Raw genomic sequence first — 72,089 nt, 5'->3', positions numbered from 1 at the left:
GAGGTATAGCTGGATCCTCAGGCAGTTCAATGTCCAATTTTCTGAGGAACCTCCAGACTGATTTCCAGAATGGTTGTACCAGTCTGCAATCCCACCAACAATGGAGGAGTGTTCCTCTTTCTCCGCATCCTCGCCAGCATCTGCTGTCACCTGAGTTTTTGATCTTAGCCATTCTCACTGGTGTGAGGTGAAATTTCAGGGTTGTTTTGATTTGCATTTCCCTATGACTAAAGATGTTGAACATTTCTTTAGGGATTTCTCAGCCATTTGGCATTCCTCAGCTGTCAATTCTTTGTCTAGCTCTGAACCCCATTTTTTATAGATCATACTTTTATTCGATAAATTAATAAACAAAACTGAAAACCATGTCATTGCCTCCAAAATGTCAACCAAAAATTTGTAAGCTCCTGCATATCATTTATAGAAGGAACTTCATATTTTCACCTCTAGACCATAGCATAGTCACTTTAGCTATAATAATACAAAAGCCTATCATTGCTAAAGAGAGGTAAGAGCCTGAACAATTGAACCCCATTTTTAATAGGGTTATTTGTCTCCCTGCGGTCTAACTTCTTGAGTTCTTTGTATATTTTGGATATAAGGCCTCTATCTGTTGTAGGATTGGTAAAGATCTTTTCCCAATCTGTTGGTTGCTGTTTTGTCCTAACCACAGTGTCCTTTGCCTTACAGAAGCTTTGCAGTTTCATGAGATCCCATTTGTCGATTCTTGATCTTAGAGCATAAGCCATTGGTGTTTTGTTCAGGAAATTTTTTCCGGTGCCCATGTGTTCCAGATGCTTCCCTAGTTTTTCTTCTATTAGTTTGAGTGTGTCTGGTTTGATGTGGAGGTCCTTGATCCACTTGGACTTAAGCTTTGTACAGGGTGATAAGCATGGATCGATCTGCATTCTTCTACATGTTGCCCTCCAGTTGAACCAGCACCATTTGCTGAAAATGCTATCTTTTTTCCATTGGATGGTTTTGGCTCCTTTGTCAAAAATCAAGTGCCCATAGGTGTGTGGGTTCATTTTTGGGTCTTCAATTCTGTTCCATTGGTCTATCTGTCTGTCTCTGTACCAATACCATGCAGTTTTTATCACTATTGCTCTGTAATACTGCTTGAGTTCAGGGATACTGATTCCCCCTGAAGTCCTTTTATTGTTGAGGATAGTTTTAGCTATCCTGGGTTTTTTGTTATTCCAGATGAATTTGAAAATTGTTCTGTCTAACTCTTTGAAGAATTGGATTGGTATTTTGATGGGGATTGCATTGAATCTGTAGATCGCTTTTGGTAAAATGGCCATTTTTACTATATTAATCCTGCCAATCCATGAGCATGGGAAATCTTTCCATCTTCTGAGGTCTTCTTCAATTTCTCTCTTCAGAGTTTTGAAGTTCTTATTGTACAAATCTTTTACTTGCTTGGTTAAAGTCACACCGAGGTACTTTATATTATTTGGGTCTATTATGAAGGGTGTCATTTCCCTAATTTCTTTCTCGGCTTGTTTCTCTTTTGTGTAGAGGAAGGCTACTGATTTATTTGAGTTAATTTTATACCCAGCTACTTTGCTGAAGTTGTTTATCAGCTTTAGTAGTTCTCTGGTGGAACTTTTGGGATCACTTAAATATACTATCATGTCATCCGCAAATAGTGATATTTTGACTTCTTCTTTTCCGATCTGTATCCCCGTGACCTTGGTTTGTTGTCTGATTGCTCTGACTAGAACTTCAAGAACTATATTGAATAAGTAGGAAGGGAGTGAGCAGCCTTGTCTAGTCCCTGATTTTAGTGGGATTGCTTCAAGTTTCTCTCCATTTAGTTTAATGTTAGCAACTGGTTTGCTGTATATGGCTTTTACTATGTTCAGGTATGGGCCTTGAATTCCTATTCTTTCCAGGACTTTTATCATGAAGGGGTGTTGAATTTTGTCAAATGCTTTCTCAGCATCTAATGAAATGATCATGTGGTTTTGTTCTTTCAGTTTGTTTATATAATTGATCACATTGATGGTTTTCTGTATATTAAACAATCCCTGCATGCCTGGGATGAAGCCTACTTGATCATGGTGGATGATTGTTTTGATGTGCTCTTGGATTCGGTTTGCCAGAATTTTATTGAGTATTTTTGCGTCGATATTCATAAGGGAAATTGGTGTGAAGTTTTATTTCTTTGTCGGGTCTTTGTGTGGTTTAGGTATAAGAGTAATTGTGGCTTCATAGAAGGAATTCGGTAGTGCTCCATCTGTTTCAATTTTGTGGAATAGTTTGGAAAATATTGGTACGAGGTCTTCTATGAAGGTCTGATAGAATTCTGCACTAAACCCATCTGGACCTGGGCTCTTTTTGGGTGGGAGACCTTTAATGACTGCTTCTATTTCCTTAGGAGTTATGGGGTTGTTTAACTGGTTTATCTGTTCCTGATTTAACTTCGATACCTGGTATCTGTCTAGGAAATTGTCCATTTCCTGCAGATTGTCAAGTTTTGTTGAATATAGGCTTTTATAGTAAGATCTGGTGATTTTTTTGAATTTCCTCCGAATCTGTAGTTATGTCTCCCTTTTCATTTCTGATTTTGTTAATTTGGACGCACTCTCTGTGTCCTCTCGTTAGTCTGGCTAAGGGTTTATCTATCTTGTTGATTTTCTCAAAGAACCAACTTTTGGTTCTGTTGATTCTTTCTATGGTCCTTTTTGTTTCTACTTGGTTGATTTCAGCTCTGAGTTTGATTATTTCCTGCCTTCTACTCCTCCTGGGTGTATTTGCTTCTTTTTGTTCTAGAGCTTTTAGGTGTGCTGTCAAGCTGCTGACATATGCTCTTTCCTGTTTCTTTCTGCAGGCACTCAGCGCTATGAGTTTTCCTTTTAGCATAGCTTTCATTGTGTCCCATAAGTTTGGGTATGTTGTACCTTCATTTTCATTAAATTCTAAAAAGTCTTTAATTTCCTTCTTTATTTCTTCCTTGACCAGGTTATCATTGAGTAGAGCATTGTTCAATTTCCACATATATGTGGGCATTCTTCCCTTATGGTTATTGAAGACCAGTTTTAGGCCGTGGTGGTCTGATAGCATGCATGGGATTATTTCTATCTTTCTGTACCTGTTGAGGCCCGTTTTTTGACCAATTATATGGTCAATTATGGAGAAAGTACCATGAGGAGCTGAGAAGAAGGTATATCCTTTTGCTTTAGGGTAGAATGTTCTATAAATATCTGTTAAGTCCATTTGGCTCATGACTTCTCTTAGTCTGTCTACGTCTCTGTTTAATTTCTGTTTCCATGATCTGTCCATTGATGAGAGTGGGGTGTTGAAGTCTCCTACTATTATTGTGTGAGGTGCAATGTGTGTTTTGAGCTTTAGTAAGTTTTCTTTTACGTATGTAGGTGCCCTTGTATTTGGGGCATAGATATTTAGGATTGAGAGTTCATCTTGGTGGATTTTTCCTTTCCTTATCTTTTTTGATGACTTTTAGTTGAAAATTGATTTTATTTGATATTAGAATGGCTACTCCAGCTTGCTTCTTCTGACCATTTGCTTGGAAAGCTGTTTTCCAGCCTTTCACTCTGAGGTAGTGTCTGTCTTTGTCTCTGAGGTGTGTTTCCTGTAGGCAGCAGAATGCAGGATCCTTGTTGCGTATCCAGTTTGTTAATCTATGTCTTTTTATTGGGGAGTGGAGGCCATTGATGTTGAGAAATATTAAGGAATAGTGATTATTGCTTCCTGTTATATTCATATTTGGATGTGAGGTTATGTTTGTGTGCTATTCTTCTCTTTCTTTTGTTGACAAGACGATTAGTTTCTTGGTTCTTCTAGGGTATAGCTTGCCTCCTTATGTTGGGCTTTACCATTTATTATCCTTTGTAGTGCTGGATTTGTAGAAAGATATTGTGTAAATTTGGTTTTGTCATGGAATACCTTGGTTTCTCCATCTATGTTAATTGAGAGTTTTGCAGGATACAGTAACCTGGGCTGGCATTTGTGTTCTCTTAGGGTCTGTATGACATCTGTCCAGGATCTTCTGGCTTTCATAGTTTCTGGCGAAAAGTCTGGTGTAATTCTGATAGGTCTGCCTTTATATGTTACTTGACCTTTTTCCCTTACTGCTTTTAATATTCTTTCTTTATTTTGTGCGTTTGGTGTTTTGACTATTATGTGACGGGAGGTGTTTCTTTTCTGGTCCAATCTATTTGGAGTTCTGTATGCTTTTTGTATTCCTATGGGTATTCTTTTTTTACGTTAGGGAAGTTTTCTTCTATGATTTTGTTGAAGACATTTACTGATCCTTTGAGCTGAGAGTCTTCACTCTCTTCTATACCTATTATCCTTAGGTTTGATCTTCTCATTGAGTCCTGGATTTCCTGAATGTTTTGGACCAGTAGCTTTTTCCGCTTTACATTATCTTTGATAGTTGAGTCAATGATTTCTATGGAATCTTCTGCTCCTGAGATTCTCTCTTCCATCTCTTGTATTCTGTTGGTGAAGCTCGTATCTACAGCTCCTTGTCTCTTCTTTTGGTTTTCTATATCCAGGGTTGTTTCCATGTGTTCTTTCTTGATTCCTTCTATTTCTTTTTAATTCCTTCAACTGTTTGATTGTGTTTTCCTGGAATTCTTTCAGGGATTTTTGCAATTCCTCTCTGTAGGCTTCTACTTGTTCTCTAAGGGAGTCCTTCACGTCTTTCTTGAAGTCCTCCAGCAACATGATCAAATATGATTTTGAAACTAGATCTTGCTTTTCTGGTGTGTTTGGATATTCCATGTTTGTTTTGGTGGGAGAATTGGGCTCCGATGATGCCATGTAGTCTTGGTTTCTGTTGCTTGGGTTCCTGAGCTTGCCTCTCACCATCAGATTATCTCTAGTGTTACTTTGTTCTGCTATTTCTGACAGTGGCTAGACTGCCCTATAAGCCTGTGTGTCAGGAGTGCTGTAGACCTGTTTTCCTGTTTTCTTTCAGCCAGTTATGGGGACAGAGTGTTCTGCTTTCGGGCGTGTAGTTTTTCCTATCTACAGGTCTTCTGCTGTTCCTGTGGGCCTGTGTCTGGAATTCACCAGGCAGCTCACTTGCAGCAGAAAAGTTGGTCTTACCTGTGGTCCCGAGGCTCAAGTTTGCTCGTGGGGTGTTTTCCTCTGGCGTCAGAGATATGTGCAGAGTGCCGTCTCTTCTGGTTTCCCAGGCGTGTCTGCCTCTCTGTAGGTTTAGCTCTCCCTCCCACAGGATTTGGGTGCAGAGAACTGTTTATCTGGTCTGTCCTTTCAGGTTCCGGCGGTGTCTCAGGCAGGGGTCCTGCCGCTCCTGGGCCCTCCCCCACGGGAACCCAGAGGCCTTATACAGTTTCCTCTTGGGCCAGGGATGTTGGCAGGGGTGGGCAGTGTTAGTGGTCTCTTCCGCTCTGCAGCCTCAGGAGTGCCCACCTGACCAGGCGGTGAGGTCTCTCTCCCACGGGGTCTGGGAGCAGAGAGCTGCTGTGGGCCGGGATCCGCGGGTGTGGGACTCCCGGTAAACACAGGAAGAGCCCGGTCCTAGAGGAATTTTGCCTCTGAGTGTCCCGAGTTCACCCGGCAGGTCTCTTGCAGCAGAAAAGTTGGTTTTACCTGTGGTCCCGAGGCTCAAGTTTGCTCGTAGGGTGCTGCCTACTAACTCTCTGAGGTGGCAGCAACCAGGAACCATCTCTTTCTTTAGGTTGGGGAAGTTTTCTTCTATCATTTTGTTGAAGACTTTTGCAGGTCCTTTGAGCTGGGAATCTTCGTTTTCCTCTATTCCAATTATTCTTAGAGTTGGCTTTTTCATTGTGTCCTGAATTTCCTGGATGTTTTGGGTTTGGGTTTGGTTTTTTTTTTTTTTTTTTTTTGTGTGTGTGTGTGTGTGTGTGTTTTGAATTTTGTTGACCATTGTGTCAATCTCTTCTACAGTATCTTCTATATTTGAGATTCTCTCTTCTATCTCTTGAATTTGTTGGTGATTCTTACATCTGTAATTCCTGACCTTTTCCCTAGGTTTTCCATTTTCAGTTTTGCCTCCATTATTGTTTCTACTTTCACTTTTAGGTCCTGGACAGCTTTATGCATTTCCTTCACCCGTTTAATTGTGTTTTCCTGTATTTCTTTAAGGGCTTTGTTTCCTTTTTAAGGGCTTTTTCCTGTTTATCTGTGTTTTCCTGTATTTCTATCTTTTCCTGTATTTCTTTCAGTGAGTTATTACTAGCCTCCTTAAAGGACTCCATTATCTTCATGAGATATAATTTTAGGTCAGCTTCCAGATTTTCCAGTGTGTTGGTGTATTTAGGGCTTGGTGTGGTGGGAGAACTGGGTTCTGATGATGCCTATATATATTACTTCTGTTGCTTATGGTCTTGCACTTGCCTCTAGCCATCTGGTTATCCCTAGTGGTTGCTGGTCTTTGTGACTCTATCTGGAGTCTGGATTCTGCTTCTTTTGTCCCTGGGTTGCAACAGGTCTTCTGGTAGGCCTGTAACCCTAGCTGTAGCAGACCTCTTGTGGGGCCTTCCAACTTGAGGGTCTTCAGAAGGGCAGAGAAACTGCTGTTTGGTGCCCTGCCTGCAATAGATCTCCTGGGAGGCCTTCCTGTGTGAAGCTGTTCTCTGGGGAAAGGGGAGGGGTCAATAGACTGTTGTTTCTGATTCTGTGTGTGCAGCAGAACTCCAGGGAGGCTTTCAGTCTTTTGGGTCAGTTGCCCTGCATGCCACAGAGGCCCTGGAAGGTCTTAAGACTATGGTGACAATTGCCCATTTGCCCTGTGTAAAGAGGAACTCCTGAGATGTCTTCAAGCTGTGGTGCCCTGGGTGCAGTGGATCTCCTGTGATGCCTCAGGATGTGGTCTTAAATATTCTGAGTGCAGTGGTTCATCTGATATGCTTCAGGATATGATGTCAACTGTTCTGAGTACAGTGGATCCTCTAGTATGCCTCTTCTGGGTAGAAGACTAGCTACCAGTCTATCCGAGGAGAAAGGACCAGGTGGAAGGGCCCTTTTATTTTATTTTATTTTATTTTATTTTATTTTCTAATTTCTCCTTTGTCTAATCACTGATGTAGTACTGCGATTTTTTTTTATTTGTACTCTTAGATATGTTTTTCCCTTTTCTTTTCTGTTCTATACATTCCTCTGGTAACTGGCTTAGTTGTCATAAATTCTGTATGCCTGCTTTTATCATGGAGGGTTTTTTGTTTGTTTTTCCTTCTTCACTTATGATAGATAGCTCTAATATATATAGTAGTTTACCTTTTGTGGTCTTTCAGACCCTTTGTAGCATCAGTCAAGCCCATATGATCTTGGGCTTTAAAAATCTCCACTAAAAATCAGCAGATATTCTGATAAGCCTGGTTCCACATGTGAACTTGCTATTTCTTTATTGAAGCTCTTCAATATCCTTTCACAAAATTTAATGTTTTGCTTGTTACATTTTGTGGAGAATTTATTTCATGATCTTTTCAATTTGTTCTTCTGTATGCCCCTTAGGCCTGGATAGGCATCTCTTTCCTTAGATTTGGCAAATTTTCTTCTATGAAATTTTGAGCATTTTTTTTTATTTTGGTCAGCATTTCCCCTCCGTCTATATATGTAATTCTTTTTTGTTTTTGTTTTTTATAATGTTCTTGCATGTTCTGTTTATGAGTGCTTTAGATTTATGATTTTCTGTGACCGTATGTTCTAATTTCTTTCCTTTTTCTTCAAGTCATGATATTCTCTTCTCATCTGATCCCTTTCATTGGTAATGGAATCACTTTGGGCTGAGCTTTGTATCAGGTTTCCTGAATGTTTAATTTCAAGTTTTATTTTGGTTTGGCTTCTCTGTAGATTTTCTATCTCTTTTTTGAATTTTGTTTTCATATACTGAGTTGTTTTCCTTTTCACTGAAATGAATTTTCTCTGTCTTCATTTCAGCATTATTTATATCCTGTTTGATTCTTTGAACATATTTTTAATTGTGATTTTGAGTTCATTATCTTGTATGTCATTTTGCTTTTCTGAAGTACATTACTTTGTGGAACATTACCAATTTTTAGAAGAGACATATTATCTTGGATTTTCTTTTTTCTTTTCTTTTCTTTTCTTTTCTTCTCTTTTCCTTCTCTCTTTATTTATTTTTTGCGATGGGCTGTAGACATTTGAATGGGTTGTTGGTTGTGCCTTTTGGTGTGAGTATTTGCCTCACTGTCTTAGGGTTTCTATTGCTGTAAAGATACATTGTGACCACAGCAACTCTTAAAAAGGAAAACATTTGATTGGGGGCAGGCTTAGAGTTCAGAGGTTTACTCTGTTATTGTCATGGGAAGAAGTATGGCAGGATGCAGGTAGACATTGTGCCAGAGGAGCTAAGAGTCCACAACTTGATCCACAGGCAGCAGAACGAAGCTTCCCCCATTAGGCTTAGGTTGATCAAATGAGACCTGAAAGGCCATATTCACAGTGACACACTTCCTACCACAAGGCCATATGTACTCCAGTAGGTCACACCTCCTAATAGTTCTACTTCCTATAGGCCAAGCATTCAAATATGAGTCTATAGTGGCCATTCCTATTCAAACCACCACACCCGCCATTGTTGAATAGGTATTAGTGGCTGATATTCCAACTTAGCATATTTTGGATCTACTGGGCCGCTGGGTGGTGCATGAGGTTTAGTCTTGGAGGCACTCAGTGATGATTGTGAAAGAAATTTCAAAAATGCTACTGGGTCACTGACGGCAAGGTGTATCTTCTATCATAAAAGCAAATCCTTTGTGGAACTATAAGTTTCTTGTGGTGTCTAAGAAGTTGAAGTTGTTGTATGAGTGATATGTAACTGAGGCTTATAAGGGAGGCACAAAGACGTTTGGCACAGGTTGTCAATTGATAGTATTATACTTCCTAGTGGTAGAGAAAGGGGGAAAGGTCCTTGGAGTATACCACAGTCTCTGGTTATCTGGTTCATATCCTCAGATGGGACATGCAGAAGATTATGTGAACAGGTCTTCAGATGAGGCTTTGGATCATGGAGAGTAAGAGTGTACGGCAATACTCTCTCTCTTTTTATGGCCAATTTGTTTGTGTATTATCAGATTCTCAATAATTTTCTAGTAGCTTCTCTTCTACCTTGGATGCTCTAAATGAATATTGCTGCAAAACTGTGTTTATGGGTATGTGTTTTTGTTGATATTTTTACCTTTCCACTTCACCAATGATTTAATAAAATGGCATGTATGTAGCTGTGCTAATGGTTACAATTTTTATGTCTTATGGATGGAATAATAGAAATGTGTTCCTGTTCTTATGCAACAAAATACTTTTCCTGTTTGGTTCTGATTCATTTATGGTTAGATTAAAATGGATGCCTCTGCTCTTTAATCTATTTTCTCTGACAGAATTATGAAGTATGTATGTACTGTGCTGGTTTGGCACTTAGCCAACAGCACCAGTCCTCTTTATTACTATATCATCTTTTCCCGGTAGACTTGAAATATTGCTCTTGAGCCTCCAACTGAGTTGCCTTGCCAGCCACAATCTGAAGGGTTTCATCACGTCTTATTATATCTTGTTTTGTCCTGTTTAGCTATAGTCTCTTGCAGTCCTCAAGATTCTTTTCTTGACTCAGAGGAAATGGAGGGGTAGAGGGTCTGGGGGAAATGGAAGGTATGAGAGAGCTAGGAGGAGGAGGAGAGGAAGGGGGAAACTGTGGTTCAGATGTATTATGAGAGAAAAATATATTTTCAATACAAAATGTAAAAACAGAACACATTAGACAACTTCTTGAAGTATTTGTTTCACTATTTGATACTCCCCTATGTATGGTTCATTGGTCCATCAGTCTGTCCAGTGTCAAAGTTTTTAAAACATTAAAAACTGTGAAGTTTCTTATACTGACTATCTTTCAGCAGACATACTTTGCTTCACTATCATTTTGAGAGCATTCTTGTGTATTCTTGTTTATCCTGATTTATGAATATTATAATTAAATTCTTATATAAAATACACAATCAAATCCATGTAACAACAAAAAGTCAGACTAGCCCTGGATTTAGCCTCTGAGGCCTCGAAGCCCACCCCCCAGTGACACACTTCCTATAATAAGGCCATACCTCCTAATAATGCCACTCCCAATAGGGCCATTTTTATTTCAACGACCAGAAATATCAAGTTGCATTATAAATAAGTGAGGGTTGACAAGTGTCTAACATTGGTTCTTTATAAAATTATGAAAGATTAACAGATGTTTTAGTCTTTTTAAAATTAGTTATCATGAGACTACTATTGTTTTAAGCTTTTCCTTATATAAGAAGCTTGTTTCACTATGTGTAAACTTGCTAAATTCTTCTTAATAATTTTATCTTTTCTTTGAATGTTGTTATAGGTATACCTCGCCCATTCTCTTTTCTTTTTCTCTTTTCTTTTATTGGATATTTTCTTTATTTACATTTCAAATGTTATCTCCTTTTCCAGTTTCCCCTTCAGAAATCCGCTACTCCATCTGTTCTGTCCTGTAGGACAGTCAATGAGGGTGCAGAAGGTATCTGGAAGAGAATGGGGGACAAGAGATGCAAAGGAGGACATCAAGACAAGAGTCTGATCAAGGCAACAATTTTATTTTTTCCCGAGGCTGAATTTATACCATAACAGGGGTAACAGAGGGAGGGGGAAAGTGGGAAACATTTATGCAGGCCAAGGACACAGTACTCATGTGGTCAACTGATGTCAACAGGATGTTGGTTTCTCAGAAAGGTCACAGGTTTGTCATATCACTGAGCATCCTGCCCACCAGATTTGTATTAGTCTTCTGCAACTGGCTGGGGATTTTCCATGAACCCAGTCATACTTAACTTTAACTATAATATTAACATCAATAATGGAGGGTTTTAAGGGCATTGCTCCCAACACCCATCCCCTCTCCCCCTGCTTCTATGAGGGTATTACCTCCCAGACTCCCTCCTGCCTCCACACCCTGGCATTGCCCTACACTGGGGTATCAAGCCTTCCCAGGCCCAAGAGCCTCTCCTCCCATTGACGCCCAACAAGGCCATCCTCTGCTCCATATACAGCTGGAGCCATGGGTCACTCTATGTGTACTCTTTGGTTGGTGTATTAGTCCGTGGGAGATCTGGAGAATCTGTTTGGCTCATATTGTTGTTCTTCCTAAGGGGTTGCCTTTGTATTTGTCAGGCTCTAGCAGAGCCTTTCAGGAGACAGCTATATCAGGCTCCTGTCAGCATGCACTTCTTGCCATCAGCAATATTTTCTGCGTTTGATGACTGTACGTGTATAGGCTGGATTCCCAGGAGGGGCAGTCCTTGGGTGGCCTGTCTTTCAGTCTCTGCTTCAAACTTTGTCTCCATATTTTAACTTGTCTAAATGTTTAGCTGATTATACCAAATCATATGTTCTTATCAATGTTAACATTATAGTTTGAATAACTGTATTAGTCTAAATAAACATCCTAATATTTCATAATAAACTTAATTTAATAATAATTAGCTTTCTAATAGTTAGGATATACCAATTATATATACTACTGTGTTTTATTATGCCATTTTTACATGTCTTGCACAAATGTAATAATGGGTACCTTATTAATTTTATTAACATTATTTATTTTCTTTCAGCCCTTTAAAACTATGCTATTGAGATGAACACATTTTGGCTTATAGGCATTTCTATATGGAAGGGCAACCACAAAAGATGCATAAGATCGAAAGTGAGAAGTCCTTTGTAAGAGATAGGAACACTGGGTGATAAAACCCGAGAGGTTGGAGACATTTGAGCTTCCAGGTACATCACAGGGGCCCTCATCAACTTCATCAAATAGTTTTGAAAAATACTTGTTGCTTTGAATAGATGACACAGAATAGCAAATATTTTACTATGTGTCTACAGGGAAAGGATACCAAGCAGTAGGACAGGCATGAGCAGAATTTTGAAAGCAACATGTGAGGCAGAAACTAGAGAGAAAATCAGTTTCCTTAGGGTAGTTGTGGGCATTGTAGAGAAGAATATTTTATAGCTAAAGAAACAACAGGGAGATGCCTTCCCAAGCAATGTTAACCACAGAGATTATTTCAAGTGGTTCTGTGTTCTCAGCTATAAATAGTCTCAGATAGGTAGGACAAGGCAATATCCTGATAAAGAGCAACACTAGGAAACCACGAAACTGATGAAGACTTGCTCTGAGCTTTCTTCCCCCCCCGGAAAGTAGACACCTGATGATGTCATTGTGACACAGCTGCAGAGAAGGGAGAAAATGTGCTGATGGCCACCACACGTGCATATTGGTGCCTCTCCCTTTCATCATTGGTCACACTGCTTCCTTTTGATGGAATTAAAGGATGACTGACCCAAATCCTAAACAGAAAACTCCACATCTGTTCCTGAGAGATAAGATTTCCACATGAGTGAACAAATAGGAAATAGAAAACCAATCCAAGCAAATAACCCAAACAAAATAGATGGCTCCCAACTTTATGACTGGGTTAGAACTAGGAAGGAAGGAAGGAAGGAAGGAAGGAAGGAAGGAAGGAAGGAAGGAAGGAATTAGAGGAAATAATGTTTTTCAATATATGAGAATTTTGAAAATATATACAATGCTAAAACAAATATTTGACTGACTTTTATGATTTCCAATACTGCTCCACATTTATTTTCTCCAATGCATTTATTTTCCTGCCTTCTGAAATTATTTGGGCATGACAATTTTGCCCAGTGTTATAGGAAAGGACACTGATATAGAAGCTTTAAGTACCATCAAAGACTTTTGAAGTTATGTGCCGAGGTCCCTGCTGCAAACACGGAAGCAGAGCCTTAGGGATATTCTTGACTGGCAGAGTAGTTCAGAGCTGATTGATGAAGCTTGGACCGAGATGACTCACTTTAACTCGTAGGATAGAGCCTTGCCCTCCACATCTCACTGCTTCTGAAGATTAAGAGCTGCTCTTCTGATCATTGCCTTCAAGTGATTCAGCTACTACTCAAAAAACCTATATTTTACACGTATGTAGTCAATCCAACAAACTTTCCATAACTAGCCTATCTCAGCACAAGTTTCTTTGTCTCCTGAATTCTTAAATGAAAAAAAAAACCCTTCACCTTCAGAGGAGCGATATTTAAAATAAACCCAAGCAATTGTGTGTGTCTATGTGTTTTAAATGTCGCAGATGGTCAGGACTCTTTCAGTACTTGGAGACATAGCAGCAGTTTTATTTTTTTTTTTCTTGAATGACTCCACAGTTGAAGGGTCGATATAATCTCCCAGCCTCTTATGTGACTCGCAGTTCAGAAAGTCACTTAATCCCTCACTATCTTAAAATCAGTATCATGCAGGAGCCAAGCCATCTGAAATTCAATGTTTACAGTTATATATAAAAATCATTGCAGGATAAAAATCAGCAGTGAACCCAAATGCTTCCTGGCTGTTGGGGAAATTATTTTTCAGAATGAAAGAACAGTTTGATACTGTATAAGCTTTAGACGGTCTAGATACTTTGGAAATTTCTTCCAACAGAAAAGATTCAACTACAGGCTTAGAGAAGGTTTATGACTAAATGTTACAGGACAGAATGTCCTTTCTCCTTAGAGGTATGGCATATGGATTGCAATTTAGATTTATATTCCTACCTTGCAAAGAGGATTGGAAGAGTCTAACAGATGATCAGACTCATTGCTTTGTAAGCCTACTCTCACTTTGTTTGACGTGAGGGAGAAAAATATTAGAACCCCATCATCTCTATGGTGATTCAATATGGCATTTTAAGGTTATATTTATAGCTTCTGTTTTCAATCATTTTTTTCTCATTCCTTCTAGGTATTGAGATGCAACATCTGTGCAGTCACTGTTTAGTTAAACTTCTTATTTTGGAATAGTGTATGTTTTCTGTTTAATACTCTTTATTAACGTGAATACCATTGCTGGCTTATGCACCCTAACTACTTAGGCGAGAAGGCAGAACATAATCAATTACCATACATAGCATATTTGAGACCCAGTCATGAGACTATTAGAATGCAGCAAGCTTTTTAGATGGTATTTCCATCAGACTGGTATTGTGGGTCTGTTTATTGGTTTTTTTTTTTTTTAATGAGCATGGGAGTTGGCCTTGTATTTTCAGAAGCACGTTCATGATCAACTGAGAAATTTCCATATTTAGAAGCCATAAGAGGTCTTCTTTGGACCTGGCTTTTGGCTCTTCCAGACAGTATGGCTCAAGGAAGCAGACAGTGGTGATAGCAGGGATCTCAGGAAGTGATGAAGATATAATTCCTGGTTGTTAGTTGCTTCACAGAGGAAAGAAACTGGTCTGGCCTATCAAAGAACCGGAGTGGGGAAAATACACGAAGACCACTACTCCACGTTGTCATAGGCTCATGTTTCTTAGTCTGGGACTTATGGATATCACTTAGGATAGATAAATTCCATATCTGTATTAAATATGGCAGACAGATCATAATATCAAAAGTAAAGTTTCCCATCCCAACTCTACTCTCTTTATCTTAATGTATTTATATCTATTTTAGGAGGGGGATTCTTGAAATCCCCTTATGTGTAAGACAGGCATATAATTTCATTTCCTGATTCATCAAATATATCCTGTCTTCCAAGGATTCAGGTTTAGAAGTTTGGCCACCATGTCATTATTCTCATTTCTGGTGGGATCTTCTAAATGCTGTGCCTGCTTCTGATTAGACCATTGTGGGCACTACTCTTGGAAACATTCAGATTGTCCTTTTGGGGATCCTTGGTTGGCTTCTGTGAGAAGGACTGCTAGAACTGTATAAGACTGACCATTCCAACCTGTCCTGTTTCCATGTCTCATTGATCTGCTGTGTGACATATATAGTCATGATAGCTCCCAGAAGAGTCAATCTGATATTTGTGCCAAGCCAATGAGTTCCAAGTCAGAGGGCCAGATAAATCCCCTCTTTTTATTTATCTCATTATCATCAGTGTATGTGAGCATATGTATTGCCTTTGATGTGTGTGTGTGTGCCCTAGATGTGGACTCATGCAATGTCATGCATATGGAGGTTAGAGGGCTCATGAAGTGTGTATGTCTTTCTGTTGTGGGTTCCAGAAATAAAACTCAGGTCGTCAGGCTTGTACAGCAAGAGCTTTATCCACTGAGCCATCACTCCCTATCCCCCACAAGTGCCCTTTCCTCAAAAAGGATATCCTTTCAGATATTGTGTTAAAGAAATGTAAAACAGAGTTGTGGCAGTTCTAAGTAATTTCAAAAATACAAGTTATACCATATGACCATCAACTAATTTCCATTTTCTCTATTTTCTTCCATCTTTCTCTTTGAATGGATTTTATAAAATTTCCAGCATTTCCACAGTTCATAGTCTTAAAATTTCATGTGCTGTTTACAAAGCTGAACAGATAAAACCCCATGGTATTAACATTATTGGGATCGTATAAATATTCATTGCAGGGCCAAGTAATGTAATTGAGTCTGTGGAGAAATTGAAATTAATCCTAAAGCATTCAATTTGAATTAAAGACAATCTTCTGCCAGTTGGGACTAAACAAATTCTCTTTTTCAAACATTAATTGTTCAATGTCATGCCATATTTTAGGTCATTTCACATCAGCAACATGTGCAAGGGAGTCTTTCAGAAATCCTGTAAGATTAAAGGGTCTAAAGAAAACTCAAGGGGTTGGGGGAGATACAGAAACAGAGCTGGTAAGGGAGAGGAGAGGGAGAGGAGAAGGAGAGAAAGGGAGATGGAGGGAGAGGGAGACAAAAAAAGACACACAGAGACACAAAGAGACAGAGACAGAGTTGGGGCTGTTAGACTAAGAGCAAAGTTTTAATTGTTAAAGCAAAGAGGTCTTGCTTAAATGTATGCCTGGGTCTTAGAAAAAAATAAATGAGCAAAGTCCAAGATAAAAATTGTATTAACAATTCTATAGAACAGTTAAAGTACAAGGGATAGTTGCTTTGATAATTTTCTATTCTGTTCAGTAAGGTACAAAAAGGTCTAAAGGAATAATTATAGAAGAGTGTTCAGCAGTGAAATGTCCATGGCCGTAAGAAAAGCACTGAACAAGACGGGCAGAGATTGTGAGTTCATAGAAACAACTGAGAGAGGGTAAAATGGCAGAATCTTATCAAAGAACTGGTGCATCTAATGAATATGAAATTATCAAAGAGAAGGTAATGGAAGGATGGTGTGCAGCCCTGTGATAGGGATTTGCCTAGCATAAGCAAGACTCTGGGTTTGAAGCAAGTTAGCCCCCACATGAAATACGTATATGAACTTAATGTGGAAATGCCCAGAAAGAGCTATAGGTAGTCATGAGAGCAATTTTTATCTGTTAATTATAGCGAAAGTTATTGAGAACTGCTTATTTCTAACATGCATGCATTTGTAAAGGAGAACACATCCTAGAGGTAAGAAAAATGTGGTATAGATTATATGGATGTGCTCATGAAAATTCTCTTAGTAAATAATTAGAAAACAGTAGGTGGGCAAAAGAACTAGCCAAAAGTCACATGCGGTGTACATCTAGGATATATGTAACTTTCTAAAAAAATTAAAATTAATTATACTCTTCCTTTGTCTTTCATGTAGACTCTTGGTAAATATTGTAAATGCTATACATTTGCTGTTATTTGAGACATTTTTGTATAGCAATATTGTCTAGCAATTTCCTTCTTTCTATAATGATGCTCATTAAGATTCAAAGGAAATTAGGGGTAAAAAGCACGGAGAGTAGACCATTTCCAAGTCTCAGAAAGTTCCTGAAACTTACAAAATCCAAAGTCAACAATTTCAATGTCATATGAGCAGTAATGACAACTGCATAGAGGAGACTCTCAGACCAGGCAAGTTATTCAGAGATCTTCAAGGACGCATCTTTCCTGAGTTCTCATCCATGGTGAGTTGCTTTTCAGTGATGCAGCCGCCTTTGAGTCATTCTGGCTCCTGTGCTTAATCCCTTAACTATATTCCTGAGAGGCCCTAATGAACTTATGGACTTTATAAGCTAGTGTTGGGGTGTATCCTTTTTTGGTCTGACATTAGTGCCCTACTTAGTATAAGTACATGTTTCTATAAGTCTGCAGGAAAAGCCACACAACAAGCAAATTATTAGAAAAGTAGAGTGATTTGGTCAAAGGAAGTTTGCACAAATCTCTCTAAATGACTCCTTTTATTTCCTATTTGCATTTTGAGTATGCTGCTTCAAAATATGTTGGAGTATGAAAGTTGCCTACAAACTATAGAGCTACACTTCTTCTAGTGTTCATTAGCAGGGTAGTTGAATTTGAGAATGGTTCTTCTCTGGATGTTTCCTTCATACACTTCCCTCTGGAAAAGCTTATTCCTTCTTCATTGAACACTGGCCAGTAGTTAAGTGGCTGAGTCTCCTAAGGGTAAATGTGTCTTAGTGTGCATAGTGAGCTCTAGACTATCCAGGACTCCAAAAAGAGACTCTGTTTCAAACCCCATAGAGGTCTGAAAAATATGTTGATCTCCAACTGAACTTTATGAAAGGTTATGAGCTACCATGTGTGTGCTAGAACTAAACCCTTGTTCACTGCAATGATGATGATGATGATGATGATGATGATGATGGTGATGGTGATGGTGGTGGTGGTGGTGATGATGACGGTGGTGATGATGATATGATAACAATAATGATGATCACTTAAAAAGTGTTCTTAATTAATGAAGTATTACTCTAGCCCCAACCATCTGCCTTTCTTCACTATCACTTCATTATGGGCATCAGCAAAGCATTCTTTCAATCATTGTTGTTTAGGTCTATGTGAACCTGTAAGGCAGGTAGAATAATTATGCCCTTAAAATACACCTTATTCTTCGGAATCTCTTAATATGCATGTTACTTAGCAAAAGCAACCTTATACTATGACTGTAGGCTTTGAGATGAGCAACTACCTTTCCTTCGTGTTATCTATGAAAGACTTTTAAATTTAATCACCTTCTCAGAAGAGTCTTAGTGAGGAGAAGATTGAGATTGAAGGAACAGAGAAGAAGATGGCTCTCCTCTCATAACTTTGAGTAAGGAGCATGTCTCCAATGACACCTTAACTTTATCCCAGTGAGATCCAGTTCTATCCCAGTGAGATCCAGTTACTCTTGTAATCTATGGATCTGGAAATACCTTTGAGCTCTTTCAAGAGGTTGAATTTCGCAGTAATTTGGTAACATATTAAAAATAAATATAACATTCACATCACTTACTATTTTGACACTTATTTTTCTATCACATTGACAAAAAGGTGAATGATGAGATTTTCAAATCTCATTGCTTTGGGGGCGAGAACCTGAGTGTATAGGTGTATACCTGTAGGTGTATACCTGCGAAGCATGAGTAGAAGTCAGAAGACATCGATATGGGAATTTGTTCCTTGTTTGCCTTGGTGACCTGGGGGTGAAATTTAAGTTTCTAAGGTCTGAGCACTAGAACTCTTACTGGCTGAATCTTCTCATTGACTCTAGTATTCAAGACTTTCCTTCATTAATCTTGCAGTGAAGCAGAGGTATTTCATACTGTGTACATTGAAAGAACAGGGGAAAAGCTAAAGTATAAAGAGATTGTAAATGGAAGATCAATGGAATGTTAAAGAAGGGGGACATGGATGTGAAAAAGAGCAGAGACGCAAGATAACAGCAGTAAGGGCCCTGGAGACCTAAACATAGAAAAGTACGAGTATGTAATATTTGAGCCCACAGATAGGGGTTTACATTCATAGACACTGAAACTACAAGTACAAAGTTCCTGAAGCCTCCAATTACAGTGAGTGTAAAAGGGGGAGCAAACAAGTACCATTTGGCTTGAGTTTGAACACAATCAACTGATGGACAGGCAGCCATTTTACAGGATAATGACCTTGAGGCACATTGAGAGATGCTTCCTATTATGCCGTATATAAAACTACTTCTGAACTGCAACTTCAAATCTTTAAACAATGTCTGCTACAAGTCAGGGATGTTTAACTAGAAGAATTATAATTTATATTAATTTTTGTTCATTATTTCAGGTAAAATATGTGGAACTGTGTTGAGATAGTTTGTGAATGGGTACATTCTTAAGAACAAGACTTTAAAAATATTTGTGCTTAGCTTAAGTATCTAAAGAAGTGTAGCAAAACAAAGACAGTCAATTTCTGTCTTCCTTTCTATAACATGTGAAAGGAAGAAAAAAATAAATTGTAGAAGGTATCCCTGCTCATGGCAGAAGATGTGTATAAAGTTATTCATGTGAAAGAAAGGGTGAATTTCCAGAGGGCAGGGTAATGACTAAGTGTGACTGTTGCTATAAAAATAAAATGTGGTCCTATTATTTAAAATAAAATATGAAGTGCAAAAAAAGTTCACAGAAGCCAACTTGTACACCTTGGACTCACTTATTAGACAGTTTTGAGTTAGACAATAAAATATATCTCTATATCCAAAAAGAAGTTTATAGCCCACCTGTCTTTCTAACCAGCATTCTCTAAAGGTAGCTAGAAGTAGAATTTGTTGCAATTTCACTTATATATTCATTTTCCTGTCTCAATAGGATAGAAAAAAATAAATAAAGGAAGAAATTAAAGAATGAAAGAAGGAAGAGAAGAGGGGAGGGAGGGAAGATGAAAAGGAGAGAGGGAATTAAGGAGTGAGGGAGGGAATGAGGAGAGAATGTGTGTGGTCAGTTGGCAAAGCTTGCCAAGTTGCACATTTTTTGCTGCATTATTAAATTAGCTTTTGCTAATCATATAAAATGTTTGTATTACAGTCTTCTTCCATCACTCTGCCTTCAGAAGATCTATACTCAAACATCAAATACAATGTCTTATGTGACCAAATCATAGGATCCTGTATTACTGATTAGCAAGGATCATTTTCAGACCACTTCACTTCTTGACAAGCTGAGGACCAGAGAGAACAATGTGCCTGTGAAATTTCACAGCAAAAGTCAGAAGCAACGATCAGGAAACATGCCTTTCTCTTTGCCACATAGTACTCTGTGTACACAGCATCATAGTTTTCCTTTATGGAAATGCATAATTGGATTAGTGGAAAGAGTTATTAGTATGTGTTTGAATGTTGAAGTAAGAACTTAAGTTTGCCATTGAGAAGAATCAAAAAGTCAGTTTCAACTCCTTTTAGTTGCATCCTGGGTAATATGAAGCTGGAAAGTAAATTAAGGCTGAAATCATTCTGAGAACAACTGGCTTTGCCATTTTTATGTGTGCATGGCTCAATGCAAGTCACATACCCAGCATAGTGTATTGAAGTGACACAGGAACCAATCACCAATTAATTCTGAAAATATCTATTAACATTTGAACTATACTGAGTCAATGAATGGCTCTGGAGGACTCCTGTGGGACAATCAAAATATAGTTGGAAATAGAGTGGTAAAAATAGCCACAAATGATGCTGGTGTTCTTCATTTGACTATGTCATATATAATTTATACAAAATTATTATATGAAGTACTTTTCCTTCATGTAAACCTTACTTATTGATTTGAAAATTCAGTCTAGTCTATCATTGAGTACATTGACTTGACAATTGATGATTTCTGTAATGAAGGTAGTCCACATAAGGAATATCACATGGTCAATGGCAAGCTAGTGATCAAGGAGATCTGTGAATCTTTGTCTCCTCGGGAGTCTATTTCTTTCACTTTAATGTTTCCTTGGCTCCTCATCATGTCCCATGTCCCTTTCTCAACTCCTTATTCTAGCTCCGATACACTTTGCCTAAGTTACCTGATTATCAAAGGATTAACCCATCCATTGTAAAGCAGTTATGGTTACTTCTCATTTGGTGAGGGTATACATACAAGAAAAACACATGTAATTGAAATGCTCTATTTTCTCTGCTGTAGACTTGAATTCCCTGTAGTCATGATTATACAAATTCTATGTTTGCTTTATAAATGTGGAATGTTACTAGTAAGTGAGTTTATTTTGAGTGAATGTAACCAAAAGTGTCCAGAAATTCTAAGTATAAATTTTAAAAATATCAAAATTTCTAGTGCTCAATATTAATTAAGCACACTTAATTTGATATGAAACTACCAATTGCTGTGCGTAGTTGTGACTTGAGGACCTGAGCCAGGGATTCACAACATCCCTGAACGCTTATCAACGGCTCCATCACAAGTCGCTGTAAGTCTTTTCTAGGACAGCACAACCATGCTTTTTCTATGGACAATGCACTTTCAAATAGGAATCTGAACTTGAGGTGTGGCACAGTGCTACTCAGTATTAGAATATTTCACAGCATTTCTCAGACACTGGATTACTTGTTAGTACTACTAAAGGGAAAGAAGGAACATCTTAGCAGGAGACATTGTCCTGGCTGTGGCATAAATTGACTAGCCATTTTGTGTCTCACTTTTGAGACTCCCACGAGCAAAATATGAATTATCAGTGGTCCCCAAGATCCATTAAGGCTGCTGACATCAAAGACTCGAGCATTCCACCTTATTAATCATAGTGAATAGCACTATCACAGCATAGGAAACTATACATAATAGATACTCTTTGTATATTTCTGTTGATTTTTGCCTATTACTGATTACATTCAGGACCTCACACTTTTATTTAAGACATGTCTACTTGAAACATTTTGTTAATGTTTATTATTGAAACATTTATGTATGCATTCTAAAATGAGCCATGATTCTCCAGGACATGAAGTATTGCTTTACCATTAACTTGTCTAGAAATGTTCATGTGTATGGAATTTTGCAATGTAACCAGTTTGATGATAAAACATCAGAGATTTTATGATGTGTTGATCAGCATAGGAAGTAGATATTCCCTTTTTATTCTAACTTATCAAAACTGACACATTCATCTCTTCTTTTCTGCTCTAAGTACTTATTTGGATTCTCTCACACGGAGCAACTGCCTTAAGATTCTGAGTCCATGAAGGAAAATGAAACCAAAGGAATAAGCCAAACTCATATTCTTCCTTTTCAGTCAAATGCAAATTTCCATTTAAAAGTCAAATTTCTCATTATCAATAGATAGTTGAACTGGCTCTGAATTTCATTTGGATACACTATTTTTCAATACTTAGTAATGTATCATATAAGAATGTACAGCATCTATTTTTGCCTGATTATGAAATTGATATGGAGATTTAAAAGAGAATGAATTTTACTAGGATTTTATCTTGCTGACTTGCAGTTTATCTCGTAGAACCATAATCTACACATTATAAAAGGATAGGGATGAATGACTGTAGGCATTTTACTAAGGACTAGAAGCTAGGAGACAACTTGACCAAATATACGAGGTCACACTGATTTCCTGTTCTGTACTGGAATTTCCTACCATTGATGACATCAGCCTTTTCTGTCATAAAGTGAGTGATTTATAAAGCATTATTTCAGCATCTTTTGATATTAAACCAGGGGTCATGACCTTGCCCCTAGTTAAGTTTGAATATCCATTGTTAATAAGTCAATAAAAAAGCCAAATTAATAGTGCAAAGTAGTGATTTTCCCAATGTGGCCACAATGAAGAGGAGAATAAAGAGATAAAACATAATCAACTTGTCATAGATATTCTAAGGAGATACTTGGCCCTTCTATTTGACTATCAGGCTATTGATACAGTGGGTCCCACCCAAAACTTTGAATTTTCCCGGGGATCTCATGCTGGGAGAAGAAAGGTGCCAGCCAGATGGAAACTTTTTTTGTGGAGAAATATTTCACACAGTTCTGGTAACGGACTGGACCACTGTGTGAGATGAGATGGACAACGGTGAATTGGTCGTCAGTGAGACCACCCCTGACTTGTAGTGCTTAGATATGCAAATCATTGCTACTCTATTTAAACTTCCGTCTCATTTCAGGATCAACAAGATAGACTTGGTTATTCCCCACATCTCTTTGTTTCTTCTTCCAAAATGGCCACATTGAATGCATCCCCCTCTTCTGCTTTCATCGTTTAGCTTGCCTTTTCTAATTGGCTTGTTGATGATGTGTGGCTGGACCTGACTTGGGACTCAGGTTGTGACCACCCCAACTTCAGTGATACATGTGTGCTATCACTTACATACTACTTTCTACACTGTTTATGTCCAGCTCCCTTTCTTCTCTTTCCTACAGACCCCAACCAAAATTGTCTCCCACTTTCCTTGGACTACTATGTCGTGAACATCTGACCCTCCTGAGAGGAATTCATGTTCTCATGAGCAGTCAGCAAAGCCTTCAGACTACTTTAGGACATTTTTTTTTATATTTATTTTTTTTTATTAACTTGAGTATTTCTTATATACATTTCAAGTGTTATTCCCTTTCCCGGTATCCAGGCAAACATCCCCCTCCCCCCTCCCCTTCCTTATGGGTGTTCCCCTCCCAACCCTCCCCCCATTGCCGCCCTCCCCCTACCAGTCTAGTTCACTGGGGGTTCAGTCTTAGCAGGACCCAGGGCTTCCCCTTCCACTGGTGCTCTTACTAGGATATGCATTGCTACCTATGTGATCAGAGTCCAGGGTCAGTCCATGTATAGTCTTTGGGTAGGGGCTTAGTCCCTGGAAGCTCTGGTTGCTTGGCATTGTTGTACATATGGAGTCTCGACATTTTTGTTTTTATCTCTTGTGAGGCAAATAGAATTGCCACATCACTCATGTTTTCTCTCACTGTTGCCAGAATCTCATGACCGTCTGGTACATGTGTGTCAATCAGTGAAACAATACCGATATGCTATTACTGGCCAAAGTATATACTTGTTCAGATCCTTTAATTTTTCCCTAATATGCATTTTTAAATGGACAGAGACTCTGAAGAGAAATCACTGAAACCAAGCAAGTACTTGAAAACAGGCAAAAGTGCTTTATCCTAAGAAAGACAAAAATTAAAACAGCAGTAAATAAGAATCCTCTCAGAATTGCTAATGTATAAAACATACTTTTGTGATTTTTGGAAAAGAGACAAAACACTAGAACCTCTTATTTGTTGTCAGAAAGGATATACAATGGTTCGATCACTTTGGTAGACAGATTCTTGCAAAATTAACGAAGAGTCTCTCCATGCTAGGCAGCGTTACACACAATTACACTTAGCTAATTTATAGAAAGCTTCTACACAGAGACCTACACATGAGAGTGGGAAATACTGTTAATACAGCCAACACTGGATGCTACCAAAATCACATTCAAGAGTGAACAAATAAGCAAGCTGGGCACACCTGTGAATGAAATGCTACTCATAATGACCTCCCAAGACATGCCTAGGCTTCAAAGAGTCTTACACCAATGTTTATGAGTAAAACATAAGTAAATAATTAAATAAAAAATTTAAAAAGCCATTTTGAAGCGATTGTTTGATTCTAACTATAAAAATCATATGTGAGAAAAACCACACAATAGACATAATGAAAACAATCTGTGGTTACAAAGAACTGAGGAGGAAATGCAGTCCTCAAATTGGTAAATCATGGAGACTTTTAAGTGGTAAAATGTTCTTTAAGGGACTCTCATGGCCATCACATTACTGAATATATTTATCAAAATTTAAAAAATTTAATAGCATAAAAAGTGAGTATGAATGTATACAATTAGAAATCATGAAGCTAGAACATCTCAGAATAAAATGTAGACTGAAACTGAAATCTGCTTAACAACCTTGTAAAAGAGCCTCGCTAAAGTGGACAAGAGAAAAGGTGCTGACCTTTGGAGGTGGGTGTAACCCATATGAGAGGAGTCAAAAGCAATTGTTCAGAAGCACTACACTGTCGATCCTCCAAGGACCTCGTCTACAGAGGTGGGGCTAACAATTCTGAAAACACTGGTTAGTGTAATGCAATTGAAAAACTAAGTAAATACATGGTAAATGGCAGACTTGGGCACATCATTTCGGTTGGAGTAAACATCCAATGGTCATATTTAGCATAATATACCTTTAGGTGTTTACAAATCCTAATGATTGTAAATCTATGAGTTTATAGGTTAGTGAGGTCTATCTTTTTATATCACTGGCTCTCTGAGACGAGAAAATCTAAAGTTGTTGACACTCCAGTAGCAATGAGTATAACTGGCAGCTAGATCGTGGTTTCTAATTCCCCTTCCCAGTAAAAGACTTGAGGGCTCCCTGAGAATGGCTGATCCTAGGACAGAAATATCCAAGAGGAGCACGTGCCATTAGTACTGAAAAAAATTAAGTCTTATTTTTAAAATCCTCTATAATTGAGATGCATCAAATAGACACGGGATTTTGCAAACTAACAGGATGCAGAAAGTCAATTGAAATAGCATCAGTGACCAGTATTGCAATGATTCCAACAAAAGGTAAAGTAATATTTTGTTTATACTCCATTTTTTTAAAAGCATGTAGTAACAGAGACCAACAAATAAAACAAAGGCGAGCAAATGAGAGAAAATCGAGACATGAGCTGTACAAGACCTTACATTTCAGGTTCATGCCCTGTTTGGAAGACTGTATGGCATCATTGCTAGGCATTACATAAAGGCTGCGCTCAGTGAGTTACTCCAGAGAGACTGCAAAGAAACGGAGAAAAGACAGTAGAGAAATCTCGCAAAGAGCACTGGGGACGCCATCGTTAACACTGACAAGAGCACGTTACATTGACAGTTCACGTCTCACATGATGACAAGGCGACTTTACCTTGTAGATCCTCCTCCCCTAGAACAAATAACTTCCCTCTATCCATAAAAGCACTGTCCAATAACCAACTAAAGATCATTTTATAAGACATGCATAGTCATTCTTAAAACCTTCAAAGTCTGAGAAACCATCTTCACAAGATGGTTACCTAGGACAATTTTAACACGCTATGGTGCTCCTCCTCACTCTCCTCCCCCACAGCAACCCTTACAACACACTGTAGGAAAGCAATTTTAACTTGAATAACTGAGGTCTAGACCACTTAACTAACCTCCCCACTCACAATGCTCCTTCTCAGGAGACTAACTGGGTACTCGGGGTTTAAAGTCCCTGTTTCTCTCTACAGTGCCACTGCTTATGGGAGCCCATCAGTAGTTCAACCAGCTTCTGTTGAAACCTGCTGCGTGAATGCAGTATTGAGTTCTGACAAACTAGGATTTCTGCTTTGGGTTTTGAATCTAGATGCTCAATGCTTGGTGTCTGTGTCTGTGTGCGGTTGCCAGAGCAGCAGCAGCAGCAGCAGCAGCAGCAGCAGCAGCAGCAGCAGCAGCAGCAGCAGCAGCAGCAGTTTCTATGGCAGCTCTCGGAAACTCTCAATTTTGACCTCTCTGAGGCCACCCTATTGGAGTTTGAGCCACTCTAGTTCAAGATATAGGACGGTCAACCATAATCTGTGGTATTTCTTCATCTGAGCTTTACTTTGTTTGCTGGGAAAGGAAGGGGCTGTCACAGAGGACATCAAAGGCTTCATGCTTTAATAACCTAAGTCAGTGGTCCTCACCCTTCCTAAATGCTGGGCACTTTAATACAGATACTCATATTGTGGTGATCCCCCGGCCATAACATTATTTTGTTGCTACTTCATAACAGTAATTTTGCTACTGTTTTGAGTCATGATGTAAATATCTGTGTTTTCCAATGGTCTTAGATGACCCCTGTATAAGGGTTCTTCAACCCCTAGGTTGTAAAACACCGTCCTAGGTAGTAGCTAGCTTCTGGTTCCACTGGACATGGATAGATGTCTGCACTGGGCTATGAAGTCTGTGTGCATAACCGGGGGAGTCTGTTTTCCATCTTGCTCCTGATTTCTGTAGGCAGCTGAGGAGATTAGACCGTGGCCCAGCAAGCGAGAGTCTGCCTTGAGAAAATTTATAAGGCTTTTATATTTATTTAGAGAGCAGGAAGCCTAGCACAGCTCCCTGCTGCATGAGGCACTGACAGGAGAATTTAAAAGGGCTGTTTCATTAATTTTGGAGGGAATTTATTGCTGACAAAAGACTACATTATTGATGGTTGGAAGGCAGCGCTAGCCGAGTATCTGGGGAGCGGCGTGGGAGAGCCGCCCCCGCTCCTGCCTGCAGCCTCCTTGGCTCAGCAGCTAGGGAAGCCCTTCCCAGGGGAGGACCAAGGAATTCTTCTGGCTCAGCTCCTGCAGGCTGCCAGCCTTGGAAGGCACAGGCTTTGTCTGACGCTGCCTCTGCAGGCTGAGGAAGGACACTTAGAGGTCACCTGCTCCATTCTGCATACTGCGTAGAGAAGTCTTGTAAAATGACAGCGAGCAACCGGTTTAACCGCAGTGATAGAAATCAGATCCTGCTTGTGGCTTTATCTTGTTTCTCCTTTCTGTGTTCTTACATAGCATTAAAACTTCCTAATCTGTGGGTGGGCAGTTTTCTCTGTGTTCTTTGCACAGCACTAAACTTTGTTTCTCAAATAATGACAGTAGCGCATGTTTTTTATAGTCTTCAAGCCCTGTGGAATGAAATTGGTCTCTCACTTTTTTTTTTTTGGATTGGAGAAGTAGAAAGGACCTCTGTGCATTAAAGAGTTTTTATAGCAAAGTGCTAGGCTCTGGAACAGATTTGAGGTGTGTTATCTTCTTTGATGATAAACCAATTTTGTGAGGTTGACGTCTAATTCTTCAGTAGCAGCTCGGTATAGCTAACTAGAGTTTGGGGTCTCAGAGAAGGAAAGCAGGAGGGATGATTTTGGTTCCCCTGTGTTTTTATAACCATTCCATGGACTTTGAAGGGCTGTTTGAGGCTGACAGAATAAGCTGCTGTAAATGTTCTACCTGGGATCTTGAGGATGGGAAGATGGACCCTTCTGCTCAGAATGGGGTACGGAGTGTGATTCAACCCAGAAAAGAGAGGGGATCTTGTAAACCTAGTTAGCACCATGGCTAAGATGTATGGTCTCTAATATCTGTATAGAAACCTGTGCTTGAGTAATATTTCTATACATGTTGCATGTTTACATGCATTACTAAGTATGTTATTATATGTTCACAGCATACCTTTGAGTTACGCATGCTCATATGTGTTTATTCTTCTAGTATCAAAGGGTAAGGAATAAAGAGCTACCCAGAGTATGGTTAAAAATAAGTGCTTGTATGTCCTCTATAGAAACTTAACAGTAGGAGCTTTATTTCGACAACTGAGGTCAGCCGTGGTAAATAGGTTTTATTTGGAGCATGGTGGACCTGCTCTTCCCTTGTAGATTTGACCCAGGATGATTTTTAGGTTGGAGGCAATTATATCTAGGAAATTGAAGTCAGAAAAATGCAAAGAGAGACAGATTAGTATTCCAGAATCCCAGGTGTTTGAAGAAAAATCGCCTGGGTAAAAATCTACATTGGACAACACTTCACCTAAATTTCCCCAAGGTTCTTCACTGTGAAGCTACACAGAACACTTGTGTCATGGAAGGCACACTTCACTGCATTCCAGTTGCCTTGTGCAGGAAATGATCAAGGGGTTTCCTGCTATGTCCTTGTCCCCTCTGGCTGTACAATCCTCCCTCCCCCTCTTCTGTAGGATCTCCCGGGTGTTGCCTAACGTTTGGCTGTGGATCTCTGCATCTGTTTCCATCAGTTACTGGATGAAGCCTCTTTAATGATTATGCTAGGCTCCTGTCTACCAGTATAGCAGAATATTTTATTACAATTCTCTCCCCCCCCTTTTGCCAGTACTATTTGCTTCTATCCTAGGTGTCAGCTAAACTGGGTTCATGGTGGCTCAGAGACTGAACCAAGATCAAGAAAACCGTCTCTGGCGTAGGCCTTATGAATGGTAGTGTAGGTCGGCCCTTTGTGAGATTCCTAACAGTGGGAGAAGGGCTGTCTCTGATTCTTTTGCCTCCTTTGGGGACCCTTTCCTCCCCACTCCGTTACCTCATGCAGCTTTAATATGAGGGACTAGTTGCCTAGTCTTATGGTAACTTGATATGCCATACTTGGTTGATAACCCTGGGAGGACTGCTCTCTTCTGCAGGGAAATGGAGGAAACGTGGAGTGTGGGGTAGGGAAGGACTAGAAGGAGAGGAGGTAGGGCAAACTGCTGTTGGGATGTAATATATGAGAGAGATAGAGAAAAATAAAACATGCTCAAGCCAGCTTTGGTATAGGCTTTCAAATATCTAATTACTTTTAGATAGTTATTTCAAGCGTAGTTTTTCAATATAGACAATATTATTTAGCAAATATTCATTGATAATTTGTTATGGGCTATTGTGATAATTAAGGATCACTAAGACACATAAGTTCTTCAAAAGGAAGCCAAAATTTTGTCAGCCACCTTTTCTCTGACTCTTTCTCACGTGGGAAAAGGTCTCATGTAGTCTTGGATGGCCTCCACCTTCCAAGTGCTGACATTACCTGTGTGCGGCCATTTTGTATAGTGATGACAATGGAACCCATAGCCTCCATCACATTAGGAGAGCACCCTACCATCTGACCTACCTCCCAGGATTCGTTAGTGTATTCAAAATTGTTGTGCTATGAAATATTCATTTTCTTGACACTCACAGGCCATTCCCTCATCCAAAGTAGGGCATTAGATGACAAATCTACTAAGGAAACTGGAAAATTGAGCAATCTGAGAAGAGCAGTAAGTCCAGTGTTATGGTATTACAGGGGATGAGTTAAAAAGAACCAAACATTAGTGATGCAGGAGACCAACTTCTTCAAATGGTGGCTTGAGATCTTTATTCCTTACTGTGTGACTACATGTCCCTTACTTTTAGCTATCTGTTAGTTAGCTGAAATGTAGAACAGAGTCCAACCTCAGCCCTCTGGAACAGAGGTCTAGAATCAGAGTTTACTTATCTGTTTGGTGATGAGTAATGGGCACTTGAATTATATGTGCAGAAGTTTCAAAATCACTGACTAGGTAACTGCACTGAAACAATTACAAAAGACCATTATGACGTCAATTTACACAATAGAACCACAATATACACAAGAGAAGCATTCAACAAATCTTAAAATTCGGAAAACTGTTCTCGTAATATTCAACATGGCATCCACACATTTTTTTCTTTTTAAATAGAAAGGAGTATAGTTGGAGTCCTAGCTAATACACACATCCTACACTACTCTGACTTATGATGATCCTGACCTGTAATTTTTCACTTATTTTTAAAAGTTTTGTGGTCTGAACTCCATGGAGAGGAAACAGCTCAGAAGTAAATAATACTGGGACATAGAAAAATAACAGAATAGGCATTTCCTGGATACATAAATTTGTTTGCCGAAATATAAGACAAAGTGTTATATCATGTTGCTACAATGTTAATGTTAATACTTAAATGTGCTTACAGGAAAATATTGAAAAGGAGCCAATTCAGTTTGGATTCTGACTCATCTCCAATATATTTATATGTACTTAATATATTATATAATATATTTTATATATTGACTAATTATTTCAAATATTGAGGAACATCGAGTGAGTCTATTGAATCTCACCATTTTTGGTTAGTTATTGCAAGCAAACTGCTTCTTCAACATAGGCTTATTCAGTTAGGAGTTATTTAATAAATATCTATTGATTATTGATTATGGGTTAGATAGTATCTTAGTTTAAGAGAATATTGTGATGATTAAAGGTCACTAAGACACACAAGTACTTCAAAGGGCTGCCAAAATTTGTTAGCCACTCCTCCACTCTGTCTCTGCCTCTCATCATTTGGAATATATATTTGGAATATATATATATGGAATATATATATATATTTGGAATATATATGTATATATATAATCAACACACAGACACACTTATTTGTATACACACACACACACACACACACACACACACACACACACACAGAATGAAGGGACAAATGAATGTGAATGATTAAAGAAGAAGTCTTTTTGTTGTTCCAGTTTCCTTCCAAGGCTTGCTCCTCGCTGTTTTCAAAACCCAGCTTCCTGATCTTTCACTAGGTGGTGCTATAAACACGACTTCCCTTCCTGAGTGATGGCCTGGTAGGATTGGGTCTATGAGAAGGTTGGGGTCTACTTAAGAGCAACTGGAAGTTTACCCAGTCTTGTTCTTTGTTCTGTGGTCTCCTGACCACTACTTCCCTAATGATTTTCTCATGAGTTATTATTGGCCATGATCATACGCAGGTATTATCTAGAGGAAATTATTATACCAACTTTGCTCAGAACGGAGGGAAATCCTTCCTATAGATTCCTGGTTATCCTGAAGTGACTTTCAAGTTATGATCCTTAGGAATGCCATGGCGGCCTGAAATAGGATAATAGCAAATTCTTACTGTGTCCCATTCACCAGTAATAGTTCTAGCTTCAGTTTGAATTTCTTTTCCTCTTTTATTATTACTTAGATATCTATAATTTATACATTTGTAAAATCTATCGCAACTGATAATCTAGATTCATAAAATTGCGGATTAATGAGGTAATTTGGGAACTTATGCTTAATTATAATTACATTTGCAGTAGACTATTTATATATGTCTATATTTCTGATAGTTTAATTATCTTATACAGAATTTAATCACTCCTTTCAGAAATCATGTTTATTTTAATTATTTGTGAGAAAATCAGTACCTGCAGTCATGCCTGATAACACTGCTAGAAATTCTCAATTAATGAGATTGGTATAATACCAATGCTCTGTTCACCATCTTTCCTTTTTTAATCTTGTTTATATTTCTGGAAGTGTTATCTAGGGATGAAGGATCTTTTCCTTTTTCCATAGTGGCTGAGAGTGCAGTTAAGCCTTTTCGTTATAATTTTGTGTTAAAACTCTTGCCTCTCTAACATGTCTGTTGCTGTGTGCCATGTGGTGCTGAGTGGCTTTTTCCAGTGACACGGAAGTTGATTGGAAGCATTGAGTCACCACAGAAGCCTTCTATGTCCTTGTTTCTCAACTTGGGGTCTGCAGTCATCAACATGGTGGCAAATGTCACTTCCTTACCCTTTGTTGTCAACATAAACACATGGTGGATTTACACATGGTTTCTACAACAACGTAGACCAAGGCCATCTCCATGATCTCTGGTGTCATCATTTATCATGCACCTCAGCATGGTTTGTGGTGACAGTATAGGCCACAAACAGAATAATTCAGTTTTCTTTATGGGGCTGGCCACCAGGAGTTTGACTATGCTCCAGTGAATACACAGGCAACACAAATTAGACATCTTGTGGGGGAAGGGGTGTCCAAGGATTGGGAAAGCAGGTCTGGGAGAATTTGGAAATGAGTATGCTCCATGTTCATGATGTGAAATTCCCAAATAATCAATAAAAATATTATGAAAAAATAAAAAATAAAGAAGAAAAGTGAGTTATAGCTGGGTGGTGGTGGCTCACGTCTTTAAGCCCAGCACCTGGGAGGTAGAGGCAGGCGGATCTCTGAGTTTGAGGCCAGTCTAGTGTACAGAGTGAGTTCCAGGATGGGCAGGGCTACACAGAAAAACACTGTCTCAAACAACAACAACAAGAACAACAGCAACAACAACAACAGCACAGTAGCAGCAGCAGCAGCAGCACCAACAGAAACAAAAATAAAACAAAACAAATTAAACAGGGAGGGGAAAAAATGAATGTAATAGGTTGTCCCTTATTTTTATCTTCTTTCTCCTCCTCAGTGTCTTCATCATCCGTTATTTGCTCCTGATTCTTACCACAGAATGATTAAAACCATTAGAATGTATTACAAGGTAAGGATTTTCCTAACATCTTTTACACTTCAGCATCCTAGATATCACACTGCTGAACTGATTCTTTTTTTCTTTCTTTTTTTTTTTTTCTGATGCAAACACTAGGGGTTTATTTTTTCCGGCACATCATGGTTGACCCTCAATCAGCCCCTGTGGTGAGTGACTAGAAGGTGATCCCGAATAGTTATAACAAGCACTTTTTAGACTTTCTAGGGGTACAGGTTACATCAACAAGGTTACAGTTTAAACGTATTGGCTAAGCATATTGACCTTTGAATCTATTGGCTAGCAAGCATATGACATGCATTCGAACTCTGTCTGGGACCAGAGGGTCAGGTGACTAACAGTCAGTACATTCAGGGCTGGTTGGAAGCTTGGTTTAACTCATCCCCTTGACTAACCACCTTCATATCTACCTTGTTAAGACCCCTAATTGTTCTCCTATTGTTACCTTTGGACTCTGCATATTGAACAAGTTTATAGCCTTCATAAAAGAGAAAATAGGTGCAGTATATAGTTGGTCCTGCACCAACAATATGAGACCCTGAGGACAGGACCTAAAAAAAAAATATGAGTCAGTCACCAGAGAACCCCAGAGCACAGCACCTAGATTGAAGCTTGGCGAATGAAGGGATCCTAGTTCTTACAGAAGTGTAAGAGCTATTAAGAGGCTTGGCCTGGTAGAAAGTAGGTAGGTTATGGGGTTCCTGTGAAGGACCCTAGGGGTCTTCACCAGCTTTACACCCACCACCTCAGGTCAAGATTAGGCCAAGTACCAGCTTCCCGCCTCTGGTCAAGGCTAGACCAAATTCCATTCTCCACCCACAGTTCTCCGGAGGAGCAGGGACATTCTCGAAAAAGCGCAGAATGCACTGAGTGTGCCGAACTGGTTCTTGCAACTCCCTGTATTGTATCCGAGGAGGAGCTGCCTGACAGAAGAAAAAAAAAACACTTTGTTAAAGAATTAGGAGTTTCGGGTCCATTTTCAGCCTTCAGGGATGGGAGAGGGACTGGAGATTGAGCTGAAGGGCTAGTGCTGTAATCAACATCGTCGGCAATGGAGCTTCCATTCAACTCTGAAGTAAGGAGGCTGAACACACATCCAGACGGTTGTACACTTGTGCGTTGAGAGGACAGTGTCTCCAGACAAAGGCGGAAAGCTCTGTACTCAGAGTTACCCCAGGATTCTGCTCTGTTCATCTCTTCCCTTTGGCTTTTCCTGGTTAGATTTTTTATTAAGACAATTGTATTAGTTCTTCGGTTCACTGACTCGTTCTTGAAAGTCACTGAACCTGAATTTGGGGGGAGCTTCTAGTTGGATGGGAAGAAGTGTGGGTAGACGGGAGGAGCCATGCTATTCTGCTGAGGTACAAGTAGTTTGCATCAGAACCAAACTTAATTGTTAGACACTGGGACTAGGTATAGAGATGAATGCTGTAGGAAAATTAAACATAGTATTTCCAGTTTTTTTTTTTTTTTCAGCATGGAGGAAAAGTTTAAAGCCAAACCATGACAAGTAGAGAAGCTGAAGTCATGCTGCCAACTGGACCAACGATGGTAAAACTGGCAAGGAACTGAACAATCCTCTTGGTTTTAAGTTCATCTATGTTTTCATTTTTTTTTTTTTTTGGTTCTTTTTTTTTTCGGAGCTGGGGACCGAACCCAGGGCCTTGCGCTTCCTAGGCAAGTGCTCTACCACTGAGCTAAATCCCCAACCCCCTATGTTTTCATTTTACCAAGCTGCCCTTACACTCACCTCACATTCACTTACAGATTTGCTTAGATATGACTATTCTTATATTACATATTCATTTCATATGTTTTTAAATTAAGATATAATTATAATATTTCCCTCATTCCCTCCTCTTCCTTAAACCCTCTCAATGTTCCCATCTTTCCCTACCCTCTCCTTTTCAAAATCATGATCACTTTTTTTGGTAGTAGATATAATATTTATGCATCAATGCATAAATATGTAAATACAACCTGCTGAGTCCATTTAGTATTCTTCACGAATATATGACCATTTTGTACTGGCTAACTGATTAGAGGGCTCATACTTGGGGGCAACTAATTTTCTCTCGCTCAGCAATTGTTAGACATCTGTAGTTCTTCGTCTAGGGTAAGGCCTCTTGAGATATTTCCCTCCCATGTGAACAGCTCTTTCATAATATCCTTGTTCAGTTTTTGTTTAGGCAGCCATGTTTTTAATAGATGATGTGATGAGAGCTTTTTTTTTTTTTCACCTCAGAGCCTTAGGATATAGGGTACCATGGGAGGAAGGCCATAGCTAAAGGAACCTGAGGCACTGCAATCAGGAGGCTGAGAGTGATGAATGTTTGTGCTCAGTGTGCTTTCTTCTTTTTAAACTTGTCTAGGGACTTAGCCTAGGGAGTGTTTTCCGAAACAGTCTTCCCACCTCAATTAAATGAATCAAGATAATCTCCTACTATGAAAGCATTTTTTGAGGCACTGTAAAATGCAAAGGCACCCTTTAAGGAGTAGGCGTGGCCTGTGCTTTGAATGCCTATGATTATAGGACAATGAGAGACTCTCATAATCCCTTAGCACGCTCAGGTCACCAGTAGCTCTCCTGAGAACACCAAAAGGACTTGTAACATAGGCATCATTTTCTTTTACAAAACATTTTATTGGATATTTTATGTATTTATATTTCAAATGTTATCCCCTTCCTTCTCCCCCATCCTCCCTCCCCTTCCCCCTGCTTCTGTGAAGATGCTCCCACTCCCACCCACCCACTCCTACCTCATCACCCTGGCATTACCCTACATTGGGGAAATGAGCCTTCACAGGACCAAGGGCTTCTCCTCCTATTGATGCCAGACAATGTCATCCTCTCCTACATATGCGACTGGAGCCATGGGTCCCTCCATGTGTATTCTTTGGTTGGTGTTTTAGTTGCAGGAATCATTTTTAAGATGAATTGATAAGGAGGTTAACAGTTGACAGACACGGGCTTCATATCAGTGGACTTGAGTATAGTGTTTCACCTCACCTAGTTAGATATCTACACTGCCAACTTTAATAGTTGAAGAAAGTGAGGTTCAGGAGATACTATTGTCAAATAATCTGTCAAAAGTGAGGAATTGGGACCAATATGGAACAATGTTTTGATGTGGGCTTTGGCTTCTATATCAGTTCCACCCCTCAGGATGACTATAAGAGACCACTGAACTATGAGCAGTGTTAGAAACACATAGGTTAAGAAACTCCTTGTATCCTATACTCACCGAGAGCTCCATAGTAGACTTTCTGAAGTTGAATAATGCATGGTCTTGATTTTTCCAATGTTTTCTTGACTAGAGTGGGAAATAGGCACGTAAAAATAATAGTGTCACACAGTGAGATAATTCTGTAGCAGAGGTGGTTCAGGAGTCTGGGACGGTAGCACTATTCCATCTAGATTCAAGCCATCAGGAGCTCTCACCTGAGCAACAACTCCAGGTTTGTCTTCTCTTTTTCCTCCCTCCCTCTCTTCCTCCCTCCCTCCTTCTCTCCTTATTTGCCCCTCCCTCTCCCATCCTCCCTCCTTTCTTTCCTTACTACCTCCAATTAGCTTCTTTCACCTTCCCATCTTTTATCTTGTTCCATAGTGTCCACTATATTCAAGAAAGCTGTACCTATTTCTAAAATACATATCATATCATTTTATCCTTATATGTAAAATTCTCAGTAGCATTCCCTTTTCTTATACTCAGCATAGAACCAGATTCAATCCTTTATTCAGGGTCTGAATTACTCTCCAATATGTGACCTCTGTCCAATTCAGCTGCCATTTTAGCACTTTCAAAGTTGCACCTGATGCAAACTCATTCCATTTTAAGACTTCTGTGCCTGGAACTACTTTGGACCAAAAATATTCTAATGCTGGGTTATTACTGAGCTACTCTGAACTTATTATTGTTATTTTTTACCAAATTTCTTCTCTCTAGATTCTTTAACTCCTATTCATTATTTGTCTCATTCAGGTGATATTACAACTCAAATGCCTACTGTTCTGAGAACTTGTCCGTGACGACCTTAGTTATAGTATCCCGTCTATCTTATTGTCCTTCTGTACCATACCATTTTACTAGGTATTCCTTAAGCTACATCCCCTGACATATTTGCTGTTCATGTTTATCTATGTATTTCTTCAACATCCTTACTCCTCTTGTGTGAAAATCTAAGCTCTATGAATTCTGGGGATGATGGCACCTATTCCTGTAGATAGTTATATTTTATTCTTGGCGTTCACCATATTATTTTCCTAGTAAACTCCTGATGCCTGCTGGGATGTTTGGTTGAATGTCTCAATTACGAAGCTGCATTATGATGACTGAATCTATCTATCTATCTATCTATCTATCTATCTATCTATCTATCTATCTATCTATCTGTCAATCATCTATCTATCTTTACTTATTCACTTTACATTCACTGACCCCTTTCCTTGTCACCATCTCACACAATCCTCCCCCCCTCCCCGTCCCTCAGTCCCTCATCTACTTCTCCTCTGAATGGGTGGGAGCTCCCTGGTTATGCCCATAACCTAACATTTCAAGTCTCTGTGAGGCTAGGTGCTTCCTAAACCACTGAGGCCAGAAAAGCCAGCCTAGCTAGAAGAATATATCCCACATATAGGCAACATCTTCTGGGTTAGCTCTCTCACACTGGTTGTTTGAGACCCATATGGAGACCAAGCTGGATATCCACTTCACGTGTGCAGGGCAGCCTACAGCCTGTGTATGTTCTTTGGTTAGTTGGTCAGTCTCTGAGAGCCTCAAGGGTCCAGGTTGGTTGTCTCTGTTGGCCTTCCTGTGGAGTTCCTAGCCGCTTTGGAGCTGCCATCCTTTCTCCTTTTCTAAGTGTCCCAAAACTTCATCCTCTCTTTGGCTGTAAGTGTTTGCATCTGTCTGAGTAAACTGCTAGGTGGGAGCTCTTAGAGGACAGCCATGCTAGACTCATGACTGCAGGCATAACAGAGCATCGTTAACAGTGTCAGGGATTAGTGCTTGCTTATGGAATGTGCTTCAAGTTGGGCCGGTTATTGGTTGGGCATTCCCTCAGTCACTGCCCCTGCATTTCTTGTAAAGAGGATACATTTTGGATCAAAAGTTTGGTGTGTGGGTTGGTATCCCTGCTGCTCCCCTGGAGTTCCTACCTGGCTACAGGAGGTAGCCTTGAACACTGAAATTATAGCAAGAGAGGCACTACAAAGGATTGTGTACTGAGGCCAGAACTGCATGTGTACCCATTCTTTACCCAATTGTCACATCTATTAGGAGACTAGAAACCTTTTCCTACTGAATATGCTGAATAAATATAAAAACCATTTTCCATTTATGATATCATTATTTTACTTGGGTATACACTATGCAGTTTATTCATATTTGAGCTTCTAAAGTTTTGAGGGTGCCGTTAATTTCACAGGGCATATAGTCTTAGAGGCAGGAAACCCAGAATGCTCCACATTACTACCGGGTTGCCCTCCCATATTCCTGACTTTCTGTCTTCATATTTTATTTCATTTTTCCTCCCCCAGACTTTTCAGTGACAGCTAGAGGTGATGGCCGTGGACAGCTTTCTGTGAAGATGTCTTTGTCACTGTTACTGAGAGCCCACACTCTGCAAATGTACCCAGGAGGTCGCCTAAGTTAAAGCTAAACGGAGGACTGAGACTATTAGTCAGGCTCGTCAGGTGGAATAAGGGCTTCATTGTTAGCCAGTTCTCCTTCCCAGCCCATTTTGTTTTGGCTGTGGGGACAGTTTGAACTGAGCTTTGAGAGAGCCGAGGTACCTCTGTGGAACAGCCAGCTGTTCTTTCATTTTCTCTCTTTTGCCATCTGTGACTTGGACAGAGACTGTTCCTAGGTGTACGGAGAGATGGCGACAAGGATGCTGTGAAAGTCCTTACTGCGCCAGGCTGGCCAGTGTTTGACCTTGCATTAATGGTGTCAGACACTTTTACTATTGTAGAAAAGTACTGTCCTGTCTGTTTCTAAGCCAACTAGTCTGAAAAAAGCAGGCAATCTCATTTTTTTTTATTAACTTGAGTATTTCTTATATACATTTCGAGTGTTATTCCCTTTCCCGGTTTCCGGGCAAAAATCCCCCTCCCCCCTCCCCTTCCTTATGGGTGTTCCCCTCCCAACCCTCCCCCCATTGCCGCCCTCCCCCCAACAATCTAGTTCACTGGGGGTTCAGTCTTAGCAGGACCAAAGGCTTCCCCTTCCACTGGTGCTCTTACTAGGATATTCATTGCTACCTATGAGGTCAGAGTCCAGGGTCAGTCCATGTATAGTCTTTAGGTAGTGGCTTAGTCCCTGGAAGCTCTGGTTGCTTGGCATTGTTGTTCATATGGGGTCTCAAGCCCCTTCAAGCTCTTCCAGTTCTTTCTCTGATTCCTTCAACGGGGGTCCTGTTCTCAGTTCAGTGGTTTGCTGCTGGCATTCGCCTCTGTATTTGCTGTATTCTGGCTGTGTCTCTCAGGAGCGATCTACATCCGGCTCCTGTCGGTCTGCACTTCTTTGCTTCATCCATTTTGTCTAATTGGGTGGCTGTATATGTATGGGCCACATGTGCGGCAGGCTCTGAATGGGTGTTCCTTCAGTCTCTGTTTTAATCTTTGCCTCTCTATTCCCTGCCAAGGGTATTCTTGTTCCCCTTTTAAAGAAGGCGTGAAACATTCACATTTTGATCATCCGTCTTGAGTTTCATTTGTTCTAGGCATCTAGGGTAATTCAAGCATTTGGGCTAATAGCCACTTATCAATGAATGCATACCATGTATGTCTTTCTGTGACTGGGTTAGCTCACTCAGAATGATATTTTCCAGTTCCAACCATTTGCCTACGAATTTCATAAAGCCGTTGTTTTTGATAGCTGAGTAATATTCCATTGTGTAGATGTACCACATTTTCTGTATCCATTCCTCTGTTGAAGGGCATCTGGGTTCTTTCCAGCTTCTGGCTACTATAAATAAGGCTGCGATGAACATAGTGGAGCACGTGTCTTTTTTATATGTTGGGGCATCTTTCTTTTAAAAACAGAGAATTACGCTTTCTTAATTTATTTCAAGCAACACTTAACAGAGGCTTATTGTTATCAAATCCTACTTTTGGGATATACATGTTAGGAACTGAGTTGAGAAAAAATATACAGGTCAAGTGTGTGTGTGTGTGTGTGTGTGTGTGTGTGTGTGTGTGTGTAATATGATATTTTAAGTTAAGTTCTGCAAGTAACTTAGGGAGGCTAAGATCTCAATAAGGTTTTGATCTCATGATAAACATAGGTTACCAAACTGCAATTTGTTCAAGAAACATAATCAAAAATCTCCAACAATTCAAGCCCTTCAATGGGATAGATATCGGTTAGAAAATACATTTTACCTTAGAAGTGAGAAAATCCAGTGTAAGTCTGGGACGTTGTAAAAGGCAGTTTGGCTGAAATCCGTGCAATAAATGTAGGATTATTTAAAAGATACTGGGAAAATAGAAAAGAAATATTGTATAGTTCTTCCTATGACCTGGGCAAAATATCTCACAGGTAATAAGGAGTCAAATGGTTTCAGATGTGCTGTCTAGTTACTTTTGTTAATCTGACACAAACTAATGTCCTTCCCTGAGGGAAAATTAATTTTTCCTTTAAAAATATTTCTTTTATATTTTGAGATAATATTTTATTATCTAATTTTCTTTTTTTCTTTTTCTCCATCCAAATTCTCCCATAGCATCTCACATCCAACACATCACCCGTTTCTAAATAGAAATATGCAACCTGCTCTGTCTCTATAATGTTATTTGTCTATGTATTTTTGCTGGACTCCCCTCAGGGCTGACAATTTGATATTGAATATGCAATTGCTGGGCTCTTTCCCAGAGAAGATTTTTTTCTCTTGCTCCCTAGTCCTTAGTTGCCTGCAGTTCTTTGTGTAGGATTGAGTCTCATGAGCTTTCCCAGGTTCCATTTGTGTTTGAATGACTGTTGGCACTGTCCTCATTCACTTATATTTTAGTACTCATGTTACTGGAACCTTTTGAAAGTTTATGCAGTGATATCACTGAGACTTTTGAAAGTAGTGTCTGACACGACTATAAGACACAATCTCACAGCAAACTGCCTGTCTTCTGGCCACTGCAATCTTTCCAGTCAAGCTTCTGTGAGGATCCCTGATCTTTAGGTCTAGGAGTTGTCTTGTAGATGTAGCTAGTGGGGATGAGCTCCAAAACTTCAAGTATTGACTGGTCATAGTTTTCTTCAATGGTCTCCATCTGTTTTCATGGAGGAGTGAGGACTACAATTATCTCTGAAGGTGTGAGGACAAAAATTGAGAATGTCAATAGGAATTATACTGGCCCTCTAACTTGGCAGTTGCCGATTCTCCTTTAGGATCCATGTCTTCTTTAGTCACGGATAATTAGATATGTTTCCAGTACAAAGGAAGGGTGAACGTGTCTTAAGTCCAGTTACACACAGCCTATGCATGCTGCTATTACACTCTTAAGATTATGTCGCCATGCTTGACATGCTGTGGGTCATAAGCACCACAGCCGAGTAGGAGGGTTGGTTTCTGCTCCCTTTGCCAGCTTGCATGGAGCCTTTTGGTACCACTAAAGTTACACCTCAGGTAAGTGTCACCTCAGGAGCTTCTGGTTCCTTTGTCTGAAATGTCTTGTGTCTTGAACATTAGGGACTATCTTTCCAGCTCTTGGTGCTTAAAAGGGCAATAGCCATAGCCTGATATTTGGGCAGTCTCTTAGATAACCTGTATCAGGAACTCAAAAGAGGGCTTTTCCTTCCTGGTATCAGAGATTTTGTTAGATAGTCTATGGCTCCTGAATGGATCATTGTCTTCCCATATAGAAAAATTTTCTTTGAATTGTATATTGTATTATACACAGGCTTATATGTAGTTGAGGTATTTTTTCATACTCAGACTACTGAGGAAAGCTTTGCCATCCCTCTAGAACGTGGGTCAAATGGGTAACACCTTTGTCAGTTCACCGTGGGCCAATTGGTCTCAGAGTCTCCAACAGGCCATGTTCATATCGAAATGCACATTCACTCAGCCTGCTCCATTCCCTTCAGCCGCCATTTAGTCTGCCATTCCCATAATTCTCCCCTGTTAGCTCTACAGACCTTTAGTAGGGTTATTATTTTGGCATCTACTTCACGTGAGTTGATGTTTTCTTTTTCTATTTACTGTTTTCTGAAATTTTGTCCAAAGCAGATACAGTGTGACCAGGCTGTCTTCTCTGAGTGACCATATAGCTTATAACAAGAGCTACCAAGATTGTGCCATGTCTGAACGCATTACCTAATGCAGATGCTAAAAAGAATTCAAAGTTAATAGAGAACAGTCTCATGGTTTTAAAGGACACTTGCCAATATACTGAAACATTTTTAATCATAGTTCTACTGTCGGAACTTGGGAAGAGTATGTTAACTGGGTTGAAATATAATGCAAAATATACCTCTGCTCCTGCCATATAAGAAAGTCAGATTTCTAATTTAAGATTAAATACCAGTATAGAATGTTTTGACAAACCACTGAACTGAGAACGGGACCCCCGTTGAAGGAATCTTAGAAAGGACTGAAAGAGCTTGAAGGGGCTCGAGACCCCATATGAACAACAATGCCAACCAACCAAAGCTTCCAGGGACTAAGCCACTACCCAAAGACTGTACATGGACTCACCCTATGCTCCAACCTCATAGGTAGCAATGAATAGCCTAGTAAGGGCACCAGTGGAAGGGGAAGCTCTTGGTCCTGCCAAGGCTGGACCCTCAGTGAACAGAATTCTTGGGAGGAGGGCAGTAATGGGGGGAGAATGGGGAGGGGAACACCAATAGAGAAGGGGAGGGGGAGGGGCTAGAGGGATGATTGCCCGGAAACCGGGAAGGGGAATAACAATTGAGATGTAAATAAGAAATACCCAATTTAATAAAGATGGGGAAAAAAAGAATGTTTTGAGTCCTCTTTGGTGATGATTCTGGAGCCTCATGGGGCAGAGTGAGTGACTTGATGTCTGATTTACAAAACTACAGCCTAGACAGAAGGACTCAGGAAGTCCCACTCCTAGATGAGGGGCTATTGGTAATTGATAGCTGTTGGAAGGAGTTTTCATTGGATGCGGCCGCGGATAGATCCTCTGCCTTAAATATATCAAGGTAGCTTGGGTAGGAGGGTTTGCGATAGTACGGTATTATCCATGTCCACAGAAAAGGTTCAACAGAAATTATAGTTTTGTGAGGAACCTGAGAACCATCTTAAATGTTCATGTGTCTATAACATAAACTGAAAATTTTAAGATTAATAATAAAATCCTACTTTATCAAATTATGACTTGAATTTTTTGACTGTTGGAACTTCTCAGTTTGGGAAGGAATATATGGGGTATATTGATTTCCATTTTTAGGAGGAAGCTGAGCATTTTTGGTCTGTGGTAAGGGTAGTAGAGTTGTAAGGAGCCTTTCATAAACTGCCGTGGATTGCTTACGGAAATTGAAATACTCACAACTTTAGTCAACGAGAAAGTAAAGGGAGCATCTTAATTTGTCAGTGCTTCAGATTTACCTTTAGCAAGGAAGAAGAGCGGTGTGTGTGGTAGTTTAACTTCTTCAAGTGGTCCTGAACTCATGTTCTATGAGATGAATACAAAACAATTATTTTAGTGAAAATTAATCAATTCACATTTGCTTAACATTCTTCTGCCTTATTAAGTATAAATGAAGTGCATAGTTGGAATGCTTGGCTAAAAACATTTTTTCCCAGAATTTGCATAAAGCATAAATATAAAAACACATTAATGGCAGCTGGTGACAGCAACCTCAGAGCTGTGTTTTGCAAAGAGCAGGTTGTTAACGTGGTTGAGCAAAACCAAGAGTGAAAGACAACTAGATATCGCTATTAAATGCACATTTTGTTATTTTATGTAATAAAAATAAAAGACATTGTGGCATTGCCATGGCAACGGTGGAATTTTTCCATCTCTAATCACTATGTGCAGATTTAGTAACATTGATTCCATTTCACCTATTTCTGGGGTGATCATTTATTTCTGCTTGCTTGGTTTAAAATTGCTCATATAGTTTAAAAGAAAGAAAGTTGAAGATGTAATATTAGGGAGGTAGAGATTGTAGCCAAAAGGCAAGATATACCTAAAAATAATATATATGACTAATGTTCAGAATGAAGAGCAATCAAAACATTTACTCCATATAACTCTCTAACTTGGAATTTAAGTGATGAAATTTCTCTTGGGAATGGAATGGAGGGGCCATAGGTAGCATACGTTGTGCCTGAGACCTCAAGTCAGTCTCTAGTTCAATGTTGCCTATTCTAACCAATGGCATAAAAAAGTACTTTTACAATCAGTTCTGTTTGATGCTCTGATGTCTTATACAGCATTGCCCTATGCTAACATTATTGTCGTTCTTATTTCCTTAGTCTTTGACTCCAAGAGAAAAGGGGAAAAAAAGCTGATAGCACTGGGGATTCATGATTTCTTTAGACATGGGCATTAAGTTGTTCAAACTGTTAAATATTCTTTGAAAAATTAGTCTTTGAAAATGCCATACATGTAATCAATGTATCTTGATCATATGGGCTCCTCGTTTTCACCTCTGTCTACCTCTAGGACTTTTCATTCAATCTTATTTCCAGCTGCATGGTCTCCTTTTTAAATTATTAATAAACGTGTTCATTTTTTTAACCCCAATTGAACCAATTATTGTTGCCCATATTCACATGGCTGTGGGATTATCCACTGGGGCATGGGAACCTACCAGTTGTCTTGCACCCAAATAAAATTACTCTCCCTCTCTCTAGCTTCCTCTAATTACCTATAACTTGTCAGACAGTGGTAGGACCTTGGTCATTTCTCCAGACACCATGTTAAAATTTTAGCAGACTTGTTCTTATGCAGGTCTTGTAAAGTTAACCATAGATGTCATGTGTTTATGTGTGCAACAGCCATGTCATGCCCAGAGGACAGTACTTTGCTTTTATATTCTTTTTTTTTTTTGGTTCTTTTTTCGGAGCTGGGGACCGAACCCAGGGCCTTGTGCTTCCTAGGCAAGCGCTCTAACCACTGAGCTAAATTCCCAACCTGCTTTTATATTCTTTGCATACATCTCTTATGATGATTCCTAAGCCCTAAAGCAGGTAGACTGATATAAATGTCCCACCTATGCATGATTACCCACAGCAATGTATTCTAATTACTTACAGCACGAATGAGTTTTTTCATCAATCAATACACATTGCAATAAAAGCTTCTTTGGCCAAGGTTTGGGGGCAGTATTAATTGATGGATATACAAACAAAAATTCAGAAGGGACTCTGATAATGGTCATTTATAAAACACAATATCAATAGATTATTTTCCAGGGTTTATTGCTTCACCAGTCCAGGGTTTTGATCATGTTTACAGAAATAAATTCTCTCCTTTGTGGCAGGGTTAAAATTCAATCAAGAGAGCAGTTGGTTAACCTCATAAGAGTCAGTCGTACATGTGGACACAGCATCCTTAGGCTATCAGTATTGTGGCTTGTAGAGTCCAGTTTTATAATACATGTTATGTCCACTGATGTCGTTTTCTTCCAGTAGTGCACATAGCACCTTCATGCACTAAAAAAGCTCACCAGCATGGAAGAGACTTGCTTTCCCAGTTCACAATTACTTTCTGTGTCTCACAACCGAACTGTATGTTATCATCAGCAGTACGATCTTACCATCTAGTTATTACGGGCAAGCAAGAGCAGTGGTATTAGTATCTATGTTGTTTGGGGTCCCTAAAGAGCCTCTCTGAGAAATAACTTGAAGGGATGTAGTCTGTGTCTGGCACTGAAATTTTCATTCCATAGCTCATACCTTGAGAAAGAAAAATATAGGGCACCTCCTTTCAAAGCCATTTTGAAACTTATATTTTTAAGTTCACTTACAAGCTAGCAGGGTTTCATAAGACTTGTTCTTGTAGCTTGTTTTGCTTAACTTTCTCTTATCCTTGTTCCCTTATTCCTAACCTCATAACCTCATTCCCATCTAACCTTTAGTCTCCATTCTTACCTGCTTTCTTTCATGCCATATACGTAGTATTATGGCCACTCAGATCTTTTACTTGAATTGAATGATCATAGACATCCAAGTTGCTTCACCCTGTACATCACCATGGTACCATCACCATGGTACCAGATTGTGATGAGAATGGTCCCCATGGCTTATATAGATTTGAATGTGTGGTTTTCACTTGGTGGAATTGTTCAGGAAGGATTAGGATGTATAGATTTATTGAAGGAGTTGAGTTACTAGGCTTGGACTTTGACTTCAAAAGCCCATACCAATTCCTGTTAGCTTTCATGCATTCTCTCTCTCTCTCTCTCTCTCTCTCTCTCTCTCTCTCTCTCTCTCTCTCTCTCTCTCTCTCTCTTTCTCATACCCGTGGATCAGATTTTAGCTTTAAGCTACTGTTGAAGCACCGTGACTGCTTGCCTGCTGCCATATTCTCCACCATGATAGTCCAGGATTTAAATACTTTTTGTACCAATAATTAAATTATTGCTTTTACAAATTAAATACTTTCTTTAAAGAATTGATTTGGCCATAGTGCCTATTCACAGGAACAGAAAAGTAACTTAAACCCTCACCCTTAATTTTTTTTCAAGAGTTCCTCTTTCCCCATCTGTACATTCAACTACTTGTTTGAACCCTTCTGGCTCCAGTATTCCCCCTCTCTACTTTCATTTGAGTAAATTCAATTATTTTGAAAAAAATACATCAGATAAATTCATTGCTATCTTGCATGTCTAACACATTATTAGGTTTTAGAAACATATGTTATACTACCATGTGCTGTAGATAAAATTTGTATTTTTTGTCACATTCATGTATGAAGTGCTAATCTACAGTAGATTATGGAGATGGGCCCTCCCTGTGGATGGCAATTGTTTATGAAGTACGAGATGTGATGAACAAGTGCTACAAATATCCTTACAAAAGAAGAGCTTCCATTGCCCTCTTCTAACACTTGAGGACTCAGCAAGGATCTATCAATCAGGAATTAGATTCTCCTGAAACACTTTGACTTTGGACTTTCCAGTCTCCAGAACTAAGAGAAACAAATATCTATTTTTATAAGCCAAATTTATTATGAGGATGAGTCAGCTTAAATTCAGAAAGACGATAGATAGGTTTAACAAGTACCATGATGTTTCAGTTGAAGTGCAGTAGTCTCCCTTAGGGATGTACATCCACAAGGAGTTAATAGGATGTGGGGTTAAAAATAGACCCTCCGCTATATCTGCTTTAGTGTTATAGGTAATATGAGCTTCTGCATTTCAGATCAGCTAGAATTAGTAGGATAACGATGATGCTCGTTTCATCGATTAGCTGACATGCCCTTGGCCTGAGGCAGGAAATGAATGTTGCTCATTTACTTTCTAACTTAAAGATCTGAATTTAAAAGGCAAGCCCAATGAGTAAAAGAGAAAGAATGAGAGTCTAGTTTATATTGGACTTCTCTTCTGTGGATATGCAGTTTTGCAGGGTTTTTTTTTTTACCTTTGTATATAATTACTGTGAATATAGATATTTTAAATGAAGAATAGATTAGAGAAGTACACAATAGCTGCATCGTACAAGGATAAAGTGATGTTTAGCCTCTTTTACTCCATCTTGGAAGTCATTTTAAAGTAGAAGAATCAACACTATAAGTGACCAGGAGGAAGGTTAAGGTAAGCAACATGAAACAAAGTATATTCTACCTCCCACTTCCCTTCTCAGTATTTCTCCTGGCTTAGTGATGCATACTTTCTCCTCCAGCAGCTGTCAATCTTCACTTGCTCTTCAGTAAGGGGTGGAGCTTGCAGATAAACTTCTCCATCTATACTGACATTTGTACTCATTGACCTTGTGCAGCTAAATACAGCTGGTCTAAGTTTATGCATGAGACTGCGAAGTCTAGGAGACAGCAATTCACAGCATTTTCTCTCATTTTCTAGCTCTATGTTCTTTCTACCTTGTCTCTTATGTTTTCTAAACCTTGATCAAGCCTCATTGTACATAGGTATGAAATTATTAAGAATAAAGAAAAATTAATTTATTAAAATAAAAGAATGAAGGGGATATTAAAGCTGAACAAGTGTTTCCATGAGTTCCTTTCCTAGTCCTTCCTTGTGCCTGTACTTGCAGCTCCATGGGGACCTGATGCTTCTGTGTTTATTTGCATACACCTCTCTCTCTCTCTCTCTCTCTCTCTCTCTCTCTCTCTCTCTCTCACACACACACACACACACACACACACATAGTGATAAAGATTAAAAGGAACTTTTTCCCCAGTAAATTGGGAATTAGATTTGATCTAAAGCAGATAAATGTAAGAAAGGAAACTCACAAGAAGGTGTCTTAACATGAGCCTTTCTGAAGTGAAGACTGGGAACAGGACCAGAGATGTGGGATCAGGAGTGCAAATCTCCACATAAGCGTCCAAGTGTCTGTTGCTGACTTCTTTAGAGTTGAGTCTCAGGATGCTGGGTAAAACCTATTATGTTTGTGAATCTTAAGCCACTATTCTAAGTGAGTTGGATGAAAAATAATTTAAGGGGCCTTGCATCTCTAATACTAGGATGGATGTTTTTATTGGGAAACACAGGTGTGTTTTATTGGGAAACACGGTGTCTGATGTGTCCGTTCACTCTGCTTCCACTCTTTGGAAATTTATTGTAGTTCAACGAAGGTTTGTTTTCGATATATAACAATGTTCTTAAAGTCTAGCATCAGCACAGATTTTTTTGAATAAGATGGTGACACTGACCAGTTGTTTTCCGCAATTAGAGTCACTTCTTAAAGTTTCTCAGGCGTCCCAGACGATGGAGGTCAGGTGACGCCTACCTTGCTTGACTCTCACATTTCTCCTGCACCTCACTGCTTCTCTAAGTCCCTCAAAGGCAGTCATCCCTGAACACCCGCCACATACACCTGAATAAGAAGTGTTTATTTTTTCAAATGACTCAGCCCAAATGTCTGTTTATTAGGAATTCACCTAACCTGGAAAAGAGGAGGAATAACGAAGAGAAGGAATATGTGTAATCAGCTACTGGCAGACAAGGAGTTATTTAAAATCCCCACTTAGGGTTGGCAACCATTTCCTATCCACTTAGCAGGTGCTTAATTGCTCCCTTTGCACTATCATTTTGATGAGAGTTACATGACTTTGAAATTTAGGCTTCTAAGGTATCAGTTATTTCAATCCTAAGGTAGGCAGAGGGGTTACTCCTATCACAAAACTGTTTGGAGAATCAGCTTTTCTAGCTCTAAGGTCTTTTGTATGGAAATACCAGTTTCAAATATTCACTGCATGCTGTTTGCTCAGCAGGCCACACGCTTCTCCCCATCTTCCTAGCGAAGAAGTGGAAGAGATAAAGGCCAGGATCAGAACAAAAAAATAATGCAGATAGAGAAGCTGACGAGACCCAGGGAAAGTGAGCACCTTCCTTAAGGCCATATGCATAATTACCAGTTAGACATTCCCAGGGAGTTGGTCTAGTCCCATTTTTTGCACAGATCACATCATGGTTGGAGGGGGTCTTGAAGACTCACCTTTTGTATGGACAAAGCGTTTTATTTTCTGTTACCTGGCATTCTTTAATTGTGTTGTCCACTTTATCTTATTAAATTCTTACAGACTGCAAAGGGTAACCTTGAGAGAACCAGCTCATCCCTATTCCTAAACAAAGCGACTTCTGCACACCATGGATGAGCAAAATCCTTTGCTCACATAGCTAGTAAGATCCCCAGCTAAGAACCTGGCCTGGACTGTCTGGATATGCTGTCACTGCAACGGCCAACTCTACCCTGACGACTCTCAAGTTGATTCTCTTCTGTCTTGCTAGTCATCTTTAAATAAGGAAAGAGACACAGACGAACATCAAGTTCATCTTTATACAACCACTCTGAGAAATTGTCATTAGCTGCACTGAGTTGTTTCATAGATCAAATTCTATAAAAGTATAAAAATACTTCAGCAGCACTGAATGTGCCTGGACCATGAACTCTATCCAGGGTCATCTCATAATATTTCCTAGTGCTACGTGATTACACATTGCCTACTTAGTACAACACCTTTGCCCCTATAACCTTTTGGGCATGTGGCTTGACAAGACATAGATTACAACAGGCTTCTTAAATCAACTGATCCCGATATCATGCTACTTCTTTGTGTCTCTGTTTTATGTCCCATCATTACCTAGGAGAGACCCAGTGGATCTTGGTACCTTAGACAGAGCTGGGGACTTTTCCTCAAATGATGTGTTTTGTAAGCTATAAAGCTCTTTTGAAATCTGATGAAAGTTGCTTTTTACATGTAAGCAACATTTCTACTCTTACTAAAAACAAGAAAAGACAGTGAATCCAAAGCAGCCTTTTCTTAAAGGACAACCTTGTTGACTGTAACAAAGTTAGTAGCTATAAACACTTTGGGGTCCTTCATTTGAGTTCAGTTAGTGGGAACTTGTACCTAGACATTGTTGTTTAAGCAAGTCTTATGTATTTCTCATGGTTAATTCTCTGGGATCTGGTTGAGTTTTTGATTGTTAAAAGATGTTTGTAGCATCATTTATGTTGGTGGGAGTTTTTGGATGTATAAATGAGGATATTGATGTATTAATTTCACATTAGCTAAAATTTTGATAAAAATTTGTGAACCCATGAGTAGATGAAAGGGAACATTCCTATTCCAAGCAGTAAAACCTTCTGGTGTCCTAGAGAATGGGTGTAGCCCCTAATCTTTCAAATTGATTTTTCTTTGCTTCATTGTAATATTCTGAATTGACACATTATTTTACTGCTATATTATACAACCTATTTCAAATTTATTCAATTTAAAAAGAATATATTGTTTTTGTATGAGTTCCTGTATAAAGTGCTAAAATAATTGTTTTTTTCTACCTTCCAGAGAAATTCTAAATCACATTGAGACTTACAGTCTTTTTGTTTTGAATTGTCTGTGAGAACATTTTTTTGACATTTAGTCTCCAATTAAGTCACAATTCTTACAGCCAAGTAATGATGAAATCATTTCAAGTTCCATAATGAAAAGGGTAAGTCAAATAATGTAACAGAAATTTAATAAAAGCCTTCTTAATGGCAATTCTGGAAAAGTAAATTATAAAACACTTAATTTGTTAGTTTTTTTTGTCTATGAGTGGGGGGAGAATTCACACTTGTCTGGAAGCTAAGAGGAAACAGGCCTCCTTGAAGAATGGGCCCATCCTTGCTGAACCTACATTTTAGTGAGGAAGTAAAGGTAATTAAAGAACAACTAGTAAACTGAAGAAAAAATATACATCCGTAGGATTTTCTGTTAATGAGTTATAGTCTACTGCTCCATGATTTTCATTTTTTCTTGTGATTTATGTGAGGAAAACTCTCAAGGAGTTTTATAATGGAGAAGCAGTTCTCCCACTTAGAGAAGTGGAAAGATTCAGACACTGAAAAAAGAATGAGTACCTTGGATCCTTTCATCATGAGCAGAAGAGAATTTTATGAGCTTTTGGCACCCGGTACTTATTCATTCATTGTGTCTTCTTCCATTGTGAACATTATACTCTTTTTGTCACCAAACCACAGGCTGCACTACATCCTCTTGACAACCTTGTTGTCAGTGGACAGTCTTTGTAGAGGAAGCAGTAATAACTTTATGTCATGAACACAGGGTCATTTTCACACTTGAAAAGGAAGAAAACATATGATCTGGTAAAGCCTTTGGGATGCTTCTTCTAAGGAACATTCACAGATATTCTAGGCTAGAATCAAACTATCACCTCACACAGTGTTCTGTGACATATCCCATCTTTGCTCTTTACCACCAGAGTATTTCCTTTAATGATACTATTCCGGTTATCTTTTCATGCTGCATGTGTATCTCTGAGATATTTTTTTCAAATGCCATCCTCTCTGTGCTTGCTTACAATGAGGATGCCATCTGCCCTTCATTAGAACCTCTGAAGCATCCAGTACACTCCTCACCTATCCCATCCATCATCTCTGACTTATAATGGAGCCATTTGCACTCATCTTTCACCCATTCCTCAAGGTCCTGTGCCATATATAGAGACACTGCATCGCATCTTTCCACATAGTGTGTCAATTGCCAAGAAATGCACCTGGTCCTAGACTGGTGTGTTCTTATTAAACTGAATTAAACTTATTTATATTAATTATATTCTAATTTTCAACGGAAACGATGGTTCACTCAGTAGATCAATGAATGTAAATACATCTACACCGTTACAACAATGTATTAAGAAGGTTGGTGCTATGATGATCGAAGTTAGGTTCAGAAAAAAAATAAACGAGAACCTGGGTTCTGCCACTTTGTCTATTTGAAAAAAATATTTAAGTGTAGTGAGTGAGTCAGCATGTTCTGACTAGTGGTCTCCAGTGGCCCACGATCACAGCAAGTGCTTCTGCATGTGCTAACCGCATATTTGGGGACAAAAATCACATATGTGTTACTAGGGCAGCCAATCTGCTGGTGCAAGCTATGTTCATCAAGCAGTTACAGACTGAGGGGACGTGGGCAGAGAATATAACTGCATGATCCAATCCTACAGTAAATGCTGTTTCTGCTTCTCCCCTGGCTCCCAGAGCTTGTGTCATTAATTTTGCACCTTCTTACACCTACCTCCAAGAACCATCCTGAGGAGTTGAGGGCTAAGGCAACATATATGCTTCTCTTCCTTCAGCTTTTTCATATATAAAAATCAGATAATATTTGTATGGTTTTAAAAGGTTGTTGCTAGATAATCCTGATCCTACTTAACATACAATCCTACATTAGTTAACACAAACTACCATCCTTTCCTAGCTAATCCTTTCACGTAGCTATTATTAGGTTCTGGGAATCTATTGATGTATGCATAATAATTGCTGCCCTCAGGAGTCTTTCATTCCAGAAGAAAAGCAAAGAAGAAAGGAGATGATTAGAGTTCACGTGACTAGGGTTATGCTTAAGCAGTATGCAGCAGCAAGCATCTTTCCTTTCACCCACATGTCTGTGCATTACTATGATTATAAACTGATCTTTCAGACAAGCAGATGACTACTTTTTTCCCCCAATAGTTTAGCTGAGATGCAATGGAGGGCTTATGATTTTGCATCATGAATAAACGAGTGTAATGTACAATGCCTTGGCCATAGAAAGAATGTTTCTCGCAGTACTTTAATGTCCTTTGTGGATATAAAACATCCTAAACATGTTTCAGGCAGCAGCTCAAGAGTCAGGATTTGGTTAAAAGTTTTCCTTAAATAAAATGTGAAGTGACTGCCACCAGAGCACAGAAAGTTTCAAGTGAAGACATCATTTTCTATTTAACGGACAATGGCACTGCAGCCCTCAAATAGAAAGTGACTTGCCCAAAGTCACACAGTTTCTAGGTAAAAGACCTGAAGCCCTGATGACATAGATTGTGCAACTTAAACATTCATTAGCTTATGCTAGAATGTGGCTGATATAAATAGTCGCTTCACTGAAGAAAACGGATTGTCCCTCTTCTCCCATCTATATCCTGTGAGTAGCTTCCTGGCTAAGGGTGGGGTTCTTTACCTCCTTCCTCTTTTCTCTGTTGCAGTTTTGGCTGGCATGAGCTTCTCAGGTCTTGTGTAGACTTTCCTGTCTCTGTGAGTTGTTTTTGCTTCTATAGTGTTGTGTCTGGAAAATGTGGTTCTCTTGAAATCCTATAACACCTCTGGCTCTTTTAATCTTTGCATTGTCTCTTCGGCACCTAAATCTTAACCTGAAGGTCTCATGCTTACATGTGAGCATGTTAATACAAATATGACTTCATGGGGTGGTGGTTGTAGTGGGTGTGGTGCTGCTGGTGGTGGTATGTGTGTGTGTCAGTTTTAAAAAAGAGAAAGAATGTGAAATTGGATTCATACGTAGTGTAGTGGGTAGAATTTTTGTCGACTTTGGAGAGAGAAAAGTATGGTTAAAACATATTGTATGGAATACTCAAAGAATAACTAAAAAATTAAAAATACCTTAGCATAAGAAACCGGTTTCATTTAATTTTTACAAGAATGAAATACCATTTCAGTCATAGCTGGTAGTTATTCCTCTGCCCAGAGAACAATAATGGATGATGTTTTCTTGTAGATGGTTCATTTTTTTTCCTTTTCTTTTTTTCGGAGCTGGGGACCGAACCCAGGGCCTTGAGCTTGCTAGATAAGCGCTCTACCACTGACCTAAATCCCCAACCCCTAGATGGTTCATTTTTATACAGATTTATTCGTTAAAGTTGTATTGTGTTAATACAATTAATATTTAATATTAATTAAATTATTTATTTATTTATTAAATTATTTAATTATTAAAATTATTTAATTTATTTAATTACTTTATTTAATATTAATACAATTAATATTTAATATTAATACAAGTAATTGTTTACCCTTTCTAACTCTGCATAGTCACACACAATAAAAATGAAATGTCCATCTTTCCATTTTCTCTTGGGTTCCTGTGTCCTTGCTACTGTAAACTGATCACTAGTTTCTGAAAATGTATCCTTATTTACCCAATGGTCTAGCAGCATACCACTCCACTCCTATGACTTAATGAGCAGAGTGAGAAAGGGAAATTTTGGAGTAAGAAAGGTGAATGAAAAGCTCCAAAGTATACAGAAGTAGAGACTTGCTTTAACACAGTACATAACACGACATCCATCGTGTTACCAGCATTTAAGTCTCAAAACCGTCTTGCTCTCTTTCGCCTAAGTTTCATCTAAGTTCATGGCCTATATTTCATTACTTGTCATCATATACATATGTTCATATCATACATATTCCTAAATATATAAATATATCCTACCCAGTCTGAATGGCGCTACTTGTATGTTTATGTTCAGGGTTGAGCATTTGGTATTGGATAACCAATTATTGTCCTCTTTACTAGTTCTCCCTCTCTCAGTGTTGGGGCTCCATGGGTTTTCCCATTTACTTATCTAGACTCCTTCATAAACCATGAGTTTTCAGCAGATCTCAATCACCATCATTGTTGTCATCATCAACCATTTCATGAACATGTCCTACTGTTGGGAATGATGCTCTTAAACCCTCCCCCCATTATTGATGCTAATATTATGGTTAGAGTTAAGTATGACTGGGTTTAAGGAAAATCCCCAGCCAGCTGCAGAAGGCTAATCTGGTGGTCAGGATGCCTAACGATAGACAAACCTGGAACCTTTCTGAAAAGCCAACATCCTGCTGACTAATGATATGACAAACCTGGAACCTTTCTGAAAAGCCAACATCCTGCTGACATCAGCTGACCACACGAGTACTGTGTCCTTGGACTGCGTAAATGTTTCCCACTTCCCCCTCTCTGTTACCCCTGTTATGGTATAAACTCAGCCTTGGGAAAAAATAAAATTGTCACCTTGATCAGACTCTTGTCTTGGTGTCCTTCTTTGCGTCTCCTGTCCCCCATTCTCTTCCAGGTACCCTCTGCACATTCATTGACTTTCCTGCAGGAAAGGACAACTGGCCGGGGCATCCTACATAAACCTAGCTAAACAGGATATAAAGTTTTTAACCCGTTCCATCATTAGGGATAGAAGGAAATAGTTAGTCAGTGTTTAAAACTTCAATTGTTGTTAATGGAAGGTCTCGGTTTGGAATTCCACTAGGTACTCAATGTTGAGAGCAAACAAATAAAAATTGATAAATTAAGTTATGTGCATGTATACATATATACATACACATACACATATACATATATACATATCTGTGATTCCAAGAAGGCTGCTAAAGACAATTTGAAAATTGCCCTTCTGGAAGACGAATGTTTTAATAATGTTTACTCTTAAATGCCAAATTGTTTTGGTTGTGTAGTATCTAAACGGTAAGTTGAGCATACACATCCGGGTCTGTCTGTGAGGAATGCTAATAGAGATAAAAACCTAAAGGAGAAGAGTGGACTACTAGCCCTAATGTAGATAGCACCATATCGCCTCTGTCAAAAGGGAAGAAATGTGCATGCTTCCAACATGTAATGGCACAGAAGATCCATTACCATTACGTAAGTGGGTATGGAGGCATAGTGAGGAAATACTGGCCCAACGCCGGATTGAAACGCTGGACAAACACTAGATTGTAGAGCTTCAAGTCCAGTATCATAGGGCTTACACACCTCTCTGCCCTTCCAGCTTTGCCCTCTGGACCATCATTTCTCCTCTTAGCTTGGTTCTATCTCCCGTGCGTGCAGTTGTTCCTAGTAGATATTCTGTGTCATTGGCATCTCCAATACCTTGGGGTCACAGATGCAACACAAGCTTCACTTCAACAGCTTTATGCAATGGCCCTACCAAGATCTCTACACAGGGACCCCCAGGGCCTGGCCTCAGCAGCTCTCTGGAACCATGGAGGAAGATTCATGACTCTAAAGAAATAAATGGAAAAACGCTGTCCGGGTTGACTGCCAGGTCAGAATTGACTACGGCTTAGCCTAAAGACATTTGAAATATTTGATAGTCTGAATGAGAATGACACCCATGCTCTCTGCACCCAAATCCCGTGGGAGGGAGAGCTAAACCTTCAGAGAGGCAGACACGCCTATTTGAAAACCTGGTTTATAGTAGGAGATCCTATTTGGGTAGGTTAATGAGACATGGGTCCAGGAGAGAGAATGGAAACAAGCAACCTCAGGAGGTAGGAGGTGCGGGGACCCTCCAGAATGTACCAGTGACCTGGGAGATGAGAGACTCTCAGAACTCAAAGGGAAGGTCTTGGATGAAGCATCCTACAGTGGGGAGAGGGAACTTGTAGAGCCCACATCCAGCAGAAAGACAGGGCTTCAAGTGAGGAATATGGTTGGTATTACACAGTCAAAACTCTGACCCATAATTGTTCCTGTCTGAAAGAACTGAAGGGACAAAAATGGAGAACAGCCTGAGGAAAAGGAGGTCCAGTCACAGGCCCAAAGTGGGATCCACCTCTAGGATAGGCCCCAAGGCCTCACACTGTTACTAAGCCTATGGAGTGCTCACAAAACGGGACCTAACATGACTGCCCTCTGAGAGACCCAACATGTAGCTCAAAGAGTCAGATACAGATATTTGCACCCAACCGATGGACAGAAGCTGTTGATCCCTGTGTTTGAATTAGGGACAAGTTGGAGAAAGATGAGGAGGAGGGCAACTCTGTAGGAGGACCAGCAATCTCAATTAACCTAGACCCCTGAGATCTCTGAGACACTGTACCACCAATCAGGCAGCATACACCAGCTGATATGAGGCCCCAAAACATATACAGCAGAGGACTTCCGGTTCTGGGTTCAGTCAGAGAAGATGAACCTAACCCTCAAGAGACTGGAGGTCCAGGAAGTTTAGAGGTCTGGTTGGGTAGGGGTGGGGGTGAGGGTGAGGACATCCTTGTGGAGACAGGGGTGGGGAGGAGGTATAGGATGTGGAACAGTCAGAGGGTAGACCAGGAGGGGGATAAAATCTGGAGTGTAGAAACAAAGATTAAATAATTTTTTTTTAAAAAAATGTGGTTTTGCTAGAGGAAATATTTCGCTTGGAGTAGATTTTGAGAGCTTAAAGACTGGCATGATTTTGAGTTTGTTCTCTGTGCTTGCCACTTGTGGTTGAAGGTGTTAGATCTCAGTGTTCGTCACCAGACACCATCTACTTGCCACCATGCTTCTTTGCAATGTTGGTGATAGATTCTTATACCTCTGGAAACAGAGGCTCCAAATAACTTTTTTTCTATGAGTTGTCTTGGTCATGGTGTTTTATCACAACAATGGGAAAGTAACATTGGTAAGTGTCTATATTATCTACTCTTGGGGACATTCTTCATAATGACCTCAAATAGCATTTTTGGTGATTTATTTTAACCTTCCCATGAGCCTTAAGACTTTTTTCATCTTTATTAACTTGAGCATTTCTTATTTACATTTCAATTTTTATTCCCCTTTCTGGTTTCCAGGCCAACATCCCCCTAACCCCTCCTCCTTCCCTTCTCTAAGGGTGTTCCCCTCCCCATTCTCCCCCCATTACTGCTCTCCTCCCAAGAATCCTGTTCACTGAGGGTCCAGCCTTGGCAGGACCAAGGGCTTCCCCTTCCACTGGTGCTCTTACTAGGCTATTCATTGTTACCTATGCAGTTAGAGTCCAGGGTCAGTCCATGTATAGTCTTTAGGTAGTGGCTTAGTCCCTGGAAGCTCTGGTTCGTTGGCATTGTTGTTCATATGGGGTCTCAAGCCCCTTCAAGCTCTTTCAGTCCTTTCTCTGATTCCTTCAACGGGGGTCCTGTTCAGTTCAGTGGTTTAATGATGGCATTAGTGAAGCTTCCAGCAGAAGCAGTTAGAAATATTTTGTTGTATTTTAATTCTATTTCAAATACTAGTTCTAAATTGAATAATTTAACCATGGACTCAGAAAAGATTAGAAAAAATAAACCAAGAAAATATTGACAAACTCATAGATTTAAATTGTACATCTAGGTAGACTAGAAAATATGTCTAGCTTTATAAATTACTTTCCCTCAAATTTCAAAAAATAAATGTTATAGAAATAGGTTCAGAGAATCAAAAAGGACAATTAATTTTCTTGAGATTATATAAAATAAGAAGAAAGTTGTTTCTACTTGATTAAACTTATCAATGATATCTTGCATAAATATTAGAAAGATTTTCATTAAATTCAAGGAAAAGACAAAATATCTATGGTAATTAGCAGTGTAAAGAAAGTCCTGATCATCCATTATTAAATATAATAACTAAGGTTGTTAAGAATTCAGAGAACTTATTTATAGATTTATAGAATTCAATTTATAGAATAATCAAGGAAAATGTACAACCTATTTACAAATTCAATGCTTAACAAAACTTCAACTGGGTGGTTGGTTTGAAAGCATCACATTGGAAATTTAGGAATTATTGATCACTGACAGGTGAGGAGAACTCTCACCCTGGACGATTAGTGTATTGTTGTTAAAGCTGTTAACATCTGACAAAACTCAAGCTAAATGACTTGCTCCAAAATCAGATAGTCAATAATGAAAAAAGCAAGATGATACAGAGAAAGTTCCTACACTTAGCATAACATTTATAAACAGGAGTAATAATCAATTAGATTGTTTCAAGGAAACAAAGGTACTGTTCCCCGTAAAAAGCCACAAAAGATGTGTTCCTGTGGTAGTCAGCATTTTGAGGTATTCCCCATTTTCTTCTACATCAGTGAAAGCTGAGACATGCTGAAGATGGCTCTGTGCAGAATTATGTTGCCCTTGACTAGATTAGATTGTGCAGCTAATATGAGCTGTGCAGATTCCTAAATCAGTAAATTTTTTAAAGATATTGTGAGAGTCACTACTATCTAGAAGACTCAAACCTGTATGGACATGCTGATGAGGAAAGATGGTGTCTCTTTTTAAACTTTTTTTTGAGATTATATATAATTACATTATCTCTCCTTTCAATTTCTGCCCTCCGAATTCTCTCCCAAATACCCTCTTGGCTATTTTTCATATTTATTAATTTATAAAATGAAATGTTGCTACATGAATGCGTGCATACATATATGTGCACATAGAATCCTAAGTGAACCTGCTCAGGCTGTATAATGCTACGTGTGTGTGTGTGTGTGTGTGTGTGTGTGTGTGTGTGTGTGTGTTTTCAGGGTTGAAGATTTGGCATTCGATGACCAATTGGTGAAGAATAGTCTTCCTTGTGGAAGGCTTTCTAACACCATTATAGAAAGCTATAACCAATCAAAACGGGATGTGGAGCCCAGTTCCTCTTTTGAGTTGTTGATATGGGTTGCCCAAGAGATTCCCCATACATGACAGGGATATTGTCTTTGCATGCCTTCCCCTAGAGGTGGAAGGTAAGTCACTACTGCTGAAGACATCATGCACTTCATACATGTGACCCAGAAGCCCCTGAGCTTGAACTGACTTGAACGGCCTCTTCCTGGGGACCAGTTTTTATCATAACAGAAGGCACTATGCAAGCTTCTAAAAAGGAGAAACAACCAAGAGTTCTTCTACCCAGCTATGACATCTATGATCCACAACCCTGACCAGCATGAGGAAAAAAAATCAAAAACACCAACCAACCAACTAACCAAACTAAAACAAAAACCCAGGGTGTAGCAATGTCAGGCATACCTTGGCATGTAACAACAGCTCTTGAATTGGGTTGAAGACTCACTTAAGAGTCTTAAGAGAAATCATGCCTGGTACCTAGCCTTCTACCCAGAGAGAGTGAAGTGTTGAATCTTGGAGGAGATCTACAATCCCTAATTTACAAAACCAGCATAACCCCTGACTAAAGTAGAAATATTTATAATTATAACAACAGATAAATGTAGTTCTCATCTTTCATACAAGAAATTTTTTTTGCAACAGTCAAGACCATTATAGAACAGTACTACAACCGATCAAAATACAGAGTTGCGGAGTACAGTCCCAGTGAATACATCTACAAGACAGGCTATGCACAGAGGTTCAGTGATTATGGAAAAAGAGGAGATGGAAAGGATTTTGAAACCGAGAGAATCAGAAATTTTGCTATGAGATCATGCCTTTTACTAACGTGTAAAACTACACCCATAAAGTCTTACCAACCTGATGGCCTATACATGAGTTCAACAATGACAATAACAGTAGACATGTTGAAGTGACTTCTTGAACTGAGCTGACTGAAGCCACCAGACACTAGAAAATGAGACGCGTAGTCCTGGAACAGTCAGGAAATGAACCCTGTCAACAATATGAGTAAACTTGGAAAAATAATAGGTTCTATGACTTAGAGATAGCCTGGTCTTTGAGAACTTAAAACAATCTACTATGTTAACAAATGACAAAGTCATTTTCTAGAGCTATGAGGTTTGCAGCTGCCAATGGGCAGACAGTAGGCTCAGATTAGCGCTCACTTTGAGGTGCTTTGAGGCATTCTGTGTATTAGAAACTCACCTGTACCCTCAGGAGACATTATCTTGGACTTTTCAGGAGTACAAATTTTGCCTCCCCTCTACTCACTACAGTAGTCTGCTTTTATTTATCTGCATCCACAGAACAACATGTACATAAGGTAGAGTACAAACAGTGACATATAGAAGAAAATAAGTTTTGCTTCTATGTAAATAGTTGCAGAAGGATGCTCTGTCAACAACTCGAAAGGGCAGCCTTACAACATCTTCCTGCTGCAGCAGGTACAAACTCTCCAGAACAGCCAGGCTTCTTCATTTGCCCACAAGCTCTCACTTGCCTTCAGTGAGATCGAAAGGCAAAGTCTCTGCCAGCCCGGCAGAGAGAAACTCTGCTTCTGTGATATGTCTTGGTCTCTGAGGCAGGAGGTTGACTTTAGGGGCGACAGATGAAATGGCTTGGTTTGTCATTTATATTGCTGTGCACAGATGGTTTCCAGGCACGTACAGACTTTTCCTCAGTGTGATTTACCGGACTAGCATCTTGTCCCAGGAGACCAGGTGAGATCTCCACCACTAAGCAGATATTGTCGTGGTGTTCCAAAGGAGCCATGTGGCTGCACTTTGGAATTTAAAACAATGTCATTAGTTATAAATTCAGCTTTAATTGTCTGTTTGCCAAATGTGAAAATACACTCAAGGGAGAAATTTTGCTTTCTCTCTCCCTCCTTTTCCCTCTATCCCCCCACCCCCGATTATACTATTTACCACTTAAAGAAATGCAATGAATTCAATTTTTGATCTGATGAAAACTATTGAGCAATTATATTTTAAATATTTATTCCAGTTTTAATTAAGTGTGTGTGTGTGTGTGTGTGTGTGTGTGTGTGTGTGAATATGAGTTTGTGAACATGTGAGTGCAAGTTCCTGTGGATCTAGGAGATATCATAGTTTCCCATGGAACTGGATCTACAGTTGTGCTTGGCATGGGTGTAGGGAATGGAACTCACATCCTCAGTAAAAGCAGTGTTCTTAACTGATTCACCATATTTCTCCTTATCTTGAGCCATATTTTAATTCATTGAGTAGATATGAACAATTTGTATAAATATTTTAATAGACTCAATGGGAAACATACTAGTATCAAGTAACCCATATAAGAAATGTAAGAAATAGAGTTTGGAGTGTATTTTAGAGGACTGAGCCCCTGATTTCAATTCCCAGGGGTACCAAATAGAAAAACAAAAACAGCAAAAGAAGCAAAAAAAATGTGCTTCTTTGAAAGACAACAGAAAGTAAAGCTTATCAGTTGGGTGAGCTCAAATATGCTTTTCGGGCTGACTAGGTGTTATGTTTGCTTAGCCATAAGGAAGATCAAAAATAGACAAATTGAAGGTGATCATTTCACACATAAAATCACATTGGCATGGCAAGAATACAGTCTATATTTTATATAGCAAGAAATGGAAAATGATTTTACCTAACTGAGATTTGTTTCCCTCAATAAACAATTTTTAAATTTCAATCGTCTATTTCATGAGAACTGTTTCTCTTGTAAACTGAATTCTATCCCTGTGTCCCAGAGAAAAAGCAAAATCTAGAAGATGGTTGCAGCTCTCAGCTACTGAGGCATCCTGAGTCAGCCTTATACCATGTCTTATGCCACACCTTTACTACTCGGGACTAATGAAGAGGGGATAAACGCTTTGTCTAAGGTTACACAGCTAAGGACAAACCTTGGGTTTGAACCAGAGTGGACAACACTATTTCTTCCTTATGTAAATTAATTCTTTGAGGTCACATGTTTATGCAGATTGCCACACTGTTTTGTGTTTGCAAATTTTTCCTATTTTATTTGTCTTAATTTACCAATTCTACAGTGGGGAAATGAAATTAAGGGTTGTGGGGGAAAAGTTTAGAATTGACTCATCAGAAAAAGAATGAAGAGAGATAACCCAGAGTATTATTGAGGGTGGAAGAAGCCAGCAGAGGATCACCAACTCAGAAAGTCTTTAGAAGCCCAGGGTTTCGTGTCTGAGGCCTGCAGGTGTTGCAGAAACTGTGCAGGAAAGCTTATGTCCAGTTGGCTATGTCCCTTAACAGACACAGAGACGTTATTGTGGAATTTTAGCTCCTGTTTACAAACAGACTTTTTATTTGGATAGTCTTATATCCAGAGATCTTTATGTGATGGGTTTAGTTTTGGTTCTTTGCATATTCAATTTAATTTTTCTGTTTATCATTTATTTAAAAGAAACAAATTATTAGTTCCTTGAGATCTTTATATATTTTGTTCTGATCATATTTATTTTCTTCTCCAACTGCTCCCAGATCGATCCACTCTCCCTTCCTCACCCACCTATTTTTGTGTCTTCGTTGTCCATTGTCCTCCTCTTCCTCTTCCTCCTGTTTTCTTTTGTAGTACAATAAAATGTAAAACAACTTACCATAAAAATTTTATTTTTGAAAAAGCCAGATGAGTATATACCTAATCACATACACCTTACTTTCCTACTGATAGGGCCCATAAGTCTTACAGTATTCATAGTCAGAACTCCCTAAGGAAGCCAGAGAGGTTATGAGGACTATCGAACATTAGAAGATGGAGCCTCAGAGGATCTTCTTCCACCACAAGCTGAGTTTCCTGGTCTTTGAAACTGAGGTAAAGGGAAGTCTTAAAATTCAGAGATTTTTGAAAATTTCAGACCTGAAGAATATGAGGATGGGTTCAAGGTCATCGAACAAAATTGTATTAAAAAGGAGGGGGGAAGATTCGTGTACATACTGTGTTCAGATCTCAGGATAATACTTATACCCCTCATGTGTTGACTGACTCTGAACAATCCCTTTGAAGCAATAAATAAATAAATAAGAACGACTGCATAAAAGATTAGATTTGCAGTTCACATTCAATTAAGTAGTTGCTTACCAAAAAGAAGAAAAAGCATGGTTCTTTGGAAGAATAAATATTATTTATCAAGAGAGAGGAAAATAGCAACAATAAACACAACCAATCAAACACACTTGCAATAAGACAAAAAAAATTCACAAAACCTCCCACAAACAAAATAAAAAAATTTACAAAGCATACGTGGAACTTGTGTTGACAAGAAACACCTTGGGACTGGGGTCTGCCTTGTGATTGAAACATCCAGTATCACTCCAGTGGAGAACACTGATTTTACTTTCTTTATTAATCCCAAGTAGCTTCTTGATGTGGGAGTTGGGGTAATTTGTACTACTTCCCTTTCTCAGTACTGGGGTCCTATCCTCTTGCTCATGCTGCCTCTTTATCTGTAGTTCATATGTACACCTGCCCTGCACCAGTCCTGCTGGGTTTGGATGATGCTTTCCTTGGAAGCATTTATCTCCCCTGGTTCTTATAGTCTTTTGCCTCCTCTTATACATAGATCTCTGAGTCTTGAATGGAGGTGTTTGACGAAGACACTCCATTATGGTCTGAATGGGGCAAAGTCCCTCATTCTCTCCACACTGCCCAATTGGTGGGTTTTTGGACTAATTGCCATTTACTGCAAGTAGCTTCTCTGATGAAACTTGAATAATATTCGTTGCATGATAGGCATAGCAATATGTGATCAGGAATGATTTTTTTGCTGCATGGAATGAAATTTTAGCTATGGGTTAGTCATTCTAGAAGAAAGATGCCTTAAGAATATTTTCTCACAAAACATTACCAGAAAACTAATGATTAGAAAAGCAAGTAGATAGAACTCTGTTGCAGCAAACACTGTTTTTGGAAGGGGAGGTTTGTCTCTGGGGTAGAATACAAGGGAAACCCAGTCTCACACAGGTGAGCTAGAAGTTGACAATAATTACAATGCCCTCCCCTTTTTTTGCCTGTCACTCTCCTTGTTCTTCATCAAAGCTACAGCCCAAGCAAGTGAGCTGTGTTAGTTCAGTTTTACTTGTTTATCTCAATTTAATGAGATGTATCCCTCAACCATACATAGACATTTGAGGATATTACATAAGTAGCACATAGAAATTAAAAAGAAATATAGATATCAATGTAGGTTTCAGAAATAATATAGAGGAATAATCTAAAGTTTTAGAAATATATGGGTATAGAATCCCACATATGTTATGCTTGATGACACAGGTGTGACCACAGTCGTCTACAGCAAGGAGACAGCCCTCAAGCAATGAGTCACTTGACATTACAATGTTAACTGAGTGTATATGGTAATATAGAAGATGGGTGTCATGAGTGACAAACTCAAATGACAAAATAGTGCGTAAACTCAACAGAAAACAAAGTACAAAGCAAGAAATAAGGGGCATAGTAACAGAGAATAAAGTTAAGAAAAATCCCTTTTCCTCTTTATTTGTGTTGCTCTTACGTTTGTGTGATAAATATGCCTTAAGATAGCTTTGTATCCTGGCAACTAAAAATAAAAGGAAAAAGGGACTAGATTTTACCTTGCCCGTTAAGCGAATGGTAAGCTATAAGAGAAAGCTATTAAGAAGCGTTTTAAAGCATCCCACTGTTACAGAACACAGCATGGGACCAGGGCTGCCCAGGTACCCTGAGGAGAACACAGGTTTAATAGTTCTTTCTACCCATCGTTCTTCAGTCTACATGGAACTTGCGTCTAACCTCAGAATGGCCTAAAATGCATTAACTTGGTTATTTGATTATGTTAATGAGAACTGGACATTTTCTCCTGAAGATCCTCTTTAAACTTATTCTCACCTCAAAATCCACTTTAACACAAAGGTCATTTAAAGTACATTTTTGATCAATAATGCAAATAAGGTGTTTCTTAGAATCTGAGCATAGAAAAATGCTCCCTTATAGGTTTCCTGAATTTCAGGATTAAATTCACAGATCTTTCATCCTTTTTTCACAGATAGATCCAAGTCCCATGTGGCACCACACTCATACTTCTCCTAGGTGATTTGGTAGCTCAAGAGACCCGAAGGATTGGAACACTACCCACTAAGATACAAAGACTTAGAAATATTTAATTGGTTAATTTTGTGTAACTGAACTTTACTTTGAACTTTAAAGGAATGAGAATGACAACATAAGAGAAAAATATTTAGAACACAAAGGCTTATAAACCATCTCTCCATTAGAGAAGATATTATAGACTATGGTTACCCAGATACGAGAACATAGAGTTCAGAGTTCTTTTTATCCTTATTTTTCCAATCTACAGTAAACCAAAGATGTATGATATGGTAGTACCTATTATTAGGTTAAATATTCCTTTGGGATGTGCTTATAAAAGTGTTACCAGAAGAGAATAGCATTTGAATTACTGAGCTGGTTAAACTCATTGAGATCCTTCTTATAACAAAAATATAAATGAAGAGAGAACTTACTCTCCCTGCTCGACTGCTGAGCTGCCTGTCTCCTCTGGCACTCAGCCTGGGATTCCCACCATGAGCTCTCCTGGGCTCACATTGAAATTCTCCACCAGCTTTTCTGGGTGTCCAGCTTGTTGATGGCTAAATGTGAAACTTAGTTTATCTTGTCACATATGACAATTTAGTATATATTTTCTGTCCCTTTCCTTTCCTCATATATATTTTCATTTTTCACCATATTTGAGTACATATAAAATGATTTATTATCTCTCCCTTAGCTTTATTTTTTGAGAAACCAGACAAACTAATCTTTATTAGTGACTTTCCTTGGTGCTTTGACAAGATTCTGGAAAAAGTAACCAAGACAAAAGATTGATAGTTTTAGGACAGAGTCCTTCATGCTGGAGAAGGCATGATGGTGTCAAGCCCAGCCCTAGCTGTGTGAGAGGGCACATGAGGCAGCTGGCCACAGTGCTTCTCGAGTCTGGAAATAGAGAGAGAGAAATGCCTCAGTTCTTCAGAATTTCTCCTTTTTATTCAGTCTAGGAACTCAGCTTAGGGGATCATGCTAGCTACATTTAGGGTGACTCTTGTCTGTTCAGATAGGTCTGTGTGAATCTCTGGTCTATGTAGAACCATGATCACTGACCCTCTTCCAGTCTGAATGTCTTCTAGGAGGTTTGCTTACTGATAATGTTGAAACTCAAGATCAGCCATCACAACATCCTTCTGTGCCACCCTTGTTTTTGGGTTTTCTAGGAGACCATCTTAGGACCAGGAGCTCTTGTTTACCACTTATTTTATAACTTATCATGCCCCAATCCCAGTTTTAGCGGAGGTACCATTGACATTCATATTTGGTAAATTTGGTTGAAAGGACTCTCCATTCTTAGATCAATATTTATCAGGTAAGGGTTCTTGATTTCTTATAGATAAAATAGAGGTACTCATGTAAACTAGATTTTTTTTCAGAGCATAATATGAAATAATATATGTTAAAAGTTTAGAGCAGGTTGAAGAAAGATAAGCTATGCTCTGTTAATTGTAACCATGTACTTTCTTTGTTGCCTTTATTAAATTTCAGGGTCCTAAGAGATCACCTTTTCATATTACTAATTTTCTGCACTTTAAGCCAAGTACAGAAACAATACCAAGCGGAATGTCTGTAGACAGACCATTCCTGAATTACAAGCACATATTACACAGACAGAGCATCTGTGAATTATCCTGCAGCAGGGCCAGCCCCTGTGTCACCGAGTATTGATGGTGTCATTTTTCGGCCTCTTCTCTTGGCTCGCTGCTGCCTTAGCGTCCTGTGCCTTGCTTGGGTACATCTGATAGATGAGACCCTGCAGCTTCCAGTAAGTAACACTGATTGTCTCCCACACAACGTGGCAAATCGGAGGCGGGAACGTGTGTCTGACATTATCAAAACTGAGCAAACCTTGTACCCACTGAAATTTATAAAACATCTGGACGGTATCCAAAAGCTCCAAAACGCTAGCAGTCATTTCACGAAATTATTGAATAAACGTCACAACCAGGAAGCATAAGGTAAGGTTCAGTCGTTGGGAGCAGTTTCAATGCTTTCTGCTCTTCAGAGGTCAATTTTATTTGCCCTTTGTTTTTTTTTTTTGTTTGTTTTTTGTTTTGTTTTGTTTTGTTTTTTTTTTTTTATTAACTTGAGTATTTCTTATATACATTTCGAGTGTTATTCCCTTTCCCGGTTTCCGGGCAAACATCCCCCTGCCCCCTCCCCTTCCTTATGGGTGTTCCCCTCCCCACCCTCCCCCCATTGCCGCCCTCCCCCCACAGTCTAGTTCACTGGGGGTTCAGTCTTAGCAGGACCCAGGGCTTCCCCTTCCACTGGTTTATTTGCCCTTTGTTAAGAACTTCAGTTCCTGCCTTCTCCATCTTTTCCTTTTAGAGATGTTTGATAATAAGTTTGATAACCCCACATCATGCCTTTCTTATTAGCCTATTTGGGAATTTTAATATAGCACATACTTAGGCTGACCTCTAATTTTTTAAAGTGCATAAATCCCTGTGTTTCCCCCATTTCAGTACAAACTCTTACCCCCATCAATTGTATTTGATTCCTCACCAGAAGAGCACATTTTCCCCTTTGTCTCCAGAAGCTTCTTGTATAATATACTAGTTTAAAAATTAAGGGATATAGTATAACATTGGCAGGCAAATCAGACGGGGAGTTATTCCAGCAGAGACCCCGATTCAGACCTGGTTATGGTCCTCTCTTTCACCGAGAGATGGGCCTCTCTAAAGAGTACAGAACAGCGATTCAGAACTTCAGCTGACTTACAAATTAGTTTTATTAGTTTTGTGAACTTTTTGAGTCATGTAGATCTAATTTATTTAGCTAAACTCTGGTCTCTGACATTGTGCTTTCAAGGACATCCCAGGACACTACGTTTCCAGGTGTTTGGAAACTCGAAATAGTTCAAGGGCTGACTGAAAATATGACATTTATTGCTATTTGAGGGGAATTTTAAGGGCAACTAAACATTTTATATGGTCTGAGAATGTGAGTTTTGAAAAATCAGCTCTGAAAAACACTGCAGTAGAGGAAAGAGACTGGAAACCTGCATTTGGAGACCTTCCAGGTGTCTAGCCTGCATCGTTTTAGATGATACTGGCCCACAGCAAAGATGTGATGGCCACAATGAGGGCTTTAATCATTTGCACATTTTGTCCATTTGATTGTCTTCCAAGCACAGGCTGACTGCAGGGAGGTCAATCTAAAAGTTCCCAGTTCTAGCTCAAGATAAAGAAAATACTATTAGATTCACCAATTGTCATGGGATTTTAGCAGTCATCCCCTCCTGATGTACTATAATAATTAAATATCTGATGAATTATCTTTTCAAAAGGTTAATATAAGTGTCAATTTTAATCTCCTAGTCAGTAATTTCTTAAAATGAATGTGGCATATTATTTTGTATTATTCTACCAATGTTTCCTGGAGCCAAAAAGATGGGAAATCTGTAGAAGTATTGAGTAATAGAGTACATCTTCCCAGTGTGTCTTATTTATCAAATAATAATAAGTAGCTGTCATTTGAGATTACTTGTGGCTCTTTGCTTCTGGTAACAGCATGGGTTGGAGAATGCGTTCTTTGCTCAGTTGTGGTGTCATTTAAGATACTTTCTGTGCTTTACTTTTAAATGAAAAGTAATAACTTAATTTTTGAGGTCTATTGGCCACAAGCCATAGTTGGTTCTCTAGATCATCTTTTCTATTTCAGATAAAAAATATTCTTCATAGAATCTTTCTTTCTGATAAAGTATCAATTAATAATTCCAATAAAATAACTGGTTAAAAGCAAAAGTGTCAAATACACAACACACGTTAAAATTTCTGTTTAGAGTGTAGTGATTCAAGACAATAATTGATCATATTTACATATAAACTATAAGGTTAAAACATCAAGATGACAGAACAAGACCAACAGATTTTGATGAGTCTCTGGGGGTTTGTAATCAGCAAAAGTAGACGAGATATACAGAGAACAATGAAACAGGAAGAAAAAATTGATGCGTGGAGGAGAATTGGCATCAGTGGGGTCCATTAGTTACCAAAATGGGTCTTTATTGCTGAACTTTATGTCACTTTACTTGATATCACAGCCATATACATACTAGAAATACTTCTTTATGGATGAAATTAATGGTTTCCTGAGAAAAAGATTATGAAAACGTTTGAGTCATTCATATGTATGGATAAACCGAAAAGACATCTCCATTAACAATCACATATATTGCTCTGAACATTGTGGTATCAGGCTATGAACTCAACCTCTTACTACCCAACCAAACCCTTAAGAATAGTGGGTATCAGGATACCAGCTCTTGCTTCTAAATCCTTGATATGAGGATCTCTGTGACGTTTACTGCCACACAGCATAAACACTGGAAAGAACAAAAATGCTGGACTCCAGAAGCCCTAATACATATTGCATAATTTATACTGTGCTAATTTGCTAGTGAATATTTAGTTAATAAATGTTTTATGCGGGCAAATTTGAGATTTGCTTTCCTTATAATTGGCATCAGGATGATAAGAGTGAGTTTATTGAATGCAAATTTCTTCTGTGAGGGATGTTAATTCTCCAAAGACGCCAGACTTTGACATGGCTGATAAGTTTAGCATACCTCACAGAAAGCACCTTCTACGGTATGCCTCACAGAATAATCATGCAGAGAATAGATAACATATTGAGGTACCAGTGAATACCTTAGCACATAATTGTATTCTCACCTTGGTGTTAAACTGAGTTCTAGTTAATGGCTTTTTACATTTTCTGAGCTGAGTTTCAAAAACTGAGAGTTATTTCATAGCAGGAACAACTATTTAATACACGGCATCAATGCTGGATTTTTCCATGCGGCAGATAATGCAATTATTCTTTTGCTGGAGAGGCTATAGAGTCTTGAGGGAGAAGTTATATGAATGTGACATTGGGCTAATTGATTTGTGTCATTAATTTGCATTTTGGTGTATTGTATTTAGTTCATTCAACTTCTAAGCAGGTTTCACAATTTGAGTTGCAAATTCATGACTTTATTGTCTATAATTTAGTTATCTAAAATCAGTTATTATGATGACTTTCATGGAGATTTGAAAGAGAAAGAAAGAAGAAACTATGTGTCCAGTCTCATTATGTAGGTCAGTAAGAGTGCATGCAAGCCATGTAGGAAAAATCTGCTTCATAGAGGGTTGAGGAGGACACTGACACTCAGATTTGACATGTAATGAACTGGGAGGGTGTTCAGTAAGGTGACATAGAATTAGGTGGGGATAGGGGATAAGGTTCAGGCTGTGGAATGGCTCAGGTTAGACAAAGAGGCTGTTGAAGATAAACATTGAAAACTTTGGCCAGAATTGTTTTACAATTGTATATGTATGACAGAGCTATGAAGAAACACTATAAGATGCTGGCATAAGTAATTACAAAACTAATTACTTACGTATATTTGCAGGCAGGACTCAGGCATTGATAGTTTTGAAAATACTCAGAGGGAGTTTTATGGTCAAGCTAATTTTGGGAAACATGGTCTCCTAGCCTAATGTGAAAATGTTACATTTATGAAACATCAATCAAGAGAGATATTTATGAATGTTTCAGTGATTTCAAATAAAATCCTATAATATAGACAGTTGCATTATAGGTGAGACTTTTGTTCTAATATTACTGAGACTAATGAAATGAAGCAATAATATTTTACTGTTTGACTAAAAAAAGCAAACAAAGCAATGGGGAGTTTTCTATACCAAGAAGTCTATATTTTACTCCTTGTGTTCTGTAAGCATTAATAACAAAGACTGGAAAAATATAAAATATTTCAGTTTTTTATAAAAAGATTTAATGTATGGCTTTTACATATGTGTTTATGCAGATGTATTTATGTGAACGAATTCTATGTGTGCCAGCAGAAGCCAGAAGATCCTCTGGACCTGGAGTTATACACGTGTGTGCTGTATGATAAGGGCGCTTGGAACCAAACTTGGATCCCTTGGGAGAATCCCAAATACCCCACCCTTTTCTTCTTTGATCACTATTTCCTATCCTAGTCTACAACTTTTATTTCCCTCTCATTAGAGAACAATCGGGAATCTAAAATAATAATAATAATAATAATAATAATAATAATAATAATAATGATGATGTTGGTGATGATGATGATGATGATGATGAAAGGCGATAAAACAACAACAAAATGAAACAGGACAAGCAAACGCTTTAACCAGTGAGTCATCTCTCCAGTCCCTAAGTGAGTTATCTCTCCAGTCCCTATCTGAATTCGGGTGGCAAAAAACCCCCAAGATATTAGGATTGTCGGTAGAATCTCCAGATAAATGTAGGTGTCAGGAAAACAGGAAGCAAATAGACCGGAAGTCTTATCCCTGCTTCTTAACCCTGCTTCCCTGTAAAGCCCTCTGGCAGGCAGTGGAGGAATGGCTTGATATCACCTTGACAGAGAACTCGCATTGCAGGAGTTTTCAAGGAAGCACTGTCCGGGTCATGACAATTTTTTCAATTCCTTAGCATTGATAAAATGGTGTGAACATTTTTAAACATATTTATGAAAGTATTTTTAGAATACTTAATCTGATAGGTTTTCGAAAATATCCAGTCAACTTTGACCTAGTTTCCAGTGAATTCTAAAATACTAATTGGTACCATCTGTTACATTCTGTCCTGAGGCTTGCTTTCTTTCTCACAACATTATAGAAGCTTCTTCTTTCCTACA

At 39.0% G+C, this 72,089-nt stretch overlaps 1 protein-coding gene across 7 annotated transcripts; it reads right to left on the bottom strand.

The window, feature by feature from the left end:
* Positions 1-25,251: 25,251 nt before the first annotated feature.
* On the bottom strand, positions 25,252-45,712 carry LOC148002659 (uncharacterized). 7 transcript variants are annotated; one of them, XM_087577231.1, is made up of 6 exons: positions 45,623-45,711; positions 43,130-43,196; positions 35,803-35,871; positions 33,328-33,480; positions 33,003-33,108; positions 27,987-28,121 (listed from the first exon to the last, which is right to left on the bottom strand). In XM_087577231.1, the coding sequence occupies exons 3-6, from the start codon at positions 35,812-35,814 to the stop codon at positions 28,045-28,047; spliced, it is 348 nt and encodes a 115-aa protein (XP_087433357.1). In that variant the 5' UTR covers positions 35,815-35,871; positions 43,130-43,196; positions 45,623-45,711; the 3' UTR covers positions 27,987-28,044. The 7 variants fall into 7 exon arrangements, 6 of the variants coding, with proteins under 6 accessions (XP_087433357.1, XP_087433359.1, XP_087433356.1 ...); XM_087577234.1 differs by lacking the exon at positions 27,987-28,121 and adding an exon at positions 29,553-29,760; XM_087577233.1 differs by lacking the exon at positions 33,003-33,108 and having other exon boundaries at positions 33,300-33,480.
* Positions 45,713-72,089: the final 26,377 nt, after the last annotated feature.

The sequence above is a fragment of the Rattus norvegicus genome, chromosome 11 (assembly GCF_021556685.1).
Source record: "Rattus norvegicus strain SHRSP/BbbUtx chromosome 11, alternate assembly SHRSP_T2T, whole genome shotgun sequence".
Classification (NCBI taxonomy): Eukaryota; Metazoa; Chordata; class Mammalia; order Rodentia; family Muridae; genus Rattus; species Rattus norvegicus.
The sequence above is the reverse complement of the archived record's forward strand: the minus strand, read 5'-3'. Positions and strand labels throughout refer to the sequence as shown.

Coding starts and splice junctions, on each gene's coding strand:
- LOC148002659 (XM_087577229.1), bottom strand. Junction 33,109..33,327: donor TGACCAGAGGCGGGAAGCTG/GTACTTGGCCTA, acceptor TTTTTTTTTTAG/GTCCTGTCCTCAGGGTCTCA.